Source organism: Fukomys damarensis, unplaced genomic scaffold (assembly GCF_012274545.1).
Source record: "Fukomys damarensis isolate Sample0158 unplaced genomic scaffold, DMR_v1.0_HiC HiC_scaffold_19, whole genome shotgun sequence".
Lineage (NCBI taxonomy): Eukaryota > Metazoa > Chordata > Mammalia > Rodentia > Bathyergidae > Fukomys > Fukomys damarensis.
In genome coordinates this window covers 23840199-23911226 of record NW_022900931.1, presented here as the reverse complement: position 1 = coordinate 23911226, position 71028 = coordinate 23840199, and the positions used below count along the sequence as shown (strand labels likewise).

Below are 71028 nucleotides of genomic sequence, written 5' to 3'. Positions count from 1 at the left end.
CTTAATCTAGTTGTCCTCAAATTCTTCTAACATCAGTTAGAGGGTTTCTCTAAGTTCACCAAGCTTTATCCTTACTTGATCCATCGATGAAGAGTAACTATGTTGTATCTAGTATTCTTCCTGTTGCTGTACGAGTCCAGTTAAGGCCAATTAAGCAGGAATTACTAAAACAAACAGAATATACATACCTCAATTTAAGTTAAAGCATAAGCATATATATTTATAATCTTAAAAAGCAAAGCTGTATTAAAATTTATTTTTATCAGTATGTTTGCAGCACATAATGACTACGTACATCATGGGAGCTGGTAGGTAATCATAATTCTTTACTTTCTCTTTCCTTCCCTGCCTCCCCTCTTCCCCTATCACTTGGTCCATAGCACAGCTGCAAGATGTGAGGCTGTGGCTCCTGCACGAGGTCATATGTGGTGTTTCTTATCTAAATGGTTTCCGTGATGACCGACTTTTCAGCTCCAGTTTGGATGGTTCTGGGCTTAGTGAAACAATTTGATTGCTGACTTTGATTTCCTAGTTTCTATAGTTATCTTAGCTGCACAATTTTACAGTTTCATGGCATATTGTTGTCGACTGTTTTCAAAGCATTCAACTTATTTTTCAGGAAGGTAAGTTTATGTTGAACCAACTTCTGTAATATCTGATTACATGATGACACAATTACAGGCATGTGTACAACTGGCATAAACAGCTGTAAAGGGTCACGGTTGACTTCTAGTAACCACATAACTCTACTTCTTAAAGAAACAGCTGGACATACAATTTTCTAGTAGCCACGAGTGGCAGGGGAAACTTAAATGTTAATCTGGCAAGTCAGTTCAGAAACTTCTACCTCACTTACAGCTACTTTCCAGTAGAAATCTGTAGGCAGTAAAGTTAATTGTAAAACATTACTTATTTAATAATATTATCAGATAGCAAAATATCTATATCTATATATCTATATATATCTATATATATCTTAAGTCATGTTGCTTAGGCAAATACTGATTACAACTCTATGTAAAGCTTGGTATGTTAGTATTTTTCTTAGATTTGAGCATTAGATCTAATGAGAAAATAGTGGCTTGGCCTTGTGTTGAGAAGAAAGGCTGACATTTTAGTGTAGAGGGATGGGAGAGAATAATAGATGTAAAGGGAAATTTCTCTGGGTTGAATGGCTTGTGTGTTTGTGTTCACACATTAGCAAATAACTAAACATTGTTAAGGTGAAATATGGAAAAAGAGACATAGATCTGGTCTTCAAAGACAGTAGAATCTAAAAGGAATTGTAAAGAAATACTTTCAAATATTTTATTATATGCCTTTGATTCTTTTTCTTCCTTTTTTTTTGTGGCTCTTCCTGATGGCTTCTGATCATTGACCTCTCTTTAGGAAAGGTGAAACAGATATTAAATAGATGGCTTTGTTTCTTTTACAGCTGGTCATTTGGGATCCTACTCTATGAGATGGTGACTCTAGGTAAGGCTGATTCCCAAAATAGTGCGTGGCTATAATGCACATATGTACATTGTATGTGTGTGTGTACAATGTTTTCTTTGAGAAAGTATTTCAGAACAGGTTCAAAGATTGAATTGGGTTGACGTGAATTTCACACCTGGTTCCTGAAGTCTTGTACAGTGACGATTCCCTCTCTACCTTGGCTCCTTCCCTCCCTTGTCCTTGTCCTTCTCTTAACTTTCTTTTGCTGTCTTCCTCTTTTTCCTCAAACATTATCACCTTCAGGGGGGTGTTTCTCAATCTAAGGTGTAATTCCCAGAGTGGTTTTTCTGCATCATAAAATGTTGTCTTTAGATTAATCCATTCAATTAAGAAACTGCAGTACCTTTTCAAGTTATGAAGAGTAGAAGGTAAATTTCCTTCATTTGTCTTATTTTATTATTTCCTATGGACTCACAAATTCTTCTGACATCAGTTAGAAGCTTTCTCTAGGCTCACCAAACTTTATCCTTACTGGATCCACCGATGAAGAGTAACTATGTTGTATCTAGTATTCTTCCTATTGCTGTGTCTTTTGCAGATGATTGGCCCAAGTTGATGGAGAGAAGTATTGTTTACAGCTCATATTTTCGGGGGCCCTGAAGTTCTCTTCCCCTCTTTCTTTCCATATCGACAGGGGCACCACCATATCCTGAAGTCCCTCCTACCAGCATTCTGCAGTATCTTCAGAGAGGGAAAATCATGACGAGACCCAGTACCTGCACACACACCATGTAAGTGGCTTTTAAGGGTCTAGGTTTCTCTGATTCCAAATATATATATATATATTTTGTTTGTTTGTTTTGTTTTGTTTTGTTTTTTGAGACAGGGTCTCACTATGTAATTGAGATTGACCTGCAACTCACTACGTAGCCCAGGCTGGTCTCGAACTCACAGCGATCCTCCTGCCTTAGCCTCCCGATTGCTGGGATTACAGGCGTGTGCCACCACGCCTGGCTCCAAATATATTTTTGTATCCTATCAGTTATGTGCTTTTCAAAATGTCTCAGATGATCCTTAGTTGTCCTTATTTCCTAATTCACAGCCTTAGACCAAACCCATGAGGTTAAGCATATTGTTCATGTATCATATATATACATATCACATATCTGTATATAGTTACACACGTTCTCACACAATGTCGAGGCAACCACTGAGAAGTACATTACGAATCTAACTTTGCTAAAGTTTAGTTCCACAGAAACTTCTATAATAGGCAGGAAACAACAAATACAGCCAAGTATATTACTTTGTTTAAATGCCAGACTCTGCCACCTTCAGTTCAGATGGACTTCCCTAAAGTCCATCACACTAGACCTACTTATTCAGTGTATATGCCTCTTATTTATTATCTGACTTTTAGAAATGACTCAGTCTGTTTTCCCAGCTCTCAGCATGACAGAGGCCAACCAGAAGAAAGCGGGTAGAAAGAAAGTAGAAAGGCCAGGAAAGGGAGATCTTATATTGGCTAGAAGAATGGGATACTTGTTGGTTAACCAATTTATAAACAAAATGAAAAAATTAAAAATTACACATAGAATTTTGTCATTGATGAAATAAAAAACTTATAGAATGAAATAAATAAAATCCTTATAGAACGAAACAAAAGATTAAAGTTATGCATAAGGAGGCAGAGAATATGTTAATGAGTATTTCTATCCAAATATTTTATAAATTTTTCAGCACTGAAGGGGTAAATCTCTCAATCTTGTTTTTCCCTACCCTATAACTACTGTAACAAGCAGATTATGAAGCTTGGCTATCTTAGCTATGCATGCATATGCACACACAGTATAGCAATGTTGGCTGGGTGTAACATAATTAAACTTTGACAAGTAGTTCTTGCAGGCTATGTCTATGAGTTTGTCCATACTGGGGGGGGTAGCACCTGAGTGACAAATATCTGACTTGAAGAATTTAAGATTTTGATAAGGAGATATCTAAAACAACCTGAAAATCAGCATACAGAAGAACGAATAAGAGCTCTATCACAAAGTGAAAAAGCTACTTCAGGGCAGTGCAATGAATGATATACAGTGAAAACAAATCTTGTCATCTTCTCTGTAGTTTGAAGGATCTCTTCATTCTAGTAGAACAGAGGTCACACTAAAAATTTTAAGAGACTTTATCATATAAAGAGGATGAGTCTCTGGGAAGAATATGAGAGGGCACACAGAAGATTTAAAACTTGCAGGGTTTTGTTCCAGTTAAGGTTTGTTGGCAGAGAAGACACATTCCCCACACATCTGCCTGTTTTCCTTGTCCCCTCCACAGGTATAACATCATGAAATCCTGTTGGCACTGGAGCGAGGACTCCCGGCCCTTACTCGGAGAGTTGCGCTCACACCTAGAAGCTGCTGCCAGAACCTCAGACGACAAGGCTGTGTTACAAGTGCCAGAGCTGGTGGTGCCCGAGCTGTATGCGGCTGTGGCTGGCCTCAGCGTAGACAGCCTGTCCTACTGCTATAGCGTCCTTTGAAGACTGTCAGCTGGGACACATTTACGGTGATCAATTATGAGATCAGTTTCTCCAAGAAAAGAAAATGGACTTTCTGGTGGGACACAAAGGGGGAACAATGGATCTTCCCCTGCACATTTCCCTAGAAATCTGAAATGATGCTGGGTGGGGTGCTACACTTTCCTCACCAGCTGAGAATACTGTCAGGCTCGGAGCACCGTCCATTCTGAAGAACCTGGACAGAGGTGATGTGGATGTCATTACAAAGGTGGTCTTGAAAATCTGCAGTGTTGTGGGGTAGGCTCTTCCCTCCCACCCGTTTAGTTTACTGCTGAAAAAATCTCTTTTAACTAGACATATTATGAGGTTCAAATGCACTAGAATGAAATGAAGAATACAAACTCAAAGGAATTGATGAGGAAGAAATTCAAGGTCCTATTTGCTCATGAGTATAGGTATAGAACAAGATCTCCTTTAAGGGGAAATCTGGTTATGTTGAGGGAACATAAAGTTATTCAGTCCTGATCCCTTTGTGTAGAACTGCAGAACTATAAAAACTGAGTTTTCTATTGGGCATAGATAAGATAGTCCCTTTTTATAAAATTCTGAGACAGGTGAACCTTGTTTGATACTACTTTTATTTTATTTGTGGAACTTGGAATTGAACTCAGGGCTTTTGCATTGGGCTACATCCGCAGCCCTTTTTATTTGGAGACATGGTCTCATAAGTTGCCTAGAACAGGATCAAACTTGTGACTCTCCTGCCTCAGCATCCCAGGACTGTGGAACACGCATGTTCCCTTGCCTGGTTAATACCCTCTACTTTTAACTAGAAGCTGGAGGAATCATTTCATGCTTAGTAACATTCAATATGTACTACTCATCAACTTTGCTTCCTGGTCCTTGTTAAGACTAAGGAGATTATCCCAATGATGAATTAACTATACTGTATACCTAAAAAGTACCAATAAACATAATGAAAAAAGTAAGACTAAGGGGATTAATTCTTGAGAATAAACATTCAATCAGTGATGAAAATGCTTTGTGTGTGTCTTAAATGTGGAAACCAAGTGATAAGTCTTACCTAAGATGTTCATTGAGAAGAGCAAGACAAGAGTGAAATCTGATACAGGATGGTAGCTTGTAATTTCCAATCATCCACTGATGTACCATGAGACACTACATTAAATATTTGAGTGTAAGTTGGCCTTTCTGATATACAAATGCCAAAGTTTCTGCAATAGGGAAGTTAAAAGTAAATAAAAATTCATGTTAATAGAAAAACTCGGGCCTGCTATGAAATGCAAGCTAATTATCAGAAAATGGGGAAATTACCTACCTCACACTGTTGTGAGGATTTGGGAGAATATGTATTTGTACAGTATCTGGTACATGATGTATCTGTTCAATATATGTTACTTTTATTTCCTTTCCCATCCCAGCACCATTAATGTCTATTTTACTTAAAATATGCTGTTGTCAAGAAAACCTGTATGTGACATGGCAAAGCAAGACATACCTAAGGATGATGATATGGTACATATAGTATGTGTCCAAATCATGAAGCCAGCATGTGTGTGTGTGTGTATGTGTGTGTGTATATATATATATATATATATATAGATAGATAGATAGATAGATAGATAGATATAGATAGATAGATAGATATATATTTTTTTTTGAGTGGAGATTGAACCCAAGGTCTTTGCACTGAACTACACTTCCAGCTCTTTAAAAAAAAATTTTTTTTTTTGAGACAGGGTCTTGCTAAGTTGGCCAGACTGGGCTCAAATTGGTGATCCTCCTGCCTCAGCTTCCCACAGTGCTGGGATAACAGAAATGCACCACCATGCCCAGCCTGAAGTAAGCATTTTTGTATGAGCTTTTTGGTGATGAAAATAGTCCTCTACTCTTTCAAAATATTTAAAATGTCACAGTGAGGATAATAGGGAAAACTTTTATAAATAACAAAAACCTATAAAGTGTTACAATGTAAAGTGGCTTCTGGGATCTCTAACAGCAGTTTGTTTTGTTTAGCTCAGAACTAATAGGGCGAAGGCACTATTTGCTGAATGAGACATTTGTTCTGACCCTGAGATAACAGGGCACATCAAGGTCTTGAGCTCTGAAGAAACTGGAGCCACATGATCGTAAAAGTGTCTAGATGAAAGGACCCATTGTTAGCATTTGCTCTCCTGTCCCTGAACACCCCACTTCCTGTGGACTAGATAACTAGGCAAATCTTAAAGGTAAACTCCCCAACTGCAAAAAACTGTTACATCTGGGTTAAAAAGATTAACTATTCTGTGACCGTGATTTAAACTATAAAAATAAAATGTAACCACCCAAATGAAGTAAAGGCTGTAAAACCCTATAAAAGGAAGAGTTGTAACCCCATCCGACGTCCATCCAGGCACGGCTTATGTGTGATCGACCCTTATTGATAAGTAAATTTGTTATTTTACTTCCATTCTGCTGCCTCTCTGTGTCACTTACTGATTTCTTCTGTAACAAGGACAATTCTGTTGAGTATAGTAATCTGTGATTTTAAAGGACACCGTGGTTACTCTGGAAGGGACATCTAAGCCTACTGTCACCAAAGAGAAGACTGGCAGCTGAAACAGTTGTAGAAGCTGGAATCCTGATGGATCATGATGAGTCAGTTAAATGTACAATGATACTTGCCCCTGTGAAAATACCGCAATGAGTAGTCAGGATTTAAATAGGTCATGAAGGGCAAGCAGGGACAAAGGAAGCAGAGTAGCTTCATACAAATAACATGCCACATAATTCTATTGTTTCCTCTCAGCCATTCATTTAAATCACATTTTCAAAGTATTTATTTGACTATTTTAAAAACTGAGTGTTAAAGATCCTTGTGCCAGGCATTAGGCCAAGTGTTGGATATAATGCAATACAGGACTGCTCTTTTTGTATGTTGGTGTTTGTTTTGATCTGAGGGAGAAATACAGTAATTGGTATTTTAAATATTGACCTACAATTTTATTTGTTTCCTGGATACAGTTTGGAAAACTGGAGCCAATAATTCTTATTCTAAGAAAATTGGATGTTTCTTTCAATTTTCCAGAAGGATTATATTTCTGAGGTTGTTTCAGTCGCTAAGACAATGAACAGAGAAGAGAAATCTTTACTAAAGTTTAATCCACATAGTTTTTTTTATAGTTTTGATTGGCCCTTGTCCAGCTTTGTTTCTTCCAATCTATGTTGTATGCTTAAAAAAAAATCAAAGTTAGGAACTGAGTAAACCTCACACTTAAGTGTCTAATGGAAACTTAACAAATAACATAGAAAGGTCTGAATCAGAAATTTCAAATTCAAGTTCTCACAATCATGTAGAACACTAGCGGTTTTCATGCTACATTAGGTATTATGCTATAAAACCTGGTTAACAGTAATGCTTTTCACCATTTTAAAAGAAAAAAGGTTCAAATAACTTTCTTACTCTTAAAAATTTTTTCAGTTTAAAAATATTTTATTTCATAAAAAGTTTATGTACAAGACTCTAAATAGAAAAGCAACTTTCAATCACAAACAAGACAGTTGTCCTTCAGATTACAGTGGAAGCATATTGAACATATTCTTCAATATTACACATATATTTTAACTATGCAATCCAAGTTCTGGGTTTTAATCTTAGATCTGCATATGTAAGACTTTAAGATTGGTAATGATACTTTTAAACTGCTTATATTTTGAGTACAGGTTTCTCTATTCCAAATACATGATCTTAACTAACAAGACAGCAATACTCAAAGATGTTCTTCTCCCATGTTCATGCATTTGTCATTCTTCTCCTAATTTCTCTTCTTGTGATTAATTTGTAAATTACAGCAGTTATGCATTGAGTTCTTTATGCATTTCAACCATCTGCTTTTTCTGACTTCTCATATACTCTGCTGTTTTCTTTTTTCTGGAAATAACCAGCACAATTCCAGCAACAATTGCTACTGTCACATCACAATGACAGAAATAACACCAGCTCTGAGGCTCTGCATTAAAATTCAGGTGCTTTTTCATCAATGTAGTAAATTCAAGTTTGACCAGGATCCACATCCCATTTACTCTCAGATCTATTTTCTCAGAATGGAACAAGGATTTGCCTTTAATATCTTTTTCAAAATAGTAAGCCACATTACCTACATCCATATCATTGAGTCTACTGAGAATTTTGCATCAGATCAATAGTGATAACACTGTTTTCATACAAAATGCTTAGGATAAGTTTTGGATTCAGGCTGAAGTACAGCCTGTAAACTTTCAAGACTGTATGACTGTTGTCTTTGTTTTAGTCAATGATGAACCAGTAGGTCCTATCAACTCCAGGCACTGTATCTCAGTGTCCTTAGAGGTCCTTTGGATGCTGGCGTTGCTCACATAGCAGCACACAAAGCAGCACTGCTTTGCTTTAAAGAGCCCATTTTCATCACAGTTGGGGTCATACAGCTGTCATTGTCCCGGATCACTCCTTTAGGTTTTAGTCTTCTCCCAGACTTTGAGTGAGTCATTTCTGCCTTCATCACTAAACACTGCAAAGCCAGTGTTGAACAAATGACAGTATTCTGTGTACCCTGGAGGTACACTGGCACTGACCATTTCTGTTCACAGAGCAATTCATGGCCAACTTGTAGTTTTCACAGTCACATGCTTACTGGGCTCTGCTCACCGCTACCACTGCCACCAGGAGCAGGCACCCAAATGTGAGGACCTGGGAGGGTGCCATTCTGTGCTGAGGGACTGGGATAGGCAGGGGTTGTGGGAGCCAGGTGTGCACGTGCTGGTGGGCTGCTACAAAATTTTCTTAATCTTACTGTAATAATTTAAGAAAAAGTTGCTTCGCTTTACCATACTCATTCAAGGGAATAACCAAGTAAATAAAACAGAAGACCTGAGGATAGCTTATTATCCTTAATGTAAGGCACTGTGTTTATTTGTTTTGGGCATGAATTAGAAGTGATATTATGTGTTTAAAGCATATAGCAATGTCTTATGCTACAAAAAATTCTTATATTGAATGGTGGCTTTAAATAATTATATCATGATAATCTAGAAGTTGCATCAAGTTTTCATCATATATGATCATATCAAATAGTGGTGTAGAAAGTTTGATGTTTCTGTACGATGGTGATGCTCTTAAAAAGTATTATAGAGGGGCCGGAGATTTAGCTCAGTGGTTCGGTGGTCTGCCTTGCAAGCTCAAGGACCCGAGTTCAATCCCCGATACAAAAAAAAAAAGTATTATAGAGTGTTAAAAAGATAGATATGACCAATATCAATAGGAAAGTCTTTAATAAAAGAGAAGAGAAAGGGAATGGGGAAAAATAAGAATCAAAATATATTATCAAAATCTCCAATGATGAATGTCATGGTACACCTAAAATGTACCAATAAAATTAGTAAAAAATAAATGCTAATGTATATTAATGAAAATTAAGAATTCAGTACTATAGTCATAGGAGCCACATTTTAAGTGCTCAGTAGTCATACAGAACATTTTCGCATTGCTGTTGTATAATACTTGAGAAGACTACAAAACATAAATGTATTACTTTGTAATATTTGTTAACACGAAACGAGATATCTACTTTGGCATATTTTTGGCTTAAAATATGAAGCGTTAAATATAGTTTTATATTTCGCCTTAAAAAGACAGGATTATAGGGGATTATTGGACTCAATCTTTTTAGAGGATCAAGATAGTAACTGGTCCACTTAGAAAGATGTTAATATTTTGAGCATTCTATAACTTCTACTTACATAGGTCCAGTGTGTTACCTATAGTCTATTTAAGTGGATATGGAGATGAACATGAGCTCATGTACCAAAAACCTGAGGGAAATATTTAGATAAAGATATTGCATGAAGCTTTTCACAGAATTCAGTAAAATGGATTTAACTGGCACTTTAAAAGATAATATGGAAATATTGTGCTCAGTTTTCTTTGAATTATTCTTGTGATAAACACTGCCCAACTCATCCTAAGATTTCTGTGAGTTTCCAAGTTTTAAAACCGAAAATGTCACATTCCAAGAAATTCTTAGGTCCTGGGCAAACTGGAATAGCTAGTCATCCTGGAGACAGAGCATGGGTCTTTTTGTTTTTTACAGATTTTCCAAAATAGCAGCCTATGTTTGGGATTGAATAATCTTTTATACTAATAGTTATATGACTATATAATATACCACACATATATAACTATATATTAATATGGACTCATGATAACCTGCTCCAACCTGCCTTTCTAGTTAATCCACTTCCATGAACCTTATATTCTACTTATTCTTAATTTCATGGTTTTTCCCAGGCAGGCACTTTCACATCCCTGTGTCTTTTTCTTAAGCCATTCTCAGCCTGGAATGCTTTTCCGTCCCACTTAACATACACAGACTTTACACATTAAAGTTCAATTTAAGTAACACCTCCTTTCACAAGTCACCTTTAAGGTTTTCCTTTTTTTCTAATTCTAAACTCCATCTGCAAGAAAATGACTTGCTTCCTTTGTTGTACTATGCCAGGACTTTACTGTTTTTATGCTGATGTTTGCCTTACATGTTTGCTTTGCACTGAAAGTACAAATGGTCCTTTTTATCATTAGTGTTCAACTGTTTTCAGAACACAGGAAATGCTTTTAAAAATTCATATCACAAGGCCAGGGATTTAGCTCAGGGACGCCATGCGTGCCTCGCAACAGCATGGTCCCGAGTTCCATCCCTGGTACAAAAAAAAAAAAAAAAAATCATACTGCATAAATTTCAAAATTTTTTAACCTACATTATCTCTCTTATTCTGAACAACTCTGTGTGATTTGCAAACCTAACTGCTGTATATTTATTTGGATTAGGCTTAGAGATAGTCACTTGTCCAAGGTTAAGTAGTGGTTAAGTGTTGGGATTAAATTTCTTCTATAATTTTCTACTACATCCCATCAGAAACTTGTTATTCACCAGGTTTACTCTGTGTTGGTAAAAGAAAGGCGATTTATAATATTTCAAAAGCAGACTGTGTGAAGTTCACCATTTTCCCTGTTGTTCGTGCTGTAACATGATTTCACTGCCCCAATTTTAGTCTACATGGCAAGAAATGTGGGCTAAACCATTATTTGATGTTAAATCAAGTTGTCAAAAATCCACAGGGCTCTAAAGGTTAACTCTTACTGAATGAAGTATTTTCTAAGTTATATTAAAAGCTCTTCAATAACATGACTGTTAGGGTTTTTCAGTTTAGTGTTTTCAAAACTTCAAAGCTCTTGTCTCATGGATTTCTTCTACTTTTTCTCTTACAGATTTTTGGCTGCGGGATAACTAGCAATCACTACCCAAAGCCCCATTAGGATTCAATCCGAGAGAAACAGGTTACATTCTGGATCTGCCACTGTTTCTGGCTTTTACCTTTACTCATCTCACGATTAGAGGAAAACAAAGCCACATTCATTTCATAGTATGCCGAAAGATCAGCTACCCTAAAAGCATATTTATTTCACATCCACAAAAAGCCACACCCAAGTCAAGCAGGCCGATATCTAAGAGCTGAAGTGTAAAATAATTTATAAACCTTCGTTGTAAGCCCATAAAAATGACATTATATTGTGAACTTCTTTCCTAATATAATGTAATCCACTTAATTTTTATAATATACGCTTCCGTTTTTCGCACAACGAAGGCCTCAAGCGAAGCTCCTCCCGGGACTCTGAGCCACTCACTTGAGAGGTTACGTCCACGCCTTCCTCAGGAGGTTCTGGAAGCAGGAGATGACGCGCTTTTTGTGCGCGCCGCAGTGACGGCGTACTTATCAGCGCGCTGCTGTGACGCACTTGGTCTGCGCGACTGACGTAACTTCCAGGCGCCGGGTGGCACGTTGGCTGGGCTTTCGGCGCGTTTCCAGGGAGCAAAAATGTCTATGGCTAGTGATTTCTACCTACGCTACTACGTAGGGCACAAGGGAAAGTTCGGACACGAGTTTCTGGAGTTCGAGTTTCGGCCGGACGGTGAGCGGAGGAGGGGCCGAGCGCGGTGCTGGGAAGCGGGAATCGGAGGGGAGGCGCTGCCTTGGGACGCAGCAGGAGCGCGGGCCCTGCCTCGGGCGCGTACGGAAGAGCCTAAGAACACAGGAGGCCTGAGTGGTTTTGTGAATAAAAAATAATTTCTTGCGGTAAATTAATTCAACAAAGCCAATCCTGCCACAGACTGAAAAGTTGAACCTACAGTAATGGGAATCCTAGAATCAGCTCACCAGGGAAGGACTTTAAAAGAGTTAATGCCTGCCTATTGTAAAGAACACTCTCACCGAGCGGTGGTCCAGTGGATCCTTAAAATCAACCAACCTTCCTTCCTTCCTTCCTTCCTTCCTTCCTTCCTTCCTTCCTTCTTTCTTTCTTTCTTTCTTTCTTTCTTTCTTTCTTTCTTTCTTTCTTTCTTTCTTTCTTTCTTTCTCTTTCTTTCTTTTTCTTTCTGGCTGTGTTGAGGCTGTGTTTATTAAATGAGTATGTGTTTGAAGTGCTTGCAGTGTTTCACAGGGATGCATTTCCAAGAGTACAAAAGGGGCGGGGCTTCTGCAGGAGGGAGTCCAGAAAAGCTTCCCCGAGGAGGGAACACCTGAGAATGAGTCTAGACGTGAGGTGGTGTTTTCTTGGCCTCTGAGGGAAAGATAAAGCCAGACTGAGACCCGGTTGAGCGGATGGCCAGTCGAATCCTACCAGTGTATGGCAGGATTCCTTTTTTTTTTTTGAGACAGGTTCTTGCTGTGCAGTTCTGGTAGGCCTTGAACTCACTTTGTAGCCCAGTCTGGCCTCAGACTCGCAGCGATCACAGGTGTGCGCCGCCACGCCCAGCCTCCCTTTTGTCGTTTGACAGCTGTTGATTCTTTACAGGATATTGTTGTGTACTGAACTCCGTTCACCCGCAACAAAAACAGTTAAGCTAAATCGACTTTTTAAAAAGTCTCTTATGTCCTAGGCAACGTATAAATTCAAAAATTGAAGGTGCAGGAATGAGTATGACTTCTAATTTTCCTCAAAGAGTCATGTCTTCATGGGAACGTAAACATGCTCCTAACTATAAGACATTGTGACTATTAAGTGCTCTCTGCGTGTTTTGGATAAGGTTCTATGAGAGAGAAATTAAGAGGGGATTACATATTAGGAAAGGGAAGAGTATTAAGCATTTCAGGCAGAACTCAAGGTAACTAAAGCCCTGCAAGTATTTGGAAACCTTAAACACCTTACCAATCTGTGTCCTTCCCATGTCTCTTTTAAATTTAGTTCAGGTGCCAAACTTACCAGAAGTCATCTGTTGTTTTTTTCTTCTTTTTTTTTTTCTCTGTTATATTTTTTTAATCCCCTTGTCTGTGAACAACATACAGCTTATCTGTATGACTCTTAGCCATTCACGTAAATTAAGTACCCCAGTGGTATCAGGTGAATTTCTTGCTAGTGGTTCTCATCCACTTGCCTACTACCACATCATTTCACTGAATTATATTGGTAATAACGAGTCACAAAATTGCAGTTCCTAAGGGGTGGACCATACAAGGGTAACCTAGGGTCAGGAGCACATATATAGCTGTATCTGGGCAGCAGACTAGCTGTGTGTGCAAGTGTGTAGCACAGATAAAAAAGTCACGAAGGATTGAAATTAAATATAAATAAATCAACTAGCTCAATTTTACCAAGGAACAGCGCATAGATTGTATGCTTCTTAGTCAGTTATAGAAAATTAGCAATACCATCATTTGCACGTTAATTTGAAGGTTCAAATTATAAGCACGTTAATTTGAATGAAAATAATTAATAGAGATCAGTTTGGTGTAGTGGAGAAAGTGAGTATCAGAAGGAAGTAGATCTAGATCTGAATCTGTGTGACCCTGGGCAAGTTACTTTGTTTTCTCAACTGTGAAAAGGGTGAGAGAATAGAAGCTCCTTTTTAGAATTGTATTCCATATCAGATTAAATGTTTTCACACTTAGTGCCAGCACATATATCAGACTTAAGAGAACTAGTAATTCCTTTTTCAGATTTCCTTTTTAGATCATGAAATAGTTTAAGAAAACAGGCCCAAGAAATGACCTATGATGCATTGAAGGCGTGGAATGTTTTTAAATTTGGCTGACTTATTATCAGCCAACTTACTATCTATATGTCTAGCATTGATCTTAACACCAGGAAGGAGGAGATACTGATAAAAGTGGTAGCTCACCTGGGCATGGTGTACATGCCCGTAATCCTAGCTCTCTGGGAGATGAGGCAGGAGCATCAGAGGTTTGAGCCCAACCTTGGAAACTTAGTGACTTGGTGAGACCCTGCCTCAAATTAAAAAACTTTAAAAAAGGGCTGGGAATATAGCTCAGTGCAGAGGCCCCTAGTTCATTCTCCACTATTAAAATGTATAAAATGGTCTTGACCCCCAAAACTGTTTGTAATGTTATTTCTTTATTTTTAAATTTTTAGCAGTTTCTGTTGTTATGGACTGATTTTTTTTTTCCACTCCTCACAGGAAAGCTTAGATATGCCAACAATAGCAATTACAAAAATGATGTCATGATCAGAAAAGAGGTAAGTTCTTTCCAAGTACTTACTTTTTTTTTTTTTTTTTTTTTTTTTTTTTTTTTTTTTTTACATTTAGCCCATTTTCCTCATATCTTTGTTGAATTTACAAAAATTCATTCTAAGTCTATATTTTTAAAAAGTCAATTCAGTGTTTGCTTCGGCAGCACACACATTAAAAAAGTCAATTAATAGATTGAAAAGACCTCATTTCAGTTAGATGTGACTGTGGCATTGGTTAACAACAGAAAAAGCAATTTGAATATAGTAACTTATAGTCCCATATTTGAAAATATCATTTAATTCACTTTGTAGTTAACTTTTCTTTTAATCTCTTTACCGTTTAAAACTAATTGATAATCAAGATATAAGGAGTGTGATTTTTATATTAGAAGTTCAGGAGGTGGGGATAAGGAAGAGTTCAGAGTATTAATTGTGATGTGTACTTACATTTTTCTCTTCACCTTGTGGACCTCATCTCACCACTGTTAGCCATTTAAGTCCCCATGTGACAAAGGATTTTAGAGAAGTATATAAAAGTTGAGAAAAATAGTTGGAATCAGGATTAAATTAGCTGTGACACTCCATTGAATATTAGGGGTTTGTAACTTTTAGCATTTCTCGCTAAGTTGCGGAAAGACACAGGTGCACAGGGTGACGTTCATCGTCTTTGATTTCCAGGCATATGTCCACAAGAGCGTAATGGAAGAGCTGAAGAGAATAATTGATGACAGTGAAATTACAAAAGAAGACGATGCCTTGTGGCCACCCCCTGACAGAGTTGGCCGGCAGGTTTGGAGTTGTGATTCTTTACCTATTGTTGTTGTAATAATAATAATATAATAGTATTTCCCTACCTTATTTAGCGTGACTCCTTAATGATTCTTCATCACCTGACTTCTTTTTTGGGGGGTGTGGTGCTAAGAGATTGAACCTAGGGCCTTGTGTAGGCCGGAAAAGTGCTCTTTCACGAGGCTGCACTGAGTCCCTTCAGCTTGACTTTTGTGTACCACCTCTCTGTGTCTGTGCTAAATGTAGACATTTTTCTGAACAGTTTTCTCTGTAGCTACCCTGCCCAAGCTAGGATGTTTTCATGCTGTTAAGAATTTCTATTGTATGTTATTTATTAAGAATATGTATGGTGTAGTTTATTAAATTTGAGATAGGATTCTCAGTGACTATATAAAATTAATTTATTTTGAAATTTATAACTTTCAGAATAACTGCATCCTCATGCCCCAAAGAGGTATTTGATTGTTTTCTTTGTTCAAACTGACTATTGCCCTTGCTTCCAATGTTCCCTTTAGAACAGCTCAAAGGGCTTCTGAGGAACTTCGAAGGCTTAATTTCACTCTGTAGAGAGGCAATTTGGTTTCTGAACTGAGTCTTTTCAACTTTTGGAGAAAAGAGATACAACCTCTGGAAGAAAGAAACATTTAATTTCACTTTGTTATATTCCTGAGGATTATGCTTTGTATCACATTCTTTGACTAGAAGAAAAATGTGGAAAATCTAACGGATGCTGACAGTAGCAGTAATTTAACTCTGCTATTTAAAGAAATTTTATTTAGAAAAATAAAGGTAATAGCAGTATTTATTTTATGCATTATATCACTTATAGAAAGTGACTTTAGAGCTCAGTTTGTTTTATGCATTTATATACATGGACTAAAAAGCAGAAACCATAGCAGCTAGCATTTTTTATCTTTTAGTCTTAGAGAAGTCCGGTGTTTCACCCACCCGCTCCTCGTGTTCATAGGTTTTGGTCAGTGGGCAGGAGCAGGCATGCTCCAGAAATGATCTGCTGGGTCACTGAGTCAAGTTAGAGGATCTTAGGTAACTGCCCAGTTACTGTGTGCCATGAACTGCATGCTTAGGTCTCCCGATTAAGCGTAAGTGGGGCCGCCTTTAATGACATGTTTGGCAATTTAACTTGAAAACTCATGACAGAATAACCCCTTAAGTCTTAGTTTTAAATTTGCAGGTAAACAGTATAGAGGGAAGTTTATACAGTAATATGGCTGCTAGGAAGGACTATATTATGTTGTATTTGTTTTACAGGTGCTTATCTGTAATTGATGAATTAAAAAAAGTCTTTAAATCTTAACAGTCTTGGAATCAAATACTGCTAGTGTCACTAGTGATCGTAAATATCAGCATCTGTTTTCCTGTGCTTTATGAGTCTGGCACATTTGTAAAGTAACCCTAATAAAGCCTATCTTGTAAGGTTATTTTAGGGCCTACAGAGAACGTGAAGTCCTAGAAGCAGGGCCTGATATATAGCACGTGCTAAGGTGGTAGCTTTTATGCATATACATTGTATTTGCAGAGTTTTGTAGCAAGGGAGATGTGTTTATGTTTGCTGTACTAAGAATAGGTTTATACTTGTGTAATTATAATCCATGCTTTAAAGTGATGCCTCTGTTGTTTATTGACACTAAGTGTCTTGTTTATGATGATTCTGGAAAGCAGTTCCTGGTTGGTTCTGTCACTTGGGGTAGAACTTGTGAGCAATGAGGGTTTTGTTTTGAGGACGCTGTATATTTCTGAGCACCTGCCATCTGCTTCCCTTTGTTTCTATTGACTGCTAGAAAATGTACAGGTACAATTGAAACCTCTTTCGGATAAGAATACAGGTTATCTCTGGGATAGATGTTTTTTATTAACTGTGTTTTTTTTCTTTTCTAGGAGCTTGAAATTGTAATTGGAGATGAACATATTTCTTTTACCACATCAAAGATAGGCTCCCTTATTGATGTAAATCAGTCAAAGTGAGTATGTTGAAACATTTGGCTAAGTTGACATAATTTATTAGAGACTCAGCTTAGAACTATAATCAGTTTGTGAGTCAGTAATGGTGTCCATTGCAGATCTGATTCTGATTTTTATGTCCTTAAAGACTCTTTGTCTTGTCTATTGTCTTGTCTCTTGTCTTTCTTGACTACCAAAATAGCATCTTCATCCAAAATGATGCCCATCATGATCTATTTGATAATTACCTATAATCCACATAATATCCATAATAATGCCCAGTCTTCATTAGCTATGCTGTATAGAAGTCTGGACACTGTCACAAAATTTAAAGAAAAATTCTTACTGAATTATACCAGTCTTGTTAGCTATCATATCACTCTTTTCTGTGTTTTAATACTTGGAAAATGTGGCAAAAATCCAGTATGGTACTATTTTAGCTGTGTCTCCCTTGTTCTGTGTCGTCTTTGGGCTACTTGAGTGCATAGTGTCCCCTTTCATCCAAGCCCTTTCTTCCTGCCTCTTTCCTTCAAAAATGTCCCCTGGTCCCCTTACTGGGGATTGAACCTGTGACCTTTGCTCTGAGCTACATCCTCAGCCCTTTTTAAATTAAAGAAATTTTGAGACACGGTTTTGCTAAGTTGCCCAGCCTGGGCTTGTACTTAAAACCCCTTCCTGCCTCAGCCTGCCAGAGTGCTGGGATTACAGACTGGCAGTACCACACCTGGCTTGCTTCACTAGTTTCGAATGTGAGCTTCATGAGAAACTTTGTGTGTCTTCCGAATTATCATGGTACCTTCTACATGGTAGATCTTTTAAGTAAGTGCTAAGTAGAGGAAAAGACAAGAATGACGGCAAAATATCTAAGGACACAAAAGGCTGTCTTCACGAAGAACAACCAGTTGCTTTTAAACTATTAATTTTCTTACTGTTGCTGAGTATATGACATTCCTTGGTCACACTGCTTTTTTGGAAAGCAGTTTGGAACGTGCATCTGAAACTCACATTTTCCATTCACCTTTGCTCTTGTAATCTCATGCAAGCATCTGTTTCAAGACTATATCCTGAGATATTAGCAAAGCTTTTTTATTTTTTATTTTTTCAGCTTTAATTGAGTTTATTGGTACATTTTGGGGATACAGTACAGTTACATTTATTGTTGGGATCTTGTACCTCTACATGACAAGTCTTGATTCTCATTTTTTCCCCCTTACCTCTGCCCTCCCTTCACCCAGCAAAGCTTTATTATGCATGAAGATGATCACTGAAGGGTAGATTGGCTAAATTAAAGTCATCAGTAGATGTTTTTTTCTTTTTTAATGCTGTGATAAAAATAACGCCACAGAGAATGATTTTAGTTATTCAGGAAAAAAAAGAACACCAAAATGTTTATTGTTAGTACTTAGGGTGGTAGCATGGAATTATTATGAGTAGTTTATTTTTTTCATTCTACATTTTTGTGATGCATAGCTTACTTTCTATAATGAGGTAAACACTTTAAATATGAAAATAAATACCAACGAAAAAAACTTTTCCTTACAGAAGACTCAGGTGTTAAAACATTCAGTAGTTTCAATTGTTAGCAAAGTTCTTACTTTCTCCTAAATTCTAAGAAGTTAATTGTTTTTTTTTCCCAGTTAATTGTTAATTGTTTGCAGGGTTTCAGTTTTATTGTCAGAATTTGTAAAATTGTATTTCATTAGGACCAAAATTCTAACTTTTACCTATTTAAATTTTAGGGATCCTGAAGGCCTTCGAGTATTTTACTATTTGGTACAAGACTTGAAATGTTTAGTTTTCAGTCTCATTGGATTACACTTCAAGATTAAACCAATTTAAATTGTATATTTGTGAAGCTCTTTGTATATTTGAGGGGAGGGGGAGGAAGGGTTTTTCATTTATAATATTTGAATTTTTATGAATGTGAAAACAAACTTTTTGTATGTAAACTGAACATATGAAAATACATAAACAGGCTTAATGATTTTCCTCCCTTGGGTCTAAGCGGCTAAGACTGTCCACATATACATTAAATCCTGTAAATAAAAGTCAGTTTTTGTTAAATTTTGCTCTAATAAAATATATCAAAGCCTGAATGGACAGTTTTATATTTCATTTCGGGAAGCTATTCTATTCCCTTCAAATGTAAAAAGAAATTGTTGCAGTAGATACATGCTGTGGCAGGTGGAAATATGTAGCCAGATTTCTAGCCATTGATCTTCCCATGTTTCTTCCATACCTGATAGGATTTGCTGTATGGGTATTTACTGAAGTTGTCTACAGAAGTTTCTGGATTTTTTCACATGAATCATAAACCCTTCCAAGACAATTGGCTTTTAACTTTTTTTGGTGTAAGCAATAATTATCTAAAGTTTTAAGAGTATAGACAGTACTCAGGGATATCTTTGCTCATACCTTCATTCCTTATTTGTGTGTGTGTGACTTGAACCACTTAAGTATAAAATGTATTTATCTGTGTTCTAGACAGGGTCTCATTATATATTTTCAGGCTGGCCGTGAACTCACAGTGATCCTGCGTCAGCCTCCCACATGCTGGTTGACAGCACCCACACCGGCCTTCTCAGTGCTGGCCGGGACTCCTGAGCTGCTAGCACAGAATGGCTGTGTCCAGTACATTTGTTCTGCGAAAATAGAAATGTTCTCTGTAGCTGCAGTGCAAGTGGCTACTGATTACTGGAGATGTAACTAGTTCATTTGAATTTATAGTGTTGAATAAAATGTTTTTTTATGTTTTATTATGAAAAATTTTAAAGGTACAAAATATTTGAAATAATTGCCACTAAGCCTCTAATGTTATTTGTTGATTTTTTTTTTCACCTAATTGATGCCAATAAGCTTTTTTTTTGGTTCTGCTGTTTAGTTTCGATGAAATTTAGTAGCCACACCTATGTGGGGCCTACACCCTACACCTCTTGCCACACTGAGTAAAGACTTGTCTTCAGACACATACAAAAGTGTATGGAAAACAACGTATATAAGTAAACTTTAAGACCTTTTTATTACAACATTTAAAAATACGAACAAGTGGGATTTTAACCTTGCTTCTGTGAATCTAGTGCTTTAGTGTCAGTCAATGGAAGCTGCAATTCTTAGTCCTTTAGGCGCTCACTCATCAGATTTTTATTTTTATTTTATTTATTTTTACTTGGGAAATGAGTTTTTTTTTAATTCCAGCTCTACATAAAACAAAATTATTTAAGAAATAAGTAGGAGTTTTCATAAAGAGTTATATGGTAGAATAAATTCAGAGATGTATAGGAGAGGATAAATAAATGTAGCATCCCATCTTACAGGAACATCTGGAGTGTAGACTTGGTAATTTTTTGTATTATTACTCACATTTTAAACAAGGAAACAATATGACAGGAGCTATTTATATGTACCTTTATCCTGATTTAAAATACACAGTTAGGATTTCACCCTTAAAGCTGAAAAAGTTTTTAAAGCACCATGTTGTCCACTACTCTACCCTTGAGACATATCATGTGAGGCCAAAACAGGCTTTGTGGAACCAAAAGCTATGAAAAGCTGCCATGTGAATGAAGCCTTGGGTCAGAGAACTCATTTTTGAATGATTTTTGTCTCAACAAAGTTGATGTGTTTATTATCTGCCATAGTTGCTTATGCTCTGTGGACTTATTAGAAAGGGCGTTTGGAAAGCAACACCTCTTTTTCCTTGTCAGATTAAATTATTTTTTCTCTCTTATTGATGCTTTAAAAGCTTATTCTTAGTTTGGTGGCATAGATCAGTGGTAGAGCACTTGCTTAATAGGTACAAACCCCAACACCAAAACCATCAAAATGAAAGAGAAAACAATAAAAGCTTATCCTTTAAAAAAATAAGTGTCCTAGAAGAATGCGATCTAACCCTCACCCTTCCCTTAGTCACGTAGAGTACACTGACCCTGACACCTCTCTCCATCCTCTCCTGCTTCTGTACTCACAACTTGAAAACGGAATATGCATCCTCATTTAATTTTTCTCTGGATTTGACTAAAAGCTAGTATTTTCCATTAATACAAAATTATGACTGGTAGTCCGGAGTGTTTGCTGCTTATGAAATGTGTCTAGGAATAGATCTTTACATCCCAGGTGGTGGTGGGAAGCCGCCTGTTTGTTGCCTTGGGAAGCAAGGAGCAACTTCAGATTAGCGTCACAGCTCTTAACTGCAGATGTTAGGGATTTTCTGAGCAAGTGCTTCATAACCATTCTGCCCCCATCATCAGAGATTTTTAAATTTTGCTTTTCGTGGTAGGTTGAAATGGTTCAATCACGGCACTTACTGGGCAGGTCAGGCGAGTGAGTGATGCACGCAGGTTTTCATCGGACTGGACGCGTCTGGTGCAGGAGCTGGGGTTAGCGCTGTCCTGAGCCCTGATCACAGCAGTCCGTAGTCGCCTGTGCAGTCTGCTTGGGCGCCTTGCAGTTCCGCCATGAAAGAGTGTTCTGGAAATCACATTGTGTTAAAGAGTTTAGGATCCTGCCAGCTGTGCAGGTTGGGGGTTGGACAAACCCGCTCTAAAGCCTGTCTGGGGGGGGGTGTCTAAAGCTGCCTTTGAGGACAGCTGGTTCCTGGATCTGCTCTGAAGACGCGAGGTCATTCTCAAATTGGCTGTGAAGTCAGCTGCTCTCCGTATTACCCAGTAGGCCATTCTCCTTACCGTCAGATTTCTTGTATGACCGTGAGTTTGGTTCACATTGTGGGCCCTGATGAATGTACAGTATAATACACTTCATAATTCTCTTTCATGTAAATGTCACTGAGGAGGAAGAGGAGCTTCTGAACCTCTCGTGTGGCCAGTTAGCGTATTCCTTAAGACTCATTCTATGGCTTCCAGTTGGGAAGAAATAGCCCTTAGATTTAAAAACTTTTAACGTAGTAATTCTACTCCATTCTCTTTCTTCTAGTATTGATTTACTTCTCTTATTCTTCCCCACTATACTAAGACATCACATTTATTATTTAATTTTATTTTATATTTAAGTTTTTATATTTTTAGACAGGGTCTTACTATGTGACCCAGGCTGGCCTTGAACTCCTAGTGGTCCTCCTGCCTCAGCCTCCCAAGTGCTGGGATTACGCCCAGCTTTATATATGTATATCAAAATTGGAGACTGGGTCCTTAGGATAAATTTTTTGTACTTTTATGTTTGATTTTATGCTTTACGCTGTGTCTTGACTGACAGTGATCACTGGAATCTGAACTCTATGGCACTAGTTTGAGGTGAAACTAGTTTTTTGTTACATTCAGATCAACCAATCCATGTGTGTCTGCATCTCATTCTGCCTTTTTTTGTTGTTGGTAATGGGAATCGAACTTGGGACCTTGCGAGGCAGGCGGCAGCACCACTGAGCTAAATCCCTGGCCCATATTCTGCCTTTTTTTGTGGGATGGTAAGTCACGTATGCAACACCTTGAAGCCTTTCTTGCCCCTTTTTAATTTTAACATTTAAAAAATTTGAGGCAGGGCCTGGCTAAGTTGCCAGATTGCCTTGGCTGGGCTCGAACTTGTCATCTTCCTGCCTCAGCTTCCTGGAGTACTGGGATTACAGGCGCACTCAATGGTTCCCTGCTAGCAGTGATTTCTGTGTAGTAGGTGATTCGTAGAAGTTTTGTTGGTTGCTTCACTCTGTCCTTACTGCCTTCAGATTATTAGTATGCACATACTTTAGTCTGAGGTGATACTTTTGTTGCTATGGAAATCTATATTTACCACACATCTTTGCATGTGTGCACACACCAGAGAACTGTGAAGTGAAATGAGGATGTGTCTTTTGGATGTGGTGCAGCTGTAATTCTGTTTTCTCACAAAGCCCAACGCTAATGTTGCTTGACCGATGCTGCAAATGCTGAAATACAATGCTGGGAATTGCTGTGATCTGATAAACTCGGCCTCTCTGACTATGTATGGAATCCACCAGAAAACTAGACTCCGGGAAAAGGAAAATGGCCTAAATATTTTACTACTAAATTTATTGACAGCATAGATAAATACACGTTACCTTTGGCCTCTGCAATTACAAGAGGTGCTCAGAGTGGTGGCCGTGAGCGACCTTAGATTTTCAGTACAGCGAGGTGCTGCCTGGGTAGCCTTGGCCCCCGAGATCGCTGCACAGGCATTTTCACTTTCTTCTCTAAGGGTCGGCAGTGTAGTGGGCTCTCTGCGATATATGGCATCTTCTGGGGTCTCCCATAGGAGGGCGACACCATCTGTTGAGAAACCATCATACTATAACTAATAAACTAGAGCCACCCCATATCTAAAACAAACAGTGAGGGTAAAGGAGTGATTCAACTGATGGTGACCCCAGATCCTGCCAGAGCAGACCCTCCAATGTCCATATCCACATTTCTTAGATCTGGGTAATATGGTGGGGAGAATGTTGGTTTAAGAATCAAAAATCTTAATTGTGGGTTAATCTTTAACAATTTTCTCTTTGAACCCGTGAATACGCTTTGTTTCTTAGTGGCATAAAATCCAAACAGTGATCTGAAACTTTTTTCTTTTTTGCTGTTTTATTATTTTTACTTAGTTCTGAGTTGTTGTCCTTACTTGGTTAATTTTACTGTTGGAGGCTCACTTGGGACCAGAGTTTTTAAAATCCAGAGCATCAGAATACCTTTAGGATGACAAATGGGGTGATTAGAGGGACGAGACATGTGAAAGCAGAGATGTTTTGGTTTTTTACTTTTAGAGCCTGCAATTTAGCATCTCCCAGTGGTGTAAAAGTAAAATATCAGGAAGGACAAGAAAGCAGGAACCCGGCCAGGAGTGATTCCTCCTGTTGAACTGGTGGTTGTTCCAGGTGCCCTCCCTTCAGCCGGGGACAGGAAGACAGCACGCTGCTGTGGATGATGAAGCCACTGAGGACTGCAGTGTCACCGGAAGCTTTGATGGTATGACCAGTTGTGTGCAGTCTCCAGCTAACCACATCATTCTCAAGGAATGGGTAGAATAGGTGGCTTCTGTAGCTGCAGAAAATAAACGAAAGCTTTATATGTTCATGTTCACATGTGTGTACTTGGATGTGTCTCGCACAAAAATGTTTTTGGAGTGCTCGCTTTGGCAGCATATATACTAAAAAAAGGTTTTTGGAAAACAAAGTTCAAGAACATTGAGATTCCTCATCTCTGTTTTATTAACTGGTTGTGAGAAAGTTTGGTACATCCAATGTCCTGCTGCTTCAGTTGGAGTCAAGGTGGGAGTTTTCAGCCTGAAGTTAGTTGCTTTCTGATACTGTCTTCTCACTTAAAAAAATAATTTGGCTTTTTTCCAAAATGCAGTGATTAGCAATAAAAACAGAGTTTAGGGTAGCAGCTACACAACTTGATGTGCTAATTACTATCATTCTGCCTCTTTCTAGAACTATGAAAACTCTAGATTTTGTAATCAGTTTCTCTTAACTTTGTCCTCTGTTCACTAAGGCTGTGGTAGGCATCATATTTTTGTAATAACGGACAAGCCAGATGTGCTACTCACCCCTTCTGGACTTCATATCATGTTAGAGGCGACAAATAACATATAAAACACATTTGTAAAAAAGTGTGCTCTGCACTTGCCTAGCCTCCATCCTGAGGGTAACCCATGCTCTCACCAGCTGTTCGATTGTAAACCAGAACAGAAAAATCCTCAACATCACCACTAACGGTGTGGGCAAGAAAGAAAAAAATCCCCAGATCCGAGGCCGCAGAATGTGTTTGTCTAGAGCAGGGGTGGGATGCTGCTATACGTTTTCCAGTTCCTAAATCATGTTACTATATCATCTCCACCTTCTCACCACCCACACTCCAAGTTTGACACAGTGGAATGGAAAACCAGCCGAGTGTGCCTGAGTTCAATTTTTGTTGCTGTAATAGTACACCCAAGACTGATGATTCATATGGGAGTTCTTCTAGCTCATGATTCTGAAGGTGGGAAAGCTCAAGATCAGGCAGTCACATCTGCTGAGAGCTTCACATTGCTTTAATTCGACAGAAAATGGAAGAACAAGTGTGTGAAAGTGACAGACTATAACAGTGGACTGTCCTGTGAGCTGACGAATTCCCTCAGGAGAGAAGCACCAGTTCCGTCATGGGGCCTTGTGCCCGCAACTCAAACACCTCCATTTGGGCCCGCAGCCCAATATGGCTACTTTGGGGTCCCAGCCTGAGCACGAGCTTTGGTGGGACAAACCATATAAAAGCCCTAGCAGTTGGCTCAGGATTTCTGGATTCCAGTCTTACGGCTTCTACTTTTTAGAAATTTAGGAAAGAAAATAAAACAAAAATAAAATGAAAAACAACAACAACAACAATTTAAAGGTAAGAAATCTCACCTGTAATCTTAATTGCATTCAATTTCCCCAAACCAATGAAATGGGGGACACTCTTACTGAACATGTGAGGAAACTGACGCTTGAAGATTCAGAGGGATTTGTTCAAATTTTCATGGCTAGGAAGGATTTGAATCTTGGACTTCAGACAATGATATTTTACACTCAATGAGGGGTTACTGTGTCTATGCCAGTTTATAGGTAAGCACAGCAGCCTTGGGAGGCCAACGGTACAATCATTTGCTGTGGTGAATCCGGGGCTCAAAGAATCAGGAGACCTACAGGAAGCCACCCAAGGGAGCTACAGCTGATATTTCAACCACACTGGCCTGCTTCCAGAATCCACACTCTGTGGCAAGAGCTTTATTGAAAACTGAATCTCCTCTGAATCGAAAGGCTCTATGTATTTAACAAGAGCTTACTTTATTTTTTATTTCATTTTTAAAAACGTATTGCGAATCAAGCTCAGGGCCGTGTGTTCGTTCTAGGCGAGTGGCCTGACACTGAGCACCATCCCCAGCAGTCAGGCTTCATTTTAAACTTGACTGAAGAGATGCCACCCGCGTGTCCTTAGGCAAGCTGGTTAGCTACTAGAGTTAATTTGGCAGAGAACCAAGTGGCTGCTTGGCTCAGACAGAGGAATATATAGCCCATGACCATCTTTCCTGTCCCGTCAGCCTCAACTTTACTCATACAGTTTCCTCTTTTCACTTTGGTCAAGAGGAGGGGCAGAACGTTTGACTGGAGCACTAGCTAATGGTAATTCATTGCTGCCTTTTGTCTTACAGCCTCTAAGAGATCTGGACAGCAAAGGCCGATGCATTTCTCAGTTTGGGGTCAGTTTCTTTCACCGGCAGCGCTACATAACTCAGATACAGGTAAGATCTGTTTTTATTCCCGTAGGTCTTTGTAGCACATTATCCTACTTATTCTGGAGATACAGTATTTTATTATAAATGGGTTGGCATGGGAATGGAGTTGATAGGAGAGTATGCTTGACTGGTTGCATTAGAACTACATTAACTATGAAAGACATAAAAATTATAGTTCACATTTATGGAAAACTATTTTTCCTTTTTTTTTTTTTAACCAGGGATTGAACTCAGGACCTTATACTTGCAAGGGAGGCCGTGGCACCACTAAGCTAAATCCCCAGCCCTATTTTATCTTTCTTAAGTTATGATCTTTTTGTGTTGTCAAAATGAAGAGGAATTTGTAAGAGAAAATTATTTTTTCCTTGGGTCTAATGATTTGCATGTTATCCATCTTGAAGGATTCTATAAAAGACTTCTTTTTAATTTAAAGAAATTAGGGAAATGTGAATAATTAAGTGTAAAAATTTTTGTGAATTGAAAGAATTAGAAAATAATATAGTTATATGTAGTTTGTTTGTTGCAGTTCCTGTTTCTTGGATGTCATCTTTTCATACTGATTAGTATAAAAAACAAAGGAAAATTTAAATATTTACCATTCAACATTTATTTCTATATATGTTACTAGACTGTGTCTTCTATGGATAGTAACTAATGAGTTCCTATTGACAGTTTATTTTCACATAGACTCCTCTGACAACAACATATACTAGAAAATTATAAAATTTTCATGTACATGGAATCATTAGGGATTAAAGGTACAGGTATTTAGACTCCAATCCAGGATATTTTTATTTACCAATTTTGTCCAGAGCATCAGAATCTGCAGTATTAACCCTCAAATAATTCTTTTGCAGAGTGTTGGGAATGCACTTGGGGAAATACTGGTAGAGTCACGCATAGTTGCTGAGAATGTAAGAACACTTTTATATTTCATGTGTATCAAAGTGTGCGTGTGTCTGTAAAGACCAAGGATATTTGCATTTTTTTCAGAATGCTTTGAGTTCTTGTTATTTGAGTCAATAGTGTTTAGTGATTTGAGTTGATACCAATTTTGCCTAACATTTTAAAATGTATGTTGAACATTTTGAGCAAAATTAGTTGGGTCAATAGGACAGTAATCTATTTTTAGAAGTTTTCGCCCTTTTCATATTTTCTAATAACCATGGCAGTGATCACTAGATGTAGAAATGACCTGAACAGCAATGTTGAAAGGTTTTTCATTTCTCACATAAATCAGGCTCAGTTTACATGCTTTGAAAGCACTAATAAACATGCAACCACAGACACATCAAATCCTACTATGTTCCTATAGGCTGGCATTTTAATTGAATTGTTCTTCTAGACAGGAATCATCTCCTGGCAGAGTTTTGGTGCGAAGCATCCTTCTTTTCTTATTCTGAAGATGAGCACTGAGGAGGTGACTTACACAACCCTGAGATTTCTTCAGTCTCCTTCAGAGGCACGGAATAAACTAAGACCCAATGCAACTAAACGGCCCAGAGAAGCTGATGAGAAAGGTTTATGTTTTAAGCAACTACACTGACCTGTTTCTTATGACTTGCCAAGCTTCTGACATTTGGAGGAAAGGTCTTATCTTCCCCTTCTAATTGTCAGCTGGTAGCGCAAAACCATATGAGCTAGAGTAGTAGGATAGAAAAATCTGCTCTGAGGATGTAGGGATGATACATTCTTTTAAATTTGAGAAAATAGCAGGTTGTTGTATTCAAATATGGTCAAGAAGAATTTTTGAGTCCTTTAAATATAAAATCAGAAGAAGCATTGCATTTGCTAGATAAGTAAAAGTCTCTAGAGAAATGAAAAACAGTGTTTAACAATATTTTTATTCAAATAAAAATATTTGGGATGTTTTAAAAATTTACTAAACCTTAACAGAGATGAAACAGAAAAAAAAAAAAAAAAAAGTTTGCATCAGAAGGGAAATTCTAATTTTTCTATTCTCTCTTTATTTCTACTCTTCCCTTAAATATTGTCAAAATTAAACTCTAAATTGAAAACTTCTACTTCTTTGATTTATGGATAGTAGAGATACAAATTTCAGAGGCCGAGGACCTCACAAGCACAAAGATAAAGAGAGTATAATCTAGAAAAGAGTGAGACTTATGACAAAGAAAAGAAAGTAGATTTCTAGAAACTTCTTGAAGGGTGGACCCCTATCCCATTTTCAGCTTCACAATATCCTTGATTGACTACCACTTTCTCAAAAATATTGACTTTGAGGAGGGGAATGGGATTAAAAAAAAAAAGCATATTGACTGATTTTTCCTTTCTCTTCGTGATTGGTTTTGTGATCACACGGAGGAGCACATGTCATTTTGGATGCTCTAATCTGTATTGTGTCTGTTGTCTTTGGTGCTTTTGAAATCATACAGAAATGGTCACATATGCAGGATTTCGACAATGGTTGTGTATCCTCCAGAAATCTCAAACTTTAAAACTATAATTCCTGGATCACACATTTAAATCACTTTATGTGACATCATTTTATTAAATAACGTCCTCCCCTTGATTCAGTGGTGTCCCTTGGTAAGGTTCGTGGTGGACCAGGCTCTTTCCCTGGTGACTATTGTCTTTCATTTTTATCTAAAGGATTTGCAGTGCCCTGGCATCTCATTGCAGTGACTCTTGGGATCATTTGCTTACTTCTGCTGATGACAGTTGTGGTGCTGGTGATGAAGAGTGAGTACCTGAAACACATCTTTCCCTCCTGAGCATCAGCGTTAGACACAGACTGTGCACTAGACACAAACTGAAGCCAGGCTGCATCGGTTATTTCCGGTCTGTCATCTGGGACTGTCCCAGGTGCCTCTGGGCTTTGTTGGTTTTTTTCTCCAGGACATCTCACAGTGTTGTGTTTGATTTTATTTATTTAGTCCATTGATTCCGAGGCTGCATGAGCTATCTCATTCTATCTTGTTCCATGCCCTGTTCCCTCATAGAGAACTTAGTGATATTCTGCCATCTGAGTTCAGGTCATTGTGAATCTGAGATGAGTGTTCAGGGAGAAACAGCTGTTCAGAAGAAATGATGGAAAAAACCCCAAACAAACAGAAACAAAGGGGCTGGGGATTTAGCTCAGTGGTTCTGCCACCTGCCCCGCAAGCGCAAGGTCCTGAGTTCAGGCCCCGGTAGCAAAACAAAAAAAATCCCTCAAAACAAAAAAGAAATGATGACTTTCTCTTAATTTTCTCCTAAATGTCTAACGAGGATGGTATAGAACAAATATGTGCATGAATGTAAAATGATTTTGTGTTTAAGCTTTCTCTTTTATTTGAATTCCCTCACAATCTACTCTGGCTTCCCTTCAGATTGAATAAATCTTTTGCCTTTTAATTTCCTCACATTTTTAGAGAAAATCACTGATATAAAAATCAAATTAGGTATCTGGCTTCTTTTACTGTCTTTTCTCCTGTGGATATTTCATCTGCTGTAGTCACGATGATGCCATTTCTGCATGATTCCTAGTCTGGATTTTCATCCTCAGAAGATGTGTTGTGAAGTGTTGACTGATTTTTCCTTGGTTCTTTTGTAATGATAGGTTGTTAAAAATGAGCTAAGAGGTAAGGAATTATCACAATTTTACTCAGGTGTTTTATTTTATTTATCTTATATTTAAGTTGCTAACAGTGAGAAATTCGACTTTTCCATTCCTTTGGTCAGCTCACCAAGGTGTTACTTTCTAAATGTCAAACTACTAATTAAAGTAGCAATGTGAATTGGCTGTCAAAGTGAGACTTTTTGTTTTGTCTTAAGTTTTAATATTTACTCAGTATGAGTATTTTAAGATTACATCTATGCTATTAATTTTAGTTTTTCAGGAAAAAAATGAAAAGGAGAAACTTCAAGAAAACCTCAGGCAAGCGCAGAATGACAGCACTTTAAAGGAACGTTTGATAAATAAGACTTTAGAATATGATGCTCTTAAAAATGAAACACATCAGAAAAACAAAGAACAGGAATTGTCTTTCAAGAACAACTGTCATAGGAAAAATAAGACCTTCTTTTCAAAATGTTCGCAAAATACAGGTATGGTGGAAAATCCTTAGTAAAAGGCTGCATTATTTCTTCTATGACAGAAGCTTTGAAGTCTAATAAACAGGAGTAGATTACTAGTGATCTGTAGGTCTAATGAAAAACTTTTTTTGGCACCGGGGATTGAGCTCAGGACTTTCAGCTTTCAAGGCGGGCACAGCACCACTGAGCTAGATCCCCGGCCTTGGAAAACTTCTACTTTGTACCTTATAGACATGATCTGGATATCTGAGTCTGCTTATTTCAAGTGTGGGATTGGGGCCATCAGAGCCATGTTGGGAGTAGGAAAGCCCTACAGTTCTCTAAACTCAATGCACCTCCTTTGAAAATTTAGCTCTTTCTGTTCCGGTGAGAAAATTAAAGAATCTAATTTTGAAAAAAAAAAACCCCAAAAACAAAAGAAAGAAAGAAAAGAGAAACAGTTTAGCTGGGGATGTAGCTCAGTGGTTCTGCTGCCTGCCTCACAACTCACAAGTGCAAGGTCTCAAGTTTAATCCCCGGGACAAAAAAAAAAAAAAAAAAAAAAAAAAAAAAAATCTCATTTTGTTGCTGATGTGAAATATAGAGGCTGTCATTCAAAATATATGTATTATTTAGATGCTGTTATTAAAATAATGTGTGTGTGTTTGTGTGTGTATGTTTTCATTCTGCTTTGAGTTCAGATGTTTAATCTATTTGTATAATATTCCCTGGAGCAAGATTAACTATAGGGTTGATGTTTGTGCAACTGTGTGTGAAAATAACATTAAAAACAGCTGAGAAAAAAGATGTTAAATTTCATGCAGTAAACTTTTGTCTTGCATAATAACCTGGTTATCTTGAGTTGATCTCATCGATCGATGACTACTAAATGTCTTGAGGTTGTAGTGTTCATAAAGAGCTTTTTCATGTTTAAATCTCACTTTTTATGGTAGTAGTAGAATTATCATCTCCATTATTAAAGGATCAATAACATTTAAAAATTTAGTATATTATAAAATAAATGGAAAGAAAAGAAAAAGTTCCAAAAATCTTTCATATATTTAGAAAGCATTTCAGAATATTTTGAAAGATGAATTTATTATTGACCTAAAATAACTTTATGGAGCTATTATTGCAATACAAAAATGCACATATTTAATGTATCCAGTCTGATAAATTCTTTTTTTTTTTTTTGTACTGGGGTTCGAACTCGGGCCCTTGCGCTTGTGAGGCAGGCAGTGGCACCACTGAGCTAAATCCCCAGCCCTTAGTCTGATAAATTTGGAAAAATGTAAATACCTATGTAACCATTCTGAAAATCAGGGTAATAGACATAACTGTCACCTTCAAAAGTTTTCTCATGTCTAATTTCTTTTCCAGCAGGAGCATTTACCCTGCATGAACACTCTTAACATTTTTAAGTACACAATACAGTACAGTAAACTGTAGGTACTATTTTCCACAACAGATCCCTAGAACTAGCTCATCTTGCACTGCTGATAATTTATACACTGAACAACATTTCTTTATTTCCCCTCTCACCTATATGGGGCAACCACCATTTTAATCTCCGCTTCTGGGACTTTTATTATTTTAGACACTTCATTGAAGTGGGAGCACAAAGAAGTGTTTTCTTTTTATGGCTGGCTTATTTCATGGAGTGCAACGTCCTCAAGGTTCATTCATGTAGTCACACGGCAGGATTTACTTCTTCGTAGAGGCTGAAAAATATTCCTCATATGTGAATAAGCTTTACTTATCCTTCCATCATCTATCAGTGCTGGGTATCTGGGCGCCTCTAGAATCTTGATGAACTCTGTACTTTCATTACTGAGAGCTATGATGTTTTTATTTAGTTACAGAAAGTTGATAAATATATTGCTCTGATTTGCAGGATGCTAAATAACAAGAGGCTTAATGCTTCTTACATGTTGCAGGTCAAACTTGGGGAGGCCACTTGACCTGTTGTGGAGTAAAATGCTACTACTTTATCATGGAAAGTAAAGACTGGAATCGCTGTAAGAAAACTTGTCAGAATTACGGATTATCCCTTGTGCAGATAGAAGATAAAGATGAACTGGTAATACAGACTCTTACGTTCACTTTTACTCTCTTGAACTTTGCCCCTCACCCTTGGGTCTAAGATAATGAGGACCTTCAGCTGCGCATTTTAATTAATTACTAAGGAAAATCATCCACATAACCAACTTGTGCTTTCATAGAGAAATAAAAAGCTAGCCTGCAACTTCTCTTCATCATCTAGGAAAGCAACAGAACATTTATGTGCAAATTTGGTAATAGTTTAAAATTACAATGTAAAATAATTCACAATATCAGGTCATGAAATAATTTTCTGTTTGACAGAGTAAAATATAAATATAACCCTATCATTTAAAACGTTTCAGTCATTGAATCAGACGTCGTGTGCTATGTCACCGTGATATATCACATTTTAAAGGCAGCGAATGTTTCTGACCTTCTCCTCTCCCCTTTACCCTTTCCAGTTCCTAAACTGCAAAAGGGCTTTCTCGTAGGAAACTGAAGCTTTCACGTACATCCTCTTCATTTATACTTTCTATTTTAATAAATGTTTTGTAGAATGTTTCTGTCATTTATTATGTGTTGATTGCTGTCTTGTATCCTTCAGTATTCTTCTGGAGCACAAATTTGTCAGAAAGTGTGCAAAATTTCTTAACAAATCTATTGCACAATACTTTCCATATTGAAAAAAAATATCAAACATCTCCATTTGTAGCATGAGTAAATAATGTACTGGTGGAAATGCCTTTGGAAAATGGGCTGGAGGGAGCAGGACGGGGACAGCAGCTCTGGCCGTCTCCTTCCTGTCACCTAGCAGATGAGCGTTTTGCTTCACGGTGCACTTGGTTTCCTTTACAGGACTTCCTTCGACTCCAGCTTGGTGGAAGTTCTTACTGGATCGGGCTGTCATTTGATACCGGGGAAAATGGGTGGAAGTGGACGGAGAGCGGCGCGTCTCCCGGAATGTGAGTTTCCTGAGTGCGTTCAGGTCTAAGTCAGTGCAGGATTGCGATTGTGAGGAATTTGCCCTCTCTCGCCTCTCACAGCGAATCCCAGCTTCCAGCGGAGGTCATTGGGAAAGCGGAAGTCATTGGGAAAGCGGAAGTTATTGGGACAGAAAGGAGGAGTAGATGGTGCTGAGGAAGACAAATGCCATAGACTTACTGATCATAATTAAAGCATAACGCTCACAAGTCTGTTATAGGCGCACAGAATAAATAAAAAAAAATTTAAGGTGATGGGAAGTGATTTGCTTTATATATTTATAGTATGATCTACATACCTAATATGTTTATACATTATTTATAATTATATAAAGTATAAGAATATGTGCAAATATACACAGAAAACCATACACACGGGTATCTACACTTTCCATTTTGAAATGCGGTATTATATAAACCCTTAGGGTTATATTTAATTCTAATCTGCTATAAAGCTGTTTATTCATTTTTAGAATGTTAACTATTATATGTGCATTCTAGGAGTTCTGTTTTGTGTTTTCAAACAACCGTAAGAATTATTCATTTTTTTAAAAGATAAAAATACTTATTTTATACTTGGTAGCCAATGATTCTAGTATTTGAGGTTTTGTGGTGTACAGTGATTTTCTTTTTCCTTTTGAGTTGCTGTGGAAACTATTTGAGGTCTGAGATTGAGGGTTTGGCTTCTTCAAGTAAAACCTTGCTTTTTTTGGATGTCTTCACTAGCCATCAGGTCATTTTATTTATTTTTTTGAGATGAGGTCTCATTCTGTAGTTCAGGCTGGCCTTGGACTCAGCAATCTTCCTGCCTCAGCCTCCCAAGTGCTAGGATTACAGGTGTGTACCCGGCTTCATCGGGTTCATTTTTAATTCTAAATTTGAGTCTTTGAAGTTCATATTTCTGGGCTCCCAAACTTTAAAAGATGCCTTGAAGGGATTTCCTGATGTAATTATATCCTCCATTTACGCTCCCAGGCGAACCATTCCCGAGGATGGGCTGTCGCCTTGGTGCCCTGGAAGGTGTCAGGGTAGAGGATCACCCGCGTCTGGGATAAGAACTCTTTCCACGCCTGCTGTGCTGCACCTCGAGGGTGCTGTGGCTTGTGGGGTCAGATGTGAGGTGCAGGGAGAAGGCCCAGGGGTCAAGGTTCCCGGGGTCAGGCACACGTTTTCTTTACCGAGAGTGGCAGAGCTCGCAAGCCTGGCCGCAAAGGCTGCTTTCATTTAACTGGCGAGTGGCTCTCGGTTTGCTTATGTGCTTCTTGGGCTGAGGTTGGAACAGGTATCACCGATGCCTTGCCCCCGGGACCCCAAGAATGTTGACTGCGCGCCATGTGCTCGCCTTTCTAGTCCACGTTTATCCCATTTTGCTCCATTACTGAATCTGTACATCACCATTCTCGTAGGTGACCGGTTTACCTCCCGTTCGTTCCTGACGCGTCTCATTCGTTCTGCCTGTGCCTCACAAACTACTTGGTTTCATCTAGCTTCCTTATGCTTTTGTTTCTTCCAATATAGCAAATTACAAACAAGATGCTTTGGTTTGGAATTCTCAGATGGGAGCTTCTTCTTCTCTTTTGCTTCAGCTCGTGGTCCGAGCCAGTCCCCGCGTGACCCGTGCTGCAGACGCGTTCCTTTCAGGTCTCAGCCCTTTGCGCCTTGGGTGGCTTCATGGCTTAGACTCTGCTCCTTGAATGGATTCATCCTTCAGCCTGTGGTTTCCATCCAGGGAAAAGCTGGCGTCAGTGTTTCACCCACCCTGAAGCTTCCCACCATTACTTAAGCTTCAGCCTGAGTAGGAATCTGCTTCTCACCAGTTTATGAATTATTAATTCAAGACCATTTTAATTTTTTTACTGAACATTTTCATCTGCATTCAATACAAAGAAGGTTCTGACACTTGAAACACCATTTGGCTGAAACCTTTATTCATAGTCACTTCTTTTAACAAATATGTACCTGTTAGCTGTGCAGGGGGAGACACAGAAACAAAACGAACAAAAACATCAATAAAGAAACTTCCTCTCAGGTTATGCTCTAATTCTCCTTTTCTTCTTAAAATACAGGAATAGGAGACCTGGTTATCTATGTTGCAAAATTTTGTTTCTTTTCTTTAAATGTCTTATTTTTATTTTTTTGGTTTTTTTGAGACAGGGTCTCACTATGTAGTTGAGACTGACCTGGAATTCACTATGTAGCCCAGGCTACACTGAACTCACAGAGATCCTCCTGACTCAGCCTTTTGAGTGCTGGGATTACAGGCATGTGTAAATGTCTTATTTTTAAATATTTTATATTTATGTTTAAATATTTTATATCTAAATATTTTAAATATCTTATTTTTAGAAGTAAACCACCAAAGCAGGCTTGGTGTATCATAATCATATGACAATATTGCAAATTATTTTTGTCTGCTGACCAAAAATTGCCAGTTTGTAATAAAATGTGGATTTTAGGTGTGATCAAGAGGACAAGACTCTATTAATGGGCTAAAAGTGGGAGAAATTCTTTAGTGGTAATAAATTTATGGTTAATATTTACATACTCTGTATTTAAGTGATAGAATAAAAAATCATTACTCATGTCCCTGTAAGCTTCAGAATTATACAGTTGCCCTTATGTTTTCTGTTCTACAGTACTGTGAAACTTCCGTCTTCTCGGGAAGGAAAATGTGCATTTTTAAGTGCAACAAGAATATCAAATATTGACTGCATTAAGACCTACAGTTGTATCTGTGAAAAGAGAATGAACGATACTTTCCCTGTGTCACTGTGCGGTAAGGAGGAAAGGTGAACATAGAATTTTGTCATTTTCATTTATTTCCTGTAATCTGTAATTACTTACAAATAAATATGTTTGACTCCAGGAAACAAAGCAAAGGAACAGAGCTGAGTTTGAAAAGAAAGAAAACGTCCCTTAAGAATGTGGTTTAGCGATCAGAAGCCATTTTTCTTCCTGGAGAAGAGGAGTTGCCTTTGGGAATCACCTTGAGAATTACTTTCTCTTTCTGTTCCTGAACCACCTACAGGAACAATTGAAGAACCCTGAGAAACAGCCTGCACCTTTTCCTTATCCACAGGGGAAATCATTTCAGTATCTTTTCATCCAGATACCATAAACAAGAAATAGAAAAGCAGGCAATGGCAAATGCCTGTCATCCCAGCACTCTAGGAGGCTGAGGCAGGAGGATCCTAAGTTTGAGCCCATGCTAGGCAACTTAGTGAGTTCCTGTCTCAAAATAAAAACATAAAGGGCTTGTGATATAGCTCAATGTAAAGGCCCTAGTTTTGTTCCATAGTACCCCAAAACAAAACAGAAAAACAGAGACCATTAGAATATAGTTATATGTGTTTCTTTATTCACCTAGAAGCTTAACTTATCTTTAAAAACTTTTATGATGCCATAAAAATATAATTGCAAACTTACTGAATAGTGGCAAGATTGATTCACAAGGAACTCTCATAGAACCTTTATCCCTAATTATCAGTTGCTTATGTTTTGCCACAATGATCAGAATCTGGAAATTTAGTGTCCACCCAACTTGTACTCTGTGTTCTGTTGTCCCCATAATGTCACGCACAGGTCTGTTTCCTTCAAGCCAGTGTGTTCAGTTGTGATGTCCTGTAGTGTTCTCTAGTCTGGAACAGATCGTTAGGCCTTGTTTTTCTCGACTTTGACACTTTAAACATAATCTGTTTTCGAGTTCTACTCTGTATATAATAAAACGTATCATCTTGAAGTCCCAAGGAACGTAAGTTTTACCAAACATATACACTTCTTGTACACAATCCAAATGAGACCCGGGCATTTCCATCACCCCTGGAAGTTCCCTCTAGCCTCTCACCGCCCACGTGCTGGCCAAGCAGTGACCCACTTTCTTCTCTGTCCTTCGGTTTTCACCATTCCTCCATTTCACCCTTCTTGGGCTCTTTTGTATCTGGCTTTTTGCTGAGTGTGGTTTTTGAAATTAATCTGTGCCTTTTCATATATCAATAATTCGTGTCTTTTGTTACACAATAGTATTCTACTTATAGATGTACCACAGCTTAGAAAATTCATTTATCTATGAATATTTCAGAGCCTTCCACTTTTTGGTTATTATAAGTAAAGTCATTGTATATATTTGCGCACAAGTCTCTCTGTAGATTTTTAACTGTGTTTGCCTACAGAGTAATGATATGAGCACCATTTCATATGTTTATGGTTATTTGTATATTTTCTTTTGTAAAATATCTGTCTTTTGCACACTTTTTAAAAATTGGCTTTGTCTCCTAGTTATGGAGCGGTAAGAGTTCTTTATGTAGTTTGGATACAAACCCTTTGGTAAATGTATGTACTGTAAATGTTATTTTCCTAGTCTGCATCATGGCTCTTCACTTTTTAATGAAATGGAGCTTTTCAACTTTTATGGAGGTCTACTTTATCATTTTTTCATGCTTTTTATGTCTCATCCAAGAATCTTTGCTATATCAAGATTGCAGAGATCTTGTCCTGTGATTGCCTTTTGAAGACTGGCAGTTTTAATTTACATGTTTGGATTATATTCATGTGTGAGAAAATGGTTGAGGTTCACAATTATTCTATTTGGGTATTTGTTTTTTCGCACTATTTGTTGAAAGTCCTTTCTATTTTAACACTGAATTACTTTGCTGTCTTTGTAGAAATTAATTGAATGCATCAGTGTGGTTGATTTCTAGATTCTGTATTTGGTCTCAGAAGTCTAAATAATCCATTCTTGTGATAACACCATAATGTCTCAACTACAATTGAAGAATGTTGGAATGAAGAGTGTTAATTCTCCAAATTAATTTCTTTGCAAAAATATATTGGATATTCCAGGTTATTACATTTGATCAAAATTTCTTAAAAAAGGATGGGATTGACTCTGTAGATTAAGTTGGGAGAACAGATATTTTAATAATAATATCAGAGTTATTGTTAGAATTCATGATCATGATTTATCTCTCCATTTAGTTAGGTCTTTTTAATTTCTCTCAACAGTATGTTACATGTTGGCATATAAATCTTACATATATTTTGTTAAATTTATGAGTTCTTTGGTGTTACTGTCAATGATATTTAAACTTTTTTTCTAAATAATGTATTACTAGTTTATAGAAATCAAATTATTTTTTAAATAAACTTACCTCATGTCCTCTCACCTTGCTAATTTTACTTATTTCCAATAGGGTTTTTAAAAAAACTTTTATTTTATTTATTTATTTTTCATTAAGTTTATTGGTACATTTTAGGTATACAATGTAATGACATTCATCATTGGAAATTTGTACCTTTACATGACGTATCTTGGTTCTTATGTTTTCCCCAATCCCCTGCCCTCCCTTCAAACCCGCCACCTCTCCCTATTTACAAAGACTTTGTTTCCGTTTTTCATTTTCTTATATTAATTCCATTCCCTTTTTTCCCTAGCCCCTCCCACTTCCCCTTCCCCTTTGGACCTTGTCTTTCTATTTCACATTATCTATTAGTTTGGGTTTTTCTGGATGGATTTTAAGGACTTCTCTCTTTTATGTTTACATGTCTTCTAAGAATATAAGAAGTTATCTTTCTTTCTTCTCTTTCCCTTGTTTTTTCGGATGGATATGATCAAAATATATGCGTGGAACCCTCCAACACGTGAACGTAGAAGGAGGTCGGGGAAGCACCTAGGTGCTTAGGTGGAAACAGGAAGTTGTTAAGGAAGATTTACAAACGGACGCGAGGGTGGGAGTGGATCCTGGGATGGTACATGTGGCTGGGCTCTTTGTGATCAGATCCACCCCTAGTGCTTCCGTAGCCCGGTTATTCCAACTCTTCCGGGCTCCGTTTCCCAGGGTCTCAAGCCAGCAAAGCCTGAGGTGAAACTCAAGCGCTACTGACACTTTACAGTGAGGTGCGGTCCCAGGACCGTGAAAAGTCCCCACCAGCCTGAAGGCAGTGTGGAGAGTAGAGGCATCCATTCTAAACACCAGCTACGAAGAAGAATCACCTGGGCTTACCTGCAGGTGACTATTGCAGGAACAACTTCGTTGAAGAGAGTGCCTACCAATCAGAGAGACGCAAGGAGCTGAGGAAATGCCTCAGGTGTGTTCCTGACGTGCCTGACAGGTGCTTAACGTGTGTTTCCAACACCAAGGGGCCCTGATTCAGGGTGGGTTTTGCCAATAAGAGCTGCTAATAGGACGCTGAAGGAGGGAGAATGTAGGGTATTTTTAAGTCTCTGCCTCTCTGCAGACTCATTTGGCTAGATCTGTGGTGCCAGCTCTTGCCAGCGATTCTGGTTCTGGAAAACTCATCTCTCTTCTTTATCGCCCCCAGTTTAGGGGCCGGAAGGGTTTCTTATTGACTCCTGCGTCATTTTCGTAGTACAGTGGTATCTCAGTTCACCAATTTAATTCATTCCACCATTCTGGTAGTGAACCGGAATTCATCACGAGCAAATGAAATTTCCCCCTAAGGTTCAATGTAAATAAAGTGGATCTGTTCTGAACCACATTTTTAACCACAAAAATATGAAACAAAGTACAGTACAGTATAGTATGAAGAGAGATAAAGCTGACCATAACTCATTACGGTTCCTTATCACCTTCATTACTGCTCTGTGCTTTCTTTTTCCACCCTGCTTGCTCTGCACTTTCTTTGGAGCCGTGCTGGGCTGAAAAATACCATATGGTACTGTGTGTGCTGAAAAGCACTCGAAAAGGCTTCCCAGCAAGTGTGCACAGGTCTGCCTGAGACCATGATCTCCCCTAGCGGAAGCTGGAACCACGTGGCAGAGTGGCTGTGGGCAGTTGGCTGTGGTCGTGTTTGTCACCTGATGTGGGACTTCATGAATGGAAACTTCAGTTTACGAACTGAATTGTCTGTGGACAGGCCTTGGCGAACCGAGGCCTTACTGTATCTTTGTCACCTGGTTCATCAATTCCTTTAAATCAGTTTTGTCTGCTTAGAGAAATTTGCTTTCCTTTCTGATGTGGGCTGATCTGCATATGGTTTCTCATCCTAACGATCCCACTGTGTAATAGCATCGTTCTCTCACAGGTGAGGAAACCAGCGAAGAGCCTTCACTGAACAGTTGGGCTTTGAACCCTTGACGCGCGACTCTGTTCTGACAGTGACATCGCTATGATCTCTGTCTTTAGCTCATGCATCTTTCCCATTCTGTTATTGGACTGGGAATAGGGGATATTTTCTTGAGTACAAAGGCAGATCGAGCCACATTTGGAAATGGCTTTTAGGTGTTATTGTGCTGGTTATTTAAAAACTGGTCTTCCATTCTGACATAGTACAAATCAAACCTGGTAAAAGAAAAAAAGTTGAAGGTGATGATTAATAGGTTGTGAGTTATAGTTAGGAGTAACAAGTTTTGGTGTGCTCTTGTGCGTGAAGGGGATTATATTTAGTAATGATGATCTGTGTTCAAAAGCTAGAAAAAAGGATTTTGAATGGCTTCATTAAAAAAACTGGTGGGCCAGGAGTATAGCTCAGTGGTGTTGTGCCTGCTTAGCAAGTGCAAGGTCCTGAGTTCAATTCCTGGTACTGGAAAAGAAAGAAAAAAAAACTAAATGGGTAGGGCAGTAGATATGCTTAAATTGGTTCACAACACTACGTAATGGATACATGTATCTATACATCACATAGCCTCTCACGTGCACAATTTTTACGTCTCTATGTGCCAATTAAAATAAAGTTTTTAAAATTTAAAATAAAGCTTACAGTACTTCTGCACAATAGAATATTATTATTCATCATTCATGAAGTTTTCAAGTAAAAACAAAGGTGTCCTCTGCTACTGTTCCCAGGGATTTGGTTAATTCCATCTGCTGGGTAATGCTTTGAAATTCAGAGACAGTGAACTCAGACCTGGAGGGAAAAGGAGTGATTAGAATATTATCAAGTGGAACCAAGTCACATACAAAGCAGGTCACTCAGTGGGAGCATTTCTATTTGGGTTATGGAGTAGTACGGGGCTTCCCAGGATTTTTTCTTTTTGAATTTAAGTAAAAGGAATTAGACTGAGACAGGTGAAGGGAATGTAACTTTGTCTTTCTCTTTTTTTCAAAATGACATTGTCTTGTGGAATCTTTCATATTATACTTTAAGTTGGCCTTTAGTTTTAGCTTATAACAATCTAGTTTTTTTCTTTTTTTTACTTTTCTGGAGGTGCATGGGCTAAATGGCATATGTAATTTTTTTTCTTTGTATATTGCAACCGGTAGGCATTCTTTTGTTTATATTTTCTCAAAGGCAATCATTTGGATTCCTTGTATTTTATTTTTATCTTCTGGTCATGGTTACAGGTAAACTGACCGAGGACAAGAATACCACATAAGTATATAGTATAAGCTTTTCCCACACCCACTATGAACTGTAGACTATACAGTACGATCATTCCTGGGTTCTTCCAAGACAGTAGATGAGCATATGGCAGGACACTTATAAAGCAAAATTCATGAATTCATTGGGTTGCTGGACATATAAGAAGACACCATTCAAAGCTTGTGATTCTATGAGAATAGATGTTAGAGTCATTTTCTGCCTCTCCAGATCCTATCTTTCTTTAGTCTTGAAGTTGCACAAATCTTTAAATATCTTTTTCAGTACTTCTTGGAGAATAAAGAAACATACTGTGATAAATACTTGGAAGGGGAACTTCCTTCATCATAGTAGAAGAGAAAAGTCATGATAATTCATACATCTTGTATAGTATATCTATCACATGTGGTTTCTACTGAAAATCATATTTGAGTGGATCTCTTCTTCACTGCCACTGGCCTTCCTAAGTAAAGTTGATGCTGGAATTTCTTGCTATTAGTGATCTTATTTAATGGGGTTGTTTCAGAGACAGAAGGAAAAGTAGATTGAGTTCATGGGGGAACAAGACTATCAGGGCACTTATATATTACGTATATAGATTATTTTCTTAATTTTAAGGAGTGCCCTTCTATTATGATAAAAATCAATTAAAAACAACACTACAGAGTGCATATAAGCAGAGCTGTTAGAAAGTGGGCAGACTGAAAAGCTGCAGCTTTGGGTGTCTGAGGATTGAAAACTGTGACAGTTTTTAAACCACAAATCACAAAGGTTTCCTGTTTTGTTATGTGCATTGTTTTCAGTCATAAACTACCTTGTTCTGCAGCGAATTACTTTCTCTGGTCTGTGATGCTGGATGGTAAAAACAAAATTTATAGCTACAGGAAAAATAAATCCAGACTTACCCTGACGCCCCTATTTTGCTTTTCCTATGAGTCCACTGTTGTTTGCCAGACAATCTGAATTTACGGAGTCCACCAAAAAACTGCACACACTGCAGAAAACGAGAAATTGTGTGATTTTTTTTCAACAGATGGTGCTCCCTTCATATAGGTGACCATGGAGGGGACACCCATATCTCAGAAAACCCTTAGAGAAGAAATGGAAAATGCATATGTAGCGATCTCAACGACCAAGGTCGCCCAAGTAGCCGCTTGCCTTACTAATAAATGTCTGGAGCTCACGGCCACCACTGTGAGCAGCTCTTGTAACTGTAGAGGCCAAAGGTAACGTGTATTCATCTCAGGAAGCCTCAATAAATTTAGTATTAAAATATTTATACACGCTTTTCTTTTCCTGAAATGTGCATACATTTTTTGACGGAGCCTGTATCTTATTATACGACAGATAAATTATAGATTATATATGACTCATTTTTCCCAATCTCTTAATCGTGATCTTTAGTTACTCCCAGAGTATTAATATTTTTCTTTATTTTGTTAAAAATGTTTCTTCTTGCACTTGGTGCACACAAATCCTACCCACATGCCTCTCAGTGGCGAAGAAGCGATCCCTGTAATCTCGCTAATGACTTCCAGAGCTGGGCCCAGCACCTCAGGGCAGCAGGTCCCCGTCCCCTCACAGACCTGCAATGCGGGAAAGCCCATCCTCTCTTCTCTCGTGCAGAATCCGGCCAAGTTAGAGGAGACCTTCATGACTCAGGGATGCAATCGCACTGTTGGATGTTGCACGGACGCCCGGGCTCACCGCCCTTCTCCACCTCTCCTCCCACTGTCCAGGGATCTAAGCGGATTCCTCATGCGGTGTCTTGTTTCCTCCACCAAGAGGCCACTCTTTCAGAAAGACTGAGACTATCATGGCCTTTATAACTTTGGAAAACTTGAGGAAGTGCCTTGCCTATAAAAAGTCGGATGTGTAATTTTGAAGGGGGGCCATTGCATGTACTAACAGTTGTAAAAGTAAAATGAGAGGCAGTGGGAGTAGCAAACCCCAGGTTCCACCTCTCAGACTCTGGAGGCCCGCTTGGCCGGAGGCAGGCAGCCTTCTCTGTTGTTGTGACCCGAGGGGCTGGGAGACCCAGAGAGACAGCGCTGGAAACTCTGGAGCCCCAAAACAAACCCTGCAATCTCCAGGAGAATAAGCCCGCAGCAGCCCCCCAGCCTTGAGAGGCTGCAGGGAGGAGGATCAAAGCGCCCAGTCAGCAAGCACCTCACCCTGGGGACCGCCAGCCACCGTGTTGTGCCCGGAGAAGGACAGCGGACACTCCGGAAGCCTGAAAGGGCAGAGTCGTCTCCGAGGAGCTTGGTGAATTTACTCAACGTTGAAATGGAATAGGATGTAAAATGCTGCACCAGGGAATATCACATCCGTAGAGTTACGTTTTGGTTAAAACTTGTTTCATGTTTTCAGCATTACATAGGTGTGTACAAAGAAAAAGAAGTGAATGGGAGCACATTCTGTAAGCGGTACTGAGTGACGTTAGGAAGTTAGGTTCAGGAAGAAAGGGAATCTTATCGTTTCGCTCTAATGGGTATTAATGTTAAAATTCTGCACATTAGCCACTTATTCTCAGATAATGTAGGAAGTCATTGTTCTTATGTATAAATGTGTGTGGTGTCTGTGTTAAGAAATTTGTGTTGCAATGAAGATTTTCCTAAGTGCTTCCTTTTCCGTGTCTTTTATAGTGGCGTTGTACATCTCACTGCTACCAACTCTATGTGATTTTGTACTTGTTTCATTTGAAAAGCTGTTGTATTAATAATTTTAATTCACACACAATTTCTTTCATCTGGTTTATCATCCCAACGTGCGCCTGCTTTAATGTAGCCACAAATCATTTTCTCACGGGTCGCCTCTGCTGTTCTATGTGCTGTGCTAGGCGCTGAGGATTCTGAGAAGACTCTGGGTTTCGATATTATTGTTTGCTGCCTTGCTTTCTTCAGCTACACTCAAGGACAGAAATTAGCATCAAATACTTAGTGTGGTGCCTTTGTTGGCTGCTGGAGGCTAATGTAGGGCGGGATTATGGGAGTTGAGAGGGTCACAGATAAAGGAGATGAAGAAGCAGCCAGATAATGAGATCATTTTTGACATTGATTTTTATTTATTTATTTATTTTTTGAGACAGGGTCTCACTATGTAGTTGAGACTGACCTGGAACGCACTATGTAGCCCAGTCTGGTCTCCTACTCACAGCGATCCTCCTGCCTCAGCCTCCTGAGTGCTGGGATTACAGGTGTGCACCAGCATGCCTGGCTTGAATTCAGACAGTCACTGAAGGTTTGTAGTGGAGGAGAAAAGATGTAAGTTAGAATTTTAGAGGATAGTCCAGTCACGGTGTGGAGGACATATTAGGGAAGGGTGAGCAGATACAATTTGAAATTTCAGTGTTGTGGGAAGTCTTTCTGTTGTATGACTCTCACACTACAGAAAAAGTAGGCACTGCCAATCTGGTATGTTAAATAAAAATAAAATGAAAGAATATAATAAATCCATGGGTATAAAATGATATCTCCTAGGGTCATAAATATCCAAACCAATGTAAGTGGTAGGAATTTAAAATGTGTAAGAAATGAAGTTTAAAACAAGAGGCACCTTGAGGGTCTGCAGCTTGATGTAAATCATTGTAGGAAAAACAGACAAATTATGGCTAAAATCAGTTGTTTGACCATTTCCTGAAATGTTTTGCTGTTCTAAAGAAATTAATGCAAGTCCAGTAAAATATAAAAAGACATTAATGTAACTAATGGAAGGTATGAAGGATAGTCTTTGAGAAGAATAAAAAAATAGCAAGAATAACACCAAAGTTTTAAAAACTATTATTGCTTTCTAAGATAGATTTAAATATGTATAAGAACACTGAAAGGCATTGTAATAATGCTGCTTGTATCTTTGTTACTTGGTGTTTGTTGGGCTGGGGATTTAGCTCAGTGGTGCTGCGACCTGCCTCTCAAGTGCAAGATCCCAAGTTCCATCCCCAGTTAAAAAAAAAAAAAGAAAAAATGTTTTAAAGAGCTAAATGAACTATATTTCAACTGTATTTTAAATTTTGTAGAGGTTTGGGGATGGGGATTTAGCTCAGTGGTGCCACTGACTGCCTCCCAAGTTCAAGGTCCCAAGTTCGATCCTCCGGTACCCCCCCAAAACCAACCAAACAAAAGCCCAAACCAAAACAAAACAACACAATAACAACAAAATTCAAATTTTGTAGAGGTCTTAATCTCATTAACTATATTGGAGTTGATGTTTAAATGGATTTCAAGCTCCTGGGATTAGTGAGTTAGCTATTTATGAGTAACAGGTTGCGTCACAATTTCTGTGGGTCAGGTACCCAGGCATGGCTGTACCAGGTGACACAATCAGGTGTGTTCACACGGCTGCCATGGTGCTAGGGAGGCCACAGGCGTTTGAAGGCTCAGACCCAGGGGACAGCTTCCTGCCCTGCCCACAGGGCTACTGGCAGCTGGCAGGTCCCCGGGACTGCTCCTGAAGGCAGTTTCTTGCCACGCGTGACCCCATCGCAGGCCTACTCAGGTCTCCTGTGAGCATGGGGAAGAGAGGGGGGGAGGGAGGGGGAGGGAGGCAGAGACACAGACACAATCTCAGGCACCACAGTTCCGGGAAGAGCAGTATTGGGGTAACAAAGGGGCACGAACACCAGGCAGTGTGACGATAGCTGGCAGCCGTTAGGGGGCTGCCAGCCACGAGCTGTATATTCTACGAAAGGAAGATGATTGAAATTGCATAGCAAATGTCGTGTTCTGTTTGCAAAAGCTTTAGATCGAGTTTGTCACGAGAAGTTCACTTTTACGTGTCCTCAGGGGTCTACGATATTCTTGAGGCCTTGAGACTCTCGATTAGAACACTAAATGACTGACCATCCAGTGTCTAGAGGCGCTCCAGAAATAAAGGTTAATAGGTGAATCAAAGACTGTCATGTGAGACGGTTTGTAGATTTTATTTTTAATGTTTCTGAAAAAAATTATAATTCTAGTAGAAAGAGTGCTTTTCGTAAACTTGTCAGACCTGTGCTGTTTGCTGTGAGTTCACCTCACGTTTCTGAAAATTTCACTTCTGCCTTTGTAATTTTCTACTATGGCCACCAGATGGCGACACCAAATAAACCGATTTTTAAAATCAGGCCTCTTAAAAATTTGCTGGTCAGGATAAATTAATAAAGGTATTTGCATAAAATGCTATTAGAAATATTAGTAGGCTATTAATAAATTTATAATTTCAGTAGTTTTAAAAAATGGAAGTTCTTTTTGAGCCGATGATTCTCCTAGAAATTTATATTCAGAAAAATAATATGTGTGCACAAAACAACCACAATACTCAATTATTTTTACCTTAAAGTTATTTGAATTGCTAAATACCAGCTAAAATCTTGGGTCCAAAATAATTTAAGGGTTAAGTATATATCATATGATCACATAATTGAAAAATATGAAAAATTTGAAATGGCTTTTAGTAAGTATCCAGTGACATAAGAAATACTTCTGATATAATGCTAATTCAAAACGGGATCATGAAGCTGGGCATGGTGGCACACACCTGTGATCCCAGCACTCGGGAGGCTGAGGCAGGAGGATTGCTGTGAGTTCCAGACCATCCTGGGCTACATAGTGAGTTCCAGATCAGACTCAACTACATAGTGAGACTCTGTCTCAAAAAAACCAAACCAAACAAAACAAAACGGGATCATGAAATAATGTAAAATTTCTACTATATCCTATAGAAAATATACAGAGGAGGCATATTGAATATGGAGAGAAAACATATTGATATAATTTTTAATGGAGATTTTAAGCTTTTATTCTTAATATATTTTCTTGTTGCTCCAATTTTCAGCAATGACTCCCTGGAAACATCATACCGTATTTATTAATAAAATGAAACCAAACTGACAAACGTAGAGATGGATTAAGGTTTTTTTGAGATCTACTTTTTCACTTCTTTGTATATTCCTGATGTTAGCCATCTGATAAGTAGTAAAGGTTTAGACATGAGAGATTTTATTTGATTCTTACATCTTCCCTTCACTTCTTCCTTTTCCTCTCTCCCTCTTTTTAAAAATTAATTTTATTGGTACCTTTAAGGAATGGATTCAAGTTTTGGTAGTGCTTATTATACTTTAGAAGTCTTTGGTCTTTACAACTCCTTCTGTCGGAAAGAATAGTATCTACCCATGAGAAAAGGGCTGCGACGCTGTTGGTAAGACAGATTATTATAGAGAGCAGTGTTACTAAAATATGCCTGTGGTTTGACTTTCTCCCCAGCCTTTCGATCGTGAGGCTGAGGCGGTTGCTGGTTAGTGGATTCGCGCGGGTTGTCCCTCAGAGCCCGGTGTTCCAGCGGAACTGTCTGTGTGGTGAGGAAGAACCGGTGCAGGGCCCCTCACGAAGGAGAGGGAGGGCCAGGGATTTGGCTCAGTGGTTCTGCCGCCTGCCTGGCAAGCTCAGGGTCCTGAGTTTGATCCCCGTTACCCCCGCCAAAGGAAGAGGGAGCCGCATTCAGGAAGCAGCTTTTCGTGATGCTTTTTGACTCTATTATTTATTTATTAATTTTATTATTGTTTATTAATCAGGCTGGACAAGCCCTGAAGTTCGAGGCGCTCTGGGACTCGCAGTAACATAATGTGTTGTTAGGACTCTGCACTGTGGACTGAGGATTTCGGAGAGTATGAACTCTTGTCTTCTTAAACGCTGAGTTCCTGCGGAGGGTCTGGTCCAGGACTTGGAGCTTGCCGCACTGAAGATGCGATTCCGCTCTGGGGGACGCCGAGCAATCATCTGGAAAGCAGAAGGGTGAAAAGAGCTTCCGCAGACAAGGAGCGTGAGAGCCTGTCCTCAGCCAGGCTGCACGACAACCGCTTCTCATTTCCCTCCAAAGAGCTCCGTGTGCTCTTCAACCCTTGTGTCAGCCGTTTCCTCCCTCCCCGTTTATCTCTTGGTATCACAGTGAACTCCGATAAGCTATTTGGAGACAGAAATATAATCTAGTAATGGCTTTGTCCTTGTCTTTCGTCATTAAATTTTGTGCATGATGTTTCTTTTTTTGGTTTGTTTTAATATTTATCAGTAGAAACAGATCTTTAATCCATACTTTGTGTTTAGATAAATCTATGTATTTGATTCTGCACGTGGCTTTTCTTAGGTGTTTTAAACTAAATTTGAGAAACCGGGCCGGGGATTTAGCTTAGTGGGTCCACCTGCCTCCAAAGTGCAAGGCCCTGAGTTCAATCCCTGACACCAAAAAGAAAAGAAAACAAAAAAACAAATAAATTTGAGAAACCATGCATACTGTACCTTACTTAATCCAAGAAATTGTTTGCACTTTCCAAAAGTAAAAATAAAAGGCTAAACTAGGCATGGTGCTGCACACCTGTAATCCCAGCATTCGGGAGGCTGAGGCAGGAGGATCGCTGGGAGTTCAAGACCAGCCTGGGCTACCTTGTGAGTACCGGGTCAGTGTCAACTACATAGTGAGATCCTGTCTCAAAAAACAAATAAACAAACAAACAAAAAATAAAAGGCTGAACTCAAGCTAAATAATCTGTATGTCCTAAATTTCCCATGTTCCATTTTTGAATAAAGAAATACTTGTCCAATATTTTACATTGCTTGCTAATAAATCTGATTTTCAGAGACACTTCTGTAAATTTTCTCTATTTTAAAATGATATATTCATCTGCTTTCGGAGACGATCTTGTAAATATTAAGCAATGTGTCATATGCAGTATTAGCCCAAAAGCTTGAGTAAGAATCAAACTTGTAGCTTTTAAGCTAAATATTTTAACCTTGACATTTTATATCTACATATACACATAGGGTATACTACTTATTGAATTCTCATTTCAGGTAACTTAAATACATAGTCAACATTCAACTGAATATTGTTTGAAAGGCTTAGGCACCAATGTCTACACATAGTATAAGTTTATTAACTTTTTTTTGTTTATTTGTTTGTTTTTTTTTGAGACAGGATCTCACTACGTAGTTGAGACTGACCTGGAACTCACTATGTAGCCCAGGCTGGTCTCAAACTCACAGCGATCCTCCTGCCTCAGCCTCCCGAGTGCTGGGATTACAGGTGTGCACCACCCCACTGGGCTGCGTGATGTTTCTTGAATGTAAAGAATAAAGTGAATTTGTGGAAAGGCCATTTTTTTGGCTGCAAGATCTGGCAAAACATTTTCTATTATTGATCCAGAAAAGCAGGATGAGAACACATACAGAATGTATCTTATTCTTTGCCTGTGAAAGTATAAGCCAGTGCCAAGGTATGCTGAATGAATGCAGAGACGTGCATTTATCCTTTGCCCTTTTGTGAGTAACTGAATGTCCCTAAGTCTCAGAGTTTTAATCTAAAAAATTAAGATAACAGTCTTATTATTTAGTATTTTGAGGATTAAAGTAATTATGTAAAACCACCACAGGACTGAAACAAAATAAAATCCCTCTGAAATCAAGTCCTATAAAGCAGTATTTGGAGCATGAATTCCCTACATATTTATTTGACTCAGCTGGTAAACAATAAAATTCAGATCACAGCATGAAATATTTGTTCCCCTGAAACAAAAAACAAAAGAAAAAAATTGGCCCACATTAATTTCTGAAGAGAGTCAATGATAATCAAATGAATCAGTTATTTTCTTATTTGCAGTAAAAAAAAAAAAATCCACAAAAACCAACGAAGTAAATGCCTCACAAAATTATCAAACCTAAGTTAAATTTCTGTGACTATGAGAGACTGTTGAAAATCTAAAAAGCACCCCTCACAATTAAAAAAACTAAATCTGGGCACCGGCACATTTTAATAATCAGTTACACTAATATAATGTCACATTCTCATGCAGACAACTGTTAGAATAAACACACTGAGAGAATCCGTACCAAGAAGGCCCAATTTAAAGTAAGCCAAGGACTTCAATGTAAATCCTGAATCAATATTATTTCTAAAATTAAACATTTCCTGTTACTAACCCTTGGAGGAAAGGGAGGAAGGAGGGGAGGGCGTTGTCAGATTACCCTGATCGCACTGTGAAATGTTCCCTGTGCTGGGCAGGTGGGGGTAACAGTAACTGAGCTCAGTTCTGAGACTTCCTGTGTGGTTTCAGCTCAGTTACCCCAGCAACTCCAGTCACTGCTCTCCCTCTGCTGGGCTATATATATTGTTAACCTCTCAGGAAGTATCTGGGCCTATTTTTATGTTTTATTTTTATAGAGCCTCATCTCGAATGCTTTATAACTGACTTTCAATTCTGCAGATAGTATAGGTTTGCATTGTAATATTCAAATCGCAAGTGATCTAGGACTCACTTTTGCTATTATTTTACTATTGGTTTGAATATACTTTGACTAAGCAATATCAAATATTGGTGAGTTTTAACGTCTTGATCAGAAATGGTAACCAAGTGCCCAAACTGCAACCCCAAACCAATTTATTTATCACAAAGCAGCAGCACTGCAATTATACCTGAATACTGAGATTTCAGTTTAGAAAAAAACAACTCATTCATTAACATCTTTTGTCTTTAAAGAAAAAGAAAAACGCAACAACACAGCTGTTTCTTTGATCAGATTTGATATAATTCCAAGCAGAAAACATCTGCTCATGAGCATAAGATGATCCAAACAAACTAAGAAAAGCAATCTCAAGGGCTTCCGCTGACTTAAAATTACTCGGCCACCATACCCTGGGCACCTCTACTCCTTTCGAGCATGCAGATGGTGCCTGTGTGCAGTGTTACCTGAACTGTAACCGGCTGGATCCCAAGGCTGCAGATCATGGAAGAAAGGCACTCATTCAAAAACACAGGAATTTTTTCTTTGATTCCATCAATTTTTTTACTTTTCTATTTTGTAATATTTTTCTTTCCTTCATCAGGATTTTGAGGGCTTGTGTTTTTTTCTCTCTTAGTTTATTTTCTCTCTTTTCCTTTCTTCTCATCTTTCTTTTATTTCCAATTTTTTGCATTCTGTTTATCTTTTTTTCTTCTTTTTCTTATTTATTCTTTCCTGTGACTATTTCCTGTTACCATTAATTTCCTTTTATTCTTCAAAAGAAGCTTTTATCTCACTTTTCCTCTTCCTCCTAATACCTCATTAATTTTTCTTTTCTTTTTGGTTTTTTGAGACAAGGTCTCACTATGTAGCCCAGGCTGGTCTTGAACTCACAGCGATCCTCCTGCCTCAGCCTCCCAAGTGCTGGGATTACAGGCGTGCACCACCACGCTGACTCCCATTAATTTCTCAAGTTTAACTTTTTTTTCTCTAGTTCCCCAAACCTCCACTTTTACTAGTATAACTACTAAACTTTAAGCATCTCTAGATAGCTAGTTAACTTTATGCTATTGTTGAATATCATTCTATTGTTAATGGAGATAAATTTGCTTTAGTAGATATTTACTGTAGGTCAATATCTGGTTTGTCATAATGTTCATACTATAATTATATCTATGGTTAAGGGTACGCTTTATTGGTCCTTAGAATTTGTCAATACTTAGTTTGAATTTGATGCTATTATTGATGCTGATTTCATTATTATTGCCAAAATTACAAAGCTGTTGTTATTAATTGGTTTTCATACTTTAGCCCAGTCCTGAAAAATTGGGTACTGAGTTAAATATTCTGTAACCTCCCATCTCAAGTAGATGGAGGCAGTTGGATCCTGGGACAGAGTCAAAGGCCAATAGTTAGTTATGCCCAGAGGACATCACTGAAAGGTAGACAGTAATTAGAGAGGATTCTATACTACTAGAACAAAGCTTTCCACCATAGTCAACTCACAAACGTCAATACACACACACACACACACACACACACACACACACACACACGCAGGTACAAACACACACACAGAAACACGAGAAGACAAGCCAACAAAATGCTTCCCAAACCTCCCACTCCCCTAAAGCTGATCCATAGTGCATGAAAGGGGAGGAAACTAAAAGCCACACACCCAAATTATTTAAAATGATATCAGGAGAGACAACAAAACAGATAATAAGGCTAAGCAAGCAGATAATCTGCTAAGCCCACAGAAGATATAAAAAGATATTAGCTGCTGACCATATAAAATAAGGTAATTTATTTTAGTAAAGTGAAAAAAAGACTTATCAATGCTATTTCCGAGAAGAAATGCTATTTCCGTCTGCCTCAAATCACCACCTCACTGTGCACAGGCGGTTAAAGGTCTTTTATATTAAGGAACAGAGTGGAGGGGAGCACAGATAAAGGTGATCCAGCCTTGCTGCCTCCCTTCCAGCCGTCTGCAGCTCATTCTCCCCCTTTTTTGTGGAATGGAAGCGAGCTTCATCCTCCTGTGGTCAGCATATGTGTGTTCTGTCACTGCATTGGGACTGAGGAGTGGAGCAGGTACTGGTTAGGTACTCAGCAGGAGAAAGTTGGGAGAAATCACTTATCTTTCAAAGAAAAAAATCTAATTTAAGATTACATTTTGTACTACTAGCTATGACAGTGTCTAGGAAACTGCATAAAGCATCTTCCTATGTAGGTGTGGTCTACTGGCCGCGTGTTAGCATTCGTCCTGCCTCTGTCTGTGGATAACCCAAAATAATAACTGGATAGCGTATGTCTCTGAACGCTGGTTTAAGGTTTGCCTTCCTCAGCTAGAGTGTAAAGCAATTTTGTTCAGTGATGTTTAACCAGCACTGTGAAGAGTGCTTGGCACTTAGCAGGGTCTCAGTAGATATTTTCGCAATTGAATGAATGAAAAAAATCTGGCATCCAAGTAGAAGACCATGAATACTTTGTTCATTTGCTATATGATGGTTGATATATTATCTTTTCCAGGATTCAACTGGATGCAGCTTGAAAACAGTATGTTCAGGGCATCACCAAGCCATCTAATGTAAAGTGTGCTTTCCTTGCCCATTTTCTTTGGACCCCTGGGTATTCTTTTCAATGTAAGAGTCACATACTTCCCCTGAATCTTGAGAATTTACATGGGCAATGAATTGTTGAAAGGAGTATTGAATCCGCACCATAGAGAAACTATATCTGTTTAACATTATTCAAGTCAAAATGTATTTGTCTAGTTATAATGTGTTTCTGGTGTTTACTATGCATCCTTTCTTGCTCTGGTATTGATGCATTTCTTTGGAAGGAGGTGTCCTAATATTTGGTGCCTGATGTGGTCTGTATTTTCTTTTACTGCTATGATTACTACATGCTTTGGGCCTGCATGTTGGGCTCAGATCAAATCTTGGACCAAACTTATCTGCTGAGTTTCAGGAGCCAGGTACAATTGCTGGGAACTCTAAACTAATAATTCTTCTCTAGGTCCAAAATTGCTTCAGTGTTATAAGCATTCTTTGTTGGTAATACATACATGACTCACTGCCTATACATTATAATAAGTCCTTGTACATAGAATCTATAAAGAAGCCCCATAACTCAATATTAAGACAACAAACAACCCAATAAAATGTTGGCATGGATTTAAATATATATTTTATCCTAGTAGATGTGTGGTTGACCCAAAACTCAAGCAAAGATGTTTGCTAGGGAAAATACAAATTTAAATTACAAATATAGCACATTCTTAGAAATGATTTTACAGATGGACAACCCTAAATCTTAAAAGGATGTGAGCAAATAGAACTTTTCTATAATTCTAATAGGAACCCAAAATGGCACAAGTACTACTGAAAACAGTCTGGACATTTTTTACTGATGAAGAAATCGAGAGTCCAAAGTTTGGATTTGCTGATGAGCAGAGTGGATGTGGTACAGGTAGCAAATTTACACTTGGTTCAGGATACTGTTCCATTCTCTCCAGTACACCCTACTGCCTTTCTCCTAAAAGGTAGTGACTCATAGAATAATTCATAACACTTCCTATAGAGTCATGACTTCATTTACTGTTAACATTGCTTCCTAACCAAATGTGCATGATACTGCCGGAAGTTTGTAGAAACCTCTAAGTTTGTGTACGATGCAGACAGGGTGGCAGAACTGAGCCTGTTGGCCCTCACTGGAAGTACTAGCGGTCTCTTACTTCACCAGCTTACACTAAGGTGTGGTTAGGCCATCTTCTTGTGACAGGAGCGGAATCTGTGGATCTACAACTCCTCATTCCAGTAAGTTTCTCAATCAGTGGGTACAATGCAGGTACAGCCCATGAAAAGCATCCATGGGTCTGGGAAAGGTGATTGTTCTTCATTGCACAGTAGCCAGACAAACATTTTTCTTCTCACAAATATAGGTTATTAATCTGGAACATTCAAGAGCATTCATCCTTGTGGGTGTTATACTTCCACAGTTTCCAGTCTCTGATTCTTTCCAATCACTTAAAGTAGAATAAAAGAAAACACATGCTTTAAAATATATATCCACTATGCTGCAGACATAATAAAACATAGTAACCCCCCAAAGTAGGTTGGTATGTTTTCTTTTGTTACAGAGACTAGTCCTCAGTTCCCTAACTGGTCCTCTGGAGAACCTGTTCAGGAAATTAAGTATAGAATGAGAGGTGAAAAAGGCTTCCTTCTGCATATACTCACTTCCACAGTTGCACTCACGTCCTTTGGAAGTATGTGGATGTTTATGAATGTGCAAACCTATGCCTTCGTGTGTGTGTGTGTGTGTGTGTGTGTGTGTGTGTGTGTATAATGTGCATATTTTTCCTGCTTTCAGGAGTGTAAATGAGAAGTTGAAGTTCTAGAACTTATTAGCTCTTATCTATTTTAGAGACTTACCTTTCAAGAGAGGGTTGTGATTTATCTTCCCATGTCCAGGGTCTGCTGGTTCCTTCACGGGACAACCCAATCCAACAGAAATAAGATATTTGGCTTTGAATAAAGTTCTGTAATAAATACAGCACTATCTTTAAGTAAGAGCATATTTATAGTCCTGAAATGAATGCTATTATTTTATACTTAATGTGAATATTAGGTAGTGTAAAAAGCTTTACTTAAATGCTCTTAAAGTTATAAAATAATGAAATCCCAGTTATTTACACTTTCTTAAGTGTAGAGGCATAAATAAAACCTAAAGTAATCTTTGGTTTAGCCACATGTATTTAAACTTAACTGAAATTTCTTAAATACCTCTTAAAACTTATGCTTGTGGCTCAAAAGCAAGCTTTTTGCAGTCTGGTTTTTATTTCCATGTCCATATGTGGTAGCTATGAGATTTATAGCAATGTTGTTTAATATTTTTGTTCCACAGGTACTCTGTTTATTGTCTGTGAGGCGGGCGTTTGAGAATGTATCTTTTCCCCACCAGATGAGGTGTTTACCTGGATGACTGAATGCTTATATGACAAATATGAAAATAACTGATATTCCTCCAGTTATGTGTCACTCAAGGACAGGAGCATGCTCCAAGAGATGCACCATCAGGTGGTTTCATCATTGTGTGGACACCATAGAGGGTACCTCCCCAGTCTAAGATTGCCACGAAGCCACTAGGCAATGTGATCCTTTGTGGCATTGTCTATCACTGATAGGAGAAATCTCACTATTCAGCATGTGACTGTATGTTAGTCTTCGCAAAGCTTTGCACATATTATGTCCTTTCCTCTTTGCAAATGTGTTGGGAAGAAAATTTTGCCTGTTTTTATGATCTGCTCCTCACTTTTTCCAAGTGTAGAAACTGATACTTTGTTTGGTTCATTCACACAAATAAAGTGAAAAAGACATTTAAAATAAAGTTTTTTGGCTGTGATTCCACATCTGCCCATTTTTTATTTACTTCTTTTATTTTCTAATCCTTTAAAAAGCTGATGAAATATTAGATAATCTATTCTCCACAAATGCATATATGTATCAAGACATAACACCTGACATTCAAAATCTGGATTTTCATAGATGATTTATTTTTCACTAGAGACTCTCTGCAGATAAAGGATATCCTGACCCAGCAACTCATTCTCAGACTGTACAGCCATGAAACCCCAGGCTAAGGTCTCTTACATCAAAGACACACCATTAATTATTCCATTCAAAGACTTCTACAATATCTTTTTAAAGTTCTATGTCTATAAAAAGGGTATGTATGAATATACAGCCCTTCCCAAAGAAAAAATGTTTCATAGCCTAATACATGTTACTTCTTTTCTAATTTTCTGTACTAATTCTGGTGTTGTGCATATAGTTGCATAAATAATACCAGAAATTGTGTTTTTATTCACATAAATCCTATGGTTCTTATGTAAGGACATTATAAGGTACTTTATATGTTAAAATGCCATTATTATATTAAGGACAAATTTCACATTCATGCCACTACTTGGCTACTTTTTAATATACTGTATTTCCATAGCCAATTTTAAATTTTAAAACAATGTCTGATGTCTTTGTGCCATCAACAGCAATTACATTTCTATGGCAGTAGTTACTAGATTAATTCAGTGTTTACATATGTCTTTTTCTGGCCTCAAAAAAATTTTTTTTTGCTAGCATCTTTAAAAGATGCTTCTGAGTCATTGAAAGCCAAAGATTTGGAAAATTGGAGTAGGTCAGAAAACGGCATGATTTTTTGTGTTGATTGGCCCATTTTTGAGACAATATTAGATTATCCTTAACTCAGAACATTAGGATTTGTTTCTCCTCTAGCAAGAATATTGGCCAATGATTTTTATGAATTGGTAATAACATTTCAAAGCAGGACACAATTATTAGTGTAATGAAATATACTAATATACAATATTCAACTTCCTATGTAAGGCACTGCATGTTCAAAGTTAACCTGAGGTAGAATTAATTGATTTTTTATTTTAAATTCATTGGGAGTTTTTCGTTTTCTGCCCCCCCCCTCTTCAGAACCGGATTCAAACTCAGGACCTTGTGCTTCCCGGGCAGGCATGGCACCAGTGAGCTGAATCCCCAACCCCTTTCATTTATTCTCAAACTCAGAATATATGCTGCTTTCCCCCTCTTGATATTGTTAGAAGAATACACTTTTCCCAGACACCCTGCTGCTAAATATCTATGAATCACTCAGTATGAGATAAACAAGGTGTCACTGAAACATACAGTGACTGTTTCAGTGTTTTTTAAAAATTATGACAGTGAAGACACCTTGCCATTAACCTCCCTCGCGATACCCACCTCGCTGCCGACACACGTACACCACTCTACTTGCCGTTCACTGAAGCAGCGCTTTTGAAAGTACCTTTTCCTGTCCTTCGTTGTGCTGTCATGGCTGCTGCGATGCTCTGAATTAATTCAAAATGCTTAACGTTTGTGTTCCTTCCGGCTTTGGGGGAGAGCCAGAAGTTGCATGGTACCAGCTTGTGTGAACAAGGTGGATGAGGGCACACAGTAACGTTTGCACAAGTCTGTCTGCCTTTCCGGTGAACGGCCCTCGGCATCGGCAGCTTCAGCATTCACCCTACTCTTGATCCTACCTCGTGAATACATTGAAGATACAGGACTCCCAGATTGCTTTACAACATAGCAAGAAAGATGAGACACGTGTGTCTGAAGCGAAGAGGAGTATGGAGCAGGGGGAGGAGAATGGCAGTGTGGCTTCTACTGTAATAATATCTAAATTGAAACATTTGCTACATATCTTGATCACTTTTGCACAACTTTCATTGCCAGAACACGATCTATTTTAAAGATAACTTGTTCTGATGGCGTACTATCCTCCTTGTGGATGGATGAGATGAATTACTGAAGTGTTTATTTCACTTCTACGTGTGTTTCTAACTTCCTTTAGGCCCCATTGTATCTGTGCCCACTTGCAACCGCATACAGTGCTGAGACACTCGAAGGTTATCAGGCATAAGAGTCATCAGGTAAAAGTGAAACAGATGTGGTGTGAGATGCAACCAAAATATACATCACCAGCTCCTGTGCATCTTCTATCTTAACAAGGGTGGAATTCATTTTTTTGCAGAGTTTCATGCTGTCTTCAAAGTTCTTCTTTTCCCGTGAGAAATAATAACAACTCTCTCCACAACATGACCAATGGACTTCATATTCACTCTTTTTGCCTCCTTGAAAACAAAAGACTTTCCTCAGAGATTACTCAGGGTGAATTCTGAGAGAAATACGTTGGCCTGAGAGAGAGAGAAATAATTTTTAGTCCTCTTCAAATCATTATATTTTGTGAGAGGATACACTCCATTTTTACCTTTTGGAAAGAACTTTGGTCTAGGAATGGTATCACATTCATTATGTCTCTCCAAGTTTGTGCACAGTACTGTTCACATTTTTTAGGAAAGTTTTCTAACACAAGCTTTATGGAAAGGATACTCTAATGGGTAGAGTTTATTCATATTCTCCAGAACCACAGCTTTAGCTAAAGAGCAGAGCTCAACTTACTTCCTAGTTTACATGTTAAAGGATAAAATACAGAGAATATGATGAAGGAGTCTTGATTGTTCTGGTAGCAAAAATGTTGATTTTGGAAACCATGATGTGAAATAATATAATGCACACACAGAAGACTCTAATCTTCTGGGTTTCTGACATTGTTTCAACTGCATAAGAATGAAAGTTGCACTACTTGATTTCTTCTGTAAGAAGAATTGAGAAGGAGAAGAGGTGGATGAGGGCAACGGAGAAGAGGCTCATCGGTCTCTGCCCCAACTCCTTCCCTACACACCTGTGTTGACTGGACTCGATGTGAACACCAGGCTTCGGTCATGGAACTCTTCCTCTCGTGTTACATTTTCCAGAGGAGAATTAGGGACTTGGGCTGTCAGACGACCCTGGAAAACTTTACTGTATGTGGTTAGCAGGAGGAAAACAAAACAAGAGACCGAAGAAAAGGCACATTTTCCTTTGAATATGTATCCAATCATCAGGATTAAGGATTGTTTTTACTCAAGTACTTTTTAAGGCATCTCTTTTTTGAATATGATTTCCATGCCCACTCCTCACTTATCATGAACCACATTAATGCGAAGGCTTTGTAGTGGACCTCGATGATGGAGCAATGAGAAATCTAAAGCTCTGTTCTCTAGAACTCACTCATTGCTTGGTGACATGGGCAGCTGTCAGACACAGTGTGTGACGCGATCCATTCACGGGTGCTGTTAGAACCCAGAAGTAAGACTGCGCTACTGAGTGTAGGTGGAAGGCTGGGCTCTTCCTATGGAAGGAAAAGGAGTGGGGAGGTGGAAAGGATAAAACTATAAAATGCTAGATTGCTGAAACCAGTCTTACAAATTACACAAATGGGCAGGAAATGACACATTAGGATAGTCCAAAGTTAGTAATATCGAAGAAGGACTGTGCTAAGGGATGTATGAAGGAAAAGTATTTTGTACGAAGGCTAAAGTATGAGGTTGCAGTTTAAATCCTGTAACCTCAACATTTAAAGTTTACTTCACAAGCTAGATTTTAAAATATGATTTGATCACTAGGAAAAGGTTAGACAGTGGTGCAAACATACTGAAATTATAAAGATAAATTTAAAGCCATAATTCATTTTCTGAATGGTTTTTTAAAAGATGAGACAAGAAATTCATGCAATTGAGACAAAGAAAACAGTACAGAGAATCCAAGAATTGATTCTTTGAAAGATTAAATAGAATAGGCAGGCTCATCAAAACAAAGAAAAAAAAAAGACCCAAGTCCATGCAACTAGGAATGAAAAAGGTGAAATCAAAATCGATCCTGGAGAAATCCAGAAGATCATCAGCACCTACTTTGGGATCCTGTACTTTAATAAGATGGAAAATTCAAAGAAAAAGACAGGTTCCTAGCTACATATGAATTACCAAAGGTGGTATCAAGAAGATATAAAAATTTTAAATAATATAATATCAATCAAATAAATTAAAGTAACAATAATAAAAACCCTACCAACAAAAAAATGCCCAATTACTAAAAGATTCACTGCTAAATTCTTCAAGAACTTTAGAGAAGATCTAATGTTGTTACTTTTCAAATTCGTTAATGAACTTGAAAGCAAAGCAATACTTCTAAACTAATTCCTGAAAGCAAGGATAGTCCTGATACCAAAACCAGAGAAGGACTAACCAAAAAAGAAAACTACAGGCCAATCTCCCGAATGAACATAGACACAAAAGTCCTCAATAAGATACAGGGAAATAAAGTGCAGTAAATCTTCAAAAAGATTATATCCCATGACCAAGTAAGACTCATGTCAGGGATTCAGGGATGGTTCAACATACACAAATCAATAAATGTAATGCACCACATTAAGAGAACCAAGAACAAAAAACCATATGATCATCTCAATAGACACAGCAAAAGCATTTGACAAAGTCCAACACTCATTTGTGATTAAAGCCCTAAAAATTTGGAATAGAAAGTCTTAATTTCAATCTTATAAAAGGGAACTATTACAAACCAATAGCCAACTTCATACTAAATGGTCAAAAACCGAAAACTTTAACTCTAAAATCAGGAACAAGATGAGGATGTCCATTATCACCATTCCTAGTCAATGTTGTTCTGGAAACATTAGCCAAGACAATTAGACCAGAGGAAGAAATAAAAGGAATGTGGATAGGAAAAAAGAAGTTAAATTATCATTATTTGCTGATGACATAATACTCTCTATAAAAGACCCCCAAAACTCCACCAAAAGATTCCTATAATTAATAACTAATTTATGTAACAGCAGTATACAAAGTCAACACTCAAAGATCAGTACAAAAATAACAAAGTCACTGAGAGAGAAATTAGAGAAATAGTACTTTGCACAATAGCATCAAGAAAAATGAAATATTTAGAAGTCAAGCTAATGAAGGAAGGGAAAGACCTATATATTGAAAATTACAGTATTCTAAAAAAGAGAGATTGAAGATGATATCAGAAAATGCAAAGACATCTCCTTCTTAGGTAGCTGGAACCAATATAGTGAAAATGGCCAAACTTCCAGAACTGATGTACAGATTTAATGCAATCCCAATAAAAAATGCCAGTAGGATCCTCATGAAACTAGAGAAAAAAATTCTAAAATTTCATACGGAACCAGAAGAGACCTAGAATAGCAAACAAAACAAAACAACCCCCCCCACCAAACAAACCTCTGGGCATCAAGGGCAAGGTAGGAGGCATCACAATCCTTGATTTGAAGTTATACTACAAAGCTACCATGATAAAAACAGCATGGTACTAGTGAATAAATAGACTTGTGGGTCAATGGAACAGAATATAAGGGGCACAGTTTATAATAGCTAAATGTTGGAAAAAGCATATGCCATCAAAACGTGAATTGGATAAAGAAAATGTATCTATATGCAATGGAGTACTATTCTTCCATAAAGAAAGACAAATGAGACATTTTAGGTAAATGGATGCATCTCTGGCCTACAATTTGAAGTGAAATAAATCAGAAAAGTTACAATCTTACATATGTAGAGAGAATGTATACAGAATGAGATTCATCTGTTAAGCATGGTTTCAAATTCTCAGACATACATATTTAGTGTAGAGAAACAAAAGATAAATTGCATTTTTGCAAGACATAGATATACTAAATGTATCTATGTAGATACTTGAAAATTCTATTATAATTGTATATATTCAACTTTTCAGTATTGAAGGTTATTAGTAACTTAATGACACTTCAAAGGAATCAGCTCTATAATATGCTGCTATAAAACATGTAAAACACTAATGGGTAACAGATAAATGGAATTAGGTAAAATAGCAAAAAAAAAAAAAAGATGTTTTTAAGCTTCATATTCAGTGTTCATTCCCCCCATTTTTAGACTAAGTTTATAATTTACCTGTCTTTGGGGATGGCAGTTTGTCTGTTGCTGTAATTGTATACTTACTGTATACATTTTCTGTAAAATTCCTTTTGCCATCAGGTACCTGCGATGGGTACTTTGGGATTACTTACAACAGTGTAGCAGCAAACCAAATGAAAGACTGCTTGGGAAAATGCAATCGAATGTCTAAATAAATCATGACACAGTGACATAATTCCTTGTGAGGAGATAATTTAACTTACCTAGGAAACCCAAAATTCCAGTTGCCAAAAAGAGGAAGAAGCATGAGCCAGCAAGAATCACTACCGTGAGGCGCCAGGCAAAGGGAACTGAGAACCCTGCAGCGAGACGAAAAGAGGGCCCAGAAGACCGAGTTACAGGGCCAGGTTTGAGGAAGAAGCTTCTGGAAGGGGAGTTCAACGCCCTACCTTCTGGGAGCGTTCACACTGCAAAGAGATGCGGACCGGAGTGAAACCCTCTTGAGCTGAGGTAGGTGCCTGACTCTGCTCACTGTTCTTAGCATGCGTCTCTAGGGAGGTCACTGCGTTCAGAGCAATGAAATCCCCTGATCCTTCACTGTGTTTCCAGAATGCAAAGTAGAATTCTGGACATACAGAAATTTTTAAGTAGTTTTAAGTAGTAAATTTTTCTAAAATACTAATGTATAAATTCATTTTATTGGCCAATAATAATAAACACCTTTGCCTGTATATGTATATGCAAATCACAATTTTCACCTAGGAATCACTCTACCTTTGTCATCATAACGGCCACACTTAAACACAGAAGAAATGATAATCCAGATGTATATCAGATCATGACAGTCAAATTCAAAGTTTGATGAAAATTCATAGAGTGTGTGTCACACAACTGGAGATCACAACTGTTTCTAGATTGGGTTTTAAATTTTTTGTCAGGGATCGAACTCGGGACCTTGCACTTCGCAAGGCAGGTGGCGGAACCACTGAGCTAAATGCCCAGCCCTACAACTGTTTCTAAACAAATGGAAATTAAAAATTTTTCTATCTGATCAGTTATGACTATATGCATAAAATATAGAACCTAAACTACACCAATATTCTTTGTGATATATTAAACTTGAATGTTTGGCTTTCAGGTTTTCATTTCAATTTTTGGATGTAGTTCAAGCAATCTTATGAAAGGGGGCAAACTAACTAGCTTTTCGCCACAGTAGTTTCTGATTTACATTAATTTAATCTCATACACATAGGCTAAGAAAGCATAGGACAGAAAATCTGTATAACCCTTACTGTTTTCTTCAGATGATTCAGTTTTTTTCTTTATCTGGTTGAAGTTTGAAGGATATTCTCCCACTTCTGAGTAAATCGGTTCCTGTTTTTTGTCTGGAGATGTAAACAAAGGTGAGGATAGCGCTTCATATTCATTATTTCTCTGAAAGCATGTGGGCTTTGGATATGTGTAAAGAGTTCTAACACAACAGGGTTTCCTTCAAATAAAGGAGATCAACGCAAATATTTTCTTGTTTCTCTGTAAAGTCTGTCATAGAAATCTTTTAGATCACAGAGTCTTAGAAATGAGGTAGGCACAAGTCATACTAAATTATCATGAAATTCTTTTGAGAATTTGTTTCATAGAGAACAGAAAATAATCAGGATTCAGTAGGAGTCAGGGAGGAAAAACACTCACTATTCATTTGCTTGTGCTTCTTGGAAGGAAGACATTTCTTCACTTCTGCATATGCTGGATATCTTTCATCCATCTCTGAGAAATTTGTAGATATGATTCTAAATGATATAGAGACTATTACAAACTGCGCCACTATAAACATGGGTGCACACATATCACTGTGGAATGATGCTTTTAATTCTTTTGGGAAGATGCCTAGTAGGGGAATAGCTGGGTCAAATGGAACTCCTAATCCTAGTTTTTTGAGGAATCTTCACACTGATTTCCACGGTGGTTTCCCCAGTCTACACTCCCACCAATAGTAGAGCAGGGTTCCTTTTTCCCCACAACCTTGCCAGCACTTGTTACTGGTTGATTTCTTCATAGTAGCCATTCTTTCCAGGGTGAGGTGAAATCTCAGCATTGTTTTCATTTGCATCTCTTGGATGATGAGTGATGCTGAATATTTTTTCATATATATCTATTTGCTGTTTCTACTTCTTTTTCTGAGAAGTCTCTGCTCATTTCAGATGCCCATTTACACACGGGTACATACCGAATAGTTTCTCTGGTGAGAAACTGAAAGTGTAAATGAGGATCAAAATGTATAAGAGGTAATGCGAAATGGGAAGTAAAGGTCCAAGGGGAAGGGGAAGGAGGAGAGGAAGTGGGAGAGGAGGGGGAAAGGAAAAAAATATGAGAAAAGGAAAAAAATGGATACAAAGACTTTGTAAATAGGGAGGGGTGGTGGGGGTTGAAAGGAGGGCAGGGTAACAGGGAAAAAATAAGAACCAAGATAAGTCATTTTAAGGTACAAATTCCCAATGAGGAATGTTATCAATATTGTTTACTTAAAATGTACCAATAAACTTAATGCTAAAAAAAAAATAAAGAAACGAACAGTTTTTAAACTAAAATTTCAGGTTCTGTCCTGAGTTCTTGGCATATCATTGAAATAAATATTTTATTTCACTTAACTGGTGATGTCTGAAATTTTACTTTTCTTTTCTGAAGATTTTTGCCTCAGATATTTTGCCTATTAGAATTACCAGCTACCTGTATGTTTCTTTAGAAACATGGGTATTGGGATCTCATCTCCTACATGGTGTTCTCCATATATGTTATTTACTTTAATTTTGAAAGGGTAAATTTTGTGATTTATGATACATTTATATGTCCCTGAAAAACTGTCCATATGCCTAATAATACCCAGGAAATATTTTTGAGTCATTTATCATATAAGGACAGAGTGCAGATTATTGAAATATTATTAAAAATTTTTCTTCATTGTTTTTTGTAAATATGTTTTTCTAGATATTGTCATCCTTATAATTCCTATTATTTTTGAAATACTCAAACAACTTGTTTTCTCTGCTTCTAAAGAGTTCTCGCTACCTTTTCCAATGTGGTGTCATAAATAAAGGCCTTACATTTGGGGCTGGAATCGGTTAGGTAGTAGTCCTGTGTTATGACCACAACATTGGAATTTTCTTTTTTAGAGAAAGGTGGTCAGTTATTTTTGGAATAGTTATTTTACTCACAAATTTCTTAAAAAGTTTGTTTTAAGCATCTAGATATTTTCATAAGAAAAGAAAATTAGAATTTTGACTACATAAAAGTATAAAAAAATCACTCTTTCCAGTTGCTTGTAAGCCATCAAATTAATTGCTCTTTACAAATTGTATTTTCTTCAGGAATTTAAACCTATCATTATCTTTTATAAAATGCTTTAAAATAGTTACCTATATGTTTGTGTATAAATATATTAATTTAGTAACATTGAATAATTTTTCCATGGGATAAGTTTCCAAAAGGAAATACGATTATGCAGAAATATTTCAGGAATCTGAGAGCTCTATCAATAAGTAGGCAAAGTCTACATAATATTATATAAAATATAGGTAGTATCATTTAGATAAGAAAAATATGTAATCGATCAAATAAAAATGTAATTGCCCAAACTTTACCCTTGTTATTGTAGGGACAGAATTTGCCCTAATAACACACTTGGTCAGCACAAGAGATACAATGGAATGTTTGCCAAAAGAACTGTGAGTTATATTAATGCTAAGTCCTGGAAGAGTTAGAGGACATAATTCACTGATACGGGAACATTTAAACCCGAATCGGACAGCACTGTTATCTTCAAGATTAGATTTTCTGAACGGACAGCTCCCTTCTCTGTGCCGTGTGCAGTACTCACACCGGGCACCGGTAACAGACGCACCTGGAGCTCCAGCTGTGGGTCCACCTGGCGACACAATGCCTGCGTCCCTGTGTGGTTTCTGCCGTCACCGGTGTCCGGTCCCGGTGACAGTGCTGAGCCCCACGCGTGGGCTGCAGTATCGGACGAGTCTTCCTGCGCAGATGCTCCTGTCACCCGAGAGGCTTCAGTGCTTCTCAGCTAGCAGCGATGATCTGAGAGAGTGACTCATATTTGAGCTTCACCTAGTGCATCTGTCGTCACAGAGGGATGTGTGATTTTTGTTCAAACAGAGGAGGTGAAAGGAGGAGATAATTTAAAGGGCCCTGTCCATTTTGGACAGAATCGGCATGACACTGAACACTGGGAAAGGACTTACTGAGGCATTTAAATCCATTCTCAGGGCCGGAGATATAGCTCAGTGGCTTCACTGCCTGCCTCGCCAGCTCAAGAACTCGAGTTCGATCCTCGGCACCAAAATAAATAAATTTTAAAAAGTAAATAAATCTATCTGCAAACTAGTATAATATTGTGGAGTAAAAGTATGTGAGCATTGCTTGGACATCATTCCCTGCATTTATCTGTAGAGCATTTCAATAGAAAGCTCCGAAGTTTTATCAGGTTGAAAACAACTCGTTCCTTGTCTCCTTTAGGACGCAGCTGATGTCAATTGTGTTATCTTTTCAAATAGCATAAATATAGAGTGTACTTCATCTAAACTTCAAGCCTTGATGATTTTTGTCTCTCTTTCTCTCCAAAATTTATTAGGAATGCATCATTTTTAAGGCTCTTTTTCTGTTTTCAAATCTCTGCTCTAAAATTTGACCTTATATACAGCATGGGTTATCCTGTCTCCCTTGGTTTGTGTTATGAAATTTGAGTCTATTCTGGTTTTTTATCATATTTTACAAAAGCAGGAGTTTTTTGTGTAGAGCGTCTCTCAAGTTTTATTTATCTGATGTTTCTCTTATTATTAGACAGGGCTGTAGGAGTTTTAAAAACTTACCTGAAAGTTAAAAAAGGAGAAAAGCAGGAAGAATGCTACAACATCATGTCTCCTTCTTTGATCATAAATTTAACAAAATGTAGAGTAGGGTTTCTTACCATCGGTACTGCTGACATATGGGTGGGACAATTCTTGCTGTGGGCGACTTTCCTGTTATTGTAGGATTTTTTTCTTTTTTTGTAGTGGGGATCAAACTCGGGACCTGAGCTGAGTTATTGTTTAAATTGCCTCCAGGGCTGGGGATTTAGCGCAGTGGTACTGCACCTTGCTGGCAAGTGCAAGGTCCTGAGTTTGATCCCTGGTACCAGAAAAATAAAGTTAAAAAAAATTGCCCTCCAGAAACACTGTGTTAAACAATTATAGAAAAAAGCATAGCAATCTGTTTTATCACTGTTAGATAATATTTCAAAGTTTAGGTAATTTTGATAGCTCACTGTTCTTATTTTGTGCTTTTATTTCATATTCTTTTGGTGTTTATCCTGACATAAAATATTTGTCTCTTTTTCATATTTTTTATTTCTTGTTATAAATTTTTTATGTATTAAAATACAATCTCTCTTTCTTACATGCCTTGCCATTTTTCTTTACTAATTTGTCTTTTAAGCTTTTTTGCTTTTATAATGTGGATGAATGTTTAACATTTAAGTAGAATGAAATTGTCTTTATTCACCTGAAATTTATTTTGGGATGTGAAGGGAAAAGCTAAGTTACCTTCTGTACGTGTGTGTTCATGAGCAGACATAGTTCTCTCTGTGTATATATTTATCTATATCAACTAAATTGTGCAATGACTATTTCAATGACCATTTTTGTTTCACTTATATTTATTTTATGGCACATACTACAATTTTAATATTAATATAATTTACATCTAATATAAGTATTTCATAATTTGTGTAAATATTTTGTATAAACTACTTGGATATCTTCCTGGACTTGCTTGTACTATTGTGTGAAATTATGAGTCTGCTCTTACTCTCACAGCAATCATTTCACTTTTTGGAGTTTTGCTGTTGGTAGCTCCCCTATTCTTCAAATCTTGTGTGATGCTTGGCATGTAGAACACTCAGGAATCAATAAACTAGGAATATATAAAAATATTTTAGCAATTTGTATTACTCATAGTTCATAATTTTGTTTTTCATATCCCCATGGCACTTTGGAATGAAATATGTTGTGTGCTTAATAATTGAGCAGAAACTTGGTCTGTTTCAGAATGTACTACAGACCAGTTTTTTCATTTCTTTTGTTTTAATTAATTTTATTGATACATTTAAGGTGTACAATATAATGATGTTCATCATTGGAAATTTGTACCTTTACATGTCCATTTTGATTCTTATTTTTCCCCACGACCCTGCCCTCCCTTCAATGCCTCCCTCCCTCCCTATCTACAAAGACTTTGTTTCCATTTTTTCCTTTTCTCATATTAATTCCAGTCGCTTCTTTCCTTTCCCCTACAGTGGAACCCATTTTGTGCAGATGCTGAGAGCTAGTCTTGCTCATGTTGACCTCAAGCATTCTTTAGAATCAGACTCCAGTCAAGGACTCAGTTCATTCAGAATTCTTAACAGTGTCTTCTCTGTGACATTTCCCTCAGTGGTGGTTTTTTACATTGAAGTGTGTATCACAGTAGACTGTGCTGACATCATACACACACACACACACACACACACACACACATGCACACACGCACACTATTCTAAAGTTCATTATTAAGTTTGGCTGGCTTTCATATTTGATGCAATATATTTATAAGTAAAATATACTTCTTTCATCTGTACCCTTGCATGGATCACCAAGTGCCTTCTATGAGGCTGGCTTGTACTCTAATTTAATTTTTGTCTTAGGTCATTTATTGCACCTTACAAGTCATTGCTAAAATGTCCCAGCCAATCAAGCTTCTTCTTTATACAAGTACGTTTTTCCTAGTTATATATCAATAGCACATTCTGTATAATTGGCTTATTACTTATATGTATCCAATATTTTGTCTACAAACACACGAGAAGGAAAGTGTTTGTAGTCTTGCATTCCCCACAGCACTTGGTGTAGTGAATTTCATGGAAGAAAGTTCTAAAGTTACACCATTTAGTTTGTACACACTGAATGACTAATTAATTTTTTTTCTTATTACTCAGGGGTCTGCCAGAACCAAGTGTGGATTTCCAGAGGCAATGTGCCTACCTGGATAAGCAGGTAATTGGCACTGAGGACTGCACCATGCCCTCCTCATGGCTGTGTGAGAAATCTGCTTATGTTACACACTCAGAAGCTTGCTGAGGAAAAGCCACGAGCCTCCCATCTCAATAATATTCTGCGTTCGTGATACACCTGTCTGTTATCTCACTTAATTTGTAACTTTTTGTTCATGGGAGAAACTGTGAGTTCGAGATAAGAGGTTGAATATAAGATTACAGGGAAAATAATGGTGTTGCTTCCTAAATTTAGAAATTTCAGAATTTGGTTAACTTTTGTTAGAATTACATAACTGAACTAATAAATACATCACGTGTCATGAATATTTAGACTCTTTGGATCATTTTTATATTTCTTTTTTTTCAGCTTTTATTGAATTTTTTGGTACATTTTAGGGATACAGTACAGTTACATTCATTGTTGGGATCTTGTACCTCTATATGACAAGTCTTGATTCTCATTTTTTCCCCTTACCCCTGCCCTCCCTTCACCCCCCTCCTCCCCTCCCCATCTACAAACACTTTATTTTCAGCTTTTCATTATCTCACATTTTTTCTTTTCCCTTATTACCCTTCCCCTACCCGTCCCACCTTCCCTACACCTTTAGCTCCTTTCTTCCCATTCATTTTTATATTTTAAAATCTATTTATTCATTTAGAATTGGTATACTACAGACACATATCTTCAAAACAAATACAATGAGAAATACATCATAAATGATTCAACTCATACAAAAGACGGCAACAGTACAAAACAATCAGTAGTAGCAAAGGCAGAAAATTTTAAAAAATGTAATTAAAACAAATTTCTGAAATCATCTGTTTTCCAATACTTCATCTTGCAGAAGTATTCACAGTAGATTTTTAAACATATTATAAAGGAATTCAAGCTCTGCTTTTCTTGTCTTAGTAAAATCTTTCCTGAGAAAGCTATTTTAGAATAGGCTTTGGGTACAGTTTTCTCCCTTAAGGCAGTATTGAGAGTCTTCATTCTATTAGTGACCGCCCTCACATGTGGATAGCTACTTCCATTTAAAAATGCATTTTCTTCAGGACATGAACACACTCGCAGGTCTCCATTCACGTCTTGAACTCGTTTTCTTCTAACTGCCCTCCTTGCCCCGAGTTTATCTACAAAGTAAATGTATGAGCAAAGAGTTTGCATTGATTAGTGCTTCCCACATTCCAGTTGTTATTCAGAACATTATATTTTCGTTCTCTTGTCTCCTATTTATTGAGGTTGCCGTTGTTTAACACACAAATTGTTCATTTCCCTACTCATTTTGAGCCCTGACTTTGAGTCTGTCTCTATTTTAGCACTAACTTTAATTCATAAGATACACTTTACTTCAATCCTTATGCCATCTGATCCAGCAGAATTTTACTCATTTTTACTTTTTTTGTGGGGTTGACTGTCAAACCCCAAACCTTATACGCGCAACGGAGCATTCTGATCACTGAGCTACACCGCAACCCTGCTAACAACATTTAAATCAATTATGAGACCGTTATTCTTTACAAATGT

General features: G+C 37.9%; 4 protein-coding genes and 1 pseudogene across 15 annotated transcripts in view; 3 read left to right on the top strand and 2 right to left on the bottom strand.

Moving 5' to 3' along the window:
- The window catches only part of Styk1 (serine/threonine/tyrosine kinase 1), a 34804-nt gene extending 30186 nt beyond the window's left edge, over positions 1–4618 (top strand). For 9 of the 10 annotated variants that reach the window (XM_010643582.3, XM_019210563.2, XM_010643578.3 and 6 more), the window contains 4 exons: positions 267–308; positions 1436–1476; positions 2132–2228; positions 3769–4618. In XM_010643582.3, coding sequence (XP_010641884.1) covers positions 267–308; positions 1436–1476; positions 2132–2228; positions 3769–3973 — 385 coding nt within the window. In that variant the 3' untranslated portion in view covers positions 3974–4618. The remainder of the gene's footprint in view (positions 1–266; positions 309–1435; positions 1477–2131; positions 2229–3768) is intronic. The other variant, XM_010643580.3, reaches the window with a different exon arrangement.
- Positions 4619–7582: 2964 nt separating this feature from the next.
- LOC104875849 lies at positions 7583–9321 on the bottom strand (annotated as a pseudogene).
- Positions 9322–11783: 2462 nt separating this feature from the next.
- Magohb (mago homolog B, exon junction complex subunit) lies at positions 11784–19161 on the top strand. The gene is made up of 5 exons (XM_010643577.2): positions 11784–11954; positions 14458–14516; positions 15189–15299; positions 17196–17278; positions 18998–19161. The coding sequence occupies exons 1-5, from the start codon at positions 11861–11863 to the stop codon at positions 19095–19097; spliced, it is 447 nt and encodes a 148-aa protein (XP_010641879.1). The 5' UTR covers positions 11784–11860; the 3' UTR covers positions 19098–19161.
- Positions 19162–26331: 7170 nt separating this feature from the next.
- LOC104875870 (killer cell lectin-like receptor 2) lies at positions 26332–36676 on the top strand. Its single transcript, XM_033766146.1, has 9 exons — positions 26332–26471; positions 27323–27379; positions 27811–27985; positions 29076–29165; positions 30297–30512; positions 32417–32559; positions 33378–33484; positions 36139–36291; positions 36369–36676. The coding sequence occupies exons 3-9, from the start codon at positions 27871–27873 to the stop codon at positions 36433–36435; spliced, it is 891 nt and encodes a 296-aa protein (XP_033622037.1). The 5' UTR covers positions 26332–26471; positions 27323–27379; positions 27811–27870; the 3' UTR covers positions 36436–36676.
- An 11696-nt stretch (positions 36677–48372) lies between these two features.
- LOC104875846 (killer cell lectin-like receptor 7) lies at positions 48373–66765 on the bottom strand. Of its 3 annotated transcripts, none has more exons than XR_784191.1 (8): positions 64118–64294; positions 63721–63813; positions 62692–62787; positions 59362–59475; positions 58599–58750; positions 55503–55609; positions 54816–55093; positions 48373–48570 (listed from the first exon to the last, which is right to left on the bottom strand). XR_784191.1 is itself a non-coding variant. In XM_010643576.2 (8 exons), exons 2-8 carry the CDS (start codon positions 64188–64190, stop codon positions 54964–54966), a joined length of 765 nt encoding a protein of 254 aa, XP_010641878.1. In that variant the 5' UTR covers positions 64191–64215; positions 66324–66765; the 3' UTR covers positions 54506–54963. The 3 variants fall into 3 exon arrangements, 2 of the variants coding, with proteins under 2 accessions (XP_010641878.1, XP_010641877.1); XM_010643576.2 differs by lacking the exon at positions 48373–48570 and adding an exon at positions 66324–66765 and having other exon boundaries at positions 54506–55093; positions 64118–64215; XM_010643575.2 differs by lacking the exon at positions 48373–48570 and having other exon boundaries at positions 54506–55093.
- Positions 66766–71028: the final 4263 nt, after the last annotated feature.

Coding starts and splice junctions, on each gene's coding strand:
- Magohb (XM_010643577.2), top strand. CDS start 11,861: ATGTCTATGGCTAGTGATTTCTACCTACGCTACTACGTAGGGCACAAG. Junction 14,517..15,188: donor ATGTCATGATCAGAAAAGAG/GTAAGTTCTTTC, acceptor TTTGATTTCCAG/GCATATGTCCACAAGAGCGT. Junction 15,300..17,195: donor CTGACAGAGTTGGCCGGCAG/GTTTGGAGTTGT, acceptor TTTCTTTTCTAG/GAGCTTGAAATTGTAATTGG.
- LOC104875870 (XM_033766146.1), top strand. CDS start 27,871: ATGAGCACTGAGGAGGTGACTTACACAACCCTGAGATTTCTTCAGTCT. Junction 27,986..29,075: donor CAGAGAAGCTGATGAGAAAG/GTTTATGTTTTA, acceptor TTTTATCTAAAG/GATTTGCAGTGCCCTGGCAT. Junction 33,485..36,138: donor AGCGGCGCGTCTCCCGGAAT/GTGAGTTTCCTG, acceptor TCTGTTCTACAG/TACTGTGAAACTTCCGTCTT.
- LOC104875846 (XM_010643575.2), bottom strand. CDS start 64,271: ATGTGTGCACCCATGTTTATAGTGGCGCAGTTTGTAATAGTCTCTATA. Junction 59,476..62,691: donor TGGAATTTTGGGTTTCCTAG/GTAAGTTAAATT, acceptor CATACAGTAAAG/TTTTCCAGGGTCGTCTGACA. Junction 55,610..58,598: donor TAGAAGATGCACAGGAGCTG/GTGATGTATATT, acceptor TATTTATTACAG/AACTTTATTCAAAGCCAAAT.